This window comes from Zea mays, chromosome 1 (genome assembly GCF_902167145.1).
Source record: "Zea mays cultivar B73 chromosome 1, Zm-B73-REFERENCE-NAM-5.0, whole genome shotgun sequence".
In the NCBI taxonomy this organism is placed as follows: Eukaryota; Viridiplantae; Streptophyta; class Magnoliopsida; order Poales; family Poaceae; genus Zea; species Zea mays.
Window position 1 is genome coordinate 178,315,247 of NC_050096.1, and position 72,089 is coordinate 178,387,335.

At 46.8% G+C, this 72,089-nt stretch overlaps 2 protein-coding genes across 2 annotated transcripts; both read left to right on the plus strand.

The window, feature by feature from the left end:
- Nucleotides 1-10,437: 10,437 nt before the first annotated feature.
- On the plus strand, nucleotides 10,438-13,691 carry LOC100304392 (Cation/H(+) antiporter 19). The gene is made up of 2 exons (NM_001165828.1): nucleotides 10,438-10,762; nucleotides 11,317-13,691. Exons 1-2 carry the CDS (start codon nucleotides 10,601-10,603, stop codon nucleotides 13,540-13,542), a joined length of 2,388 nt encoding a protein of 795 aa, NP_001159300.1. The 5' UTR covers nucleotides 10,438-10,600; the 3' UTR covers nucleotides 13,543-13,691.
- Nucleotides 13,692-18,367: 4,676 nt separating this feature from the next.
- Nucleotides 18,368-23,657, plus strand: LOC109939170 (cation/H(+) antiporter 19). Its single transcript, XM_008663849.4, has 2 exons — nucleotides 18,368-18,800; nucleotides 21,198-23,657. The coding sequence occupies exons 1-2, from the start codon at nucleotides 18,612-18,614 to the stop codon at nucleotides 23,409-23,411; spliced, it is 2,403 nt and encodes an 800-aa protein (XP_008662071.1). The 5' UTR covers nucleotides 18,368-18,611; the 3' UTR covers nucleotides 23,412-23,657.
- The last annotated feature ends 48,432 nt before the right edge of the window (nucleotides 23,658-72,089 follow it).

A 72,089-nucleotide genomic window follows, 5' to 3' on the forward strand; every position in this document is an offset into this window, starting at 1 on the left:
TCGGGCTGGGGCACCGGACTGTCCGGTGTGCACCGGACAGTGTCCGGTGCGCCAGACCAGCGCGGAGCAAACCAGCCGCTCTCGGGTTTGTCTCCGGCGACTTCGGCTAAAATTCACCGGACTGTCCGGTGAGCCAACGGTCGGCCGGGCCAACGGTCGGCCGCGCGATCGGCGCGCGACACGTGGCCGAGCCAACGGTCGGAAGGAAGCACCGGACTGTCCGGTGTGCACCGGACTGTCCGGTGCGCCAGATCTGCAACGGTCGGCAACGGTCGGCTTCGCCATTTAAGGAAATAAATCGGGCACCGGACAGTGTCCGGTGTGCACCGGACTGTCCGGTGCGCCCGACGACAGAAGGCAAGGATAGCCTTCCAGATGTGTTCTCAGCGGCTCCTAGCTGCCTTGGGGCTATAAAAGGGACCCCTAGGCGCATGGAGGAGAAACACCAAGCATTCCTTGAGCACTCTTGATCACTCACACATCAATCTTGCGCACTTGTTCAACATTCTAGTGATTTGAGCTCCGTTCTAGTGTGCTAGTCTCTTGAGCTCAAGTCTGGGTCTTGTGTGTGCGTATTCGCTGTGATCTTTGTGTCGTGTGTGAGTTGCTAATCCCTCCCTTGCTCCGTGATTCTCTGTGAACATCTTTTGTAAGGGCGAGAGGCTCCAAGTTGTGGAGATTCCTCGCAAACGGGATTGAGAAAAGAAAAGCAAAAACACCGTGGTATTCAAGTTGATCATTGGATCACTTGAGAGGAGTTGAGTGCAACTCTCGTCCGTTGGGACGCCACAACGTGGAGTAGGCAAGTTTTGTACTTGGCCGAACCACGGGATAACCACCGTGTCATCTCTGTGATTGATTTCTTGTGGTTATTGTGTTTTGACTCCTCTCTAGCCACTTGGCCATAATTGTGCTAACACTTAACAAGTTTTTGTGGCTTAAGTTTTGAAGTTTCACAGGATCACCTATTCACCCCCCCCCTCTAGGTGCTCTCAATTGGTATCAGAGCCGTTCTCTTCAAGAAAGGGACTAGCCGCCCGAAGAGATGGATCCTAAGGGGAAGGGAATCGTGATCAACGATAAGGAGAAGGAGTCCTTCGTCAACGAGCCCAAAGATGACAAGCCTACCGACTCCGGCTCGGGTCATAGACGAAAGGAAGGGAAGAAGAAGAAGACGAGGCGCATCAAGGAGATCGTCTACTACGACGACAGTGATGAGTCTACTTCTTCCCAAAAGGACGACGACCACAACAACTACGAACAAAGGAAACCGGTTAATTCTAACTTTTCCTTTGACTACTCTCGTATTCCGCAAAGTTCAAATTCACATTTGCTTTCCATTCCACTCGGCAAGCCCCCACACTTTGATGGAGAGGACTACGGATTTTGGAGCCACAAAATGCGTAGTCACCTATTCTCTCTCCATCCTAGTATATGGGAGATTGTAGATAGTGGAATGCACTTTAATAGTTCGGATAGTCCTATATTCATTAATGAGCAAATCCATAAGAATGCACAAGCTACTACTGTTCTTCTAGCTTCATTGTGCAGGGATGAATATAACAAAGTGAGTGGCTTGGATAACGCCAAGCAAATCTGGGATACCCTCAAGATCTCTCATGAGGGAAATGACGCTACCTTGCTCACCAAAATGGAGTTGGTGGAGGGCGAGCTTGGACGGTTCGCGATGATAAGGGGCGAGGAGCCAACTCAAACTTACAACCGGCTCAAGACCCTTATCAACAAAATAAGGAGCTACGGAAGCACTCGATGGACGGACCACGACGTCGTCCGACTAATGCTAAGGTCCTTTACCGTTCTTGATCCTCATTTGGTGAATAATATTCGTGAGAATCCCAGGTACACCAAAATGTCGCCCGAAGAAGTCTTAGGAAAATTCGTCAGCGGGCGAATGATGATCAAGGAAGCAAGGTACATGGACGACGCCTTGAATGGACCGATCAACGAACCACAACCTTTTGCTCTCAAAGCTACAAGAAGCAAGGAGGTGCTACCTAGCAAGGTGGCACAAATTGAGGCGGTCGGACTTAATGATGAAGAGATGGCTCTCATCATCAAACGCTTCAAGACGGTGCTAAAGGGTCACAAGGGGCAGCCAAGCAAGACCAAGACGAAGGGGAAGCGCTCATGCTTCAAGTGCGGTAAGATTGGTCATTTTATCGCTAACTGCCCCGATAATGATAGTGACCAGGAAAAGGGAAACAAGAGGGAAAAGAAGAAGCATTACAAGAAGGCAAAGGGCGAGGCGCATCTAGGCAAGGAGTGGGACTCGGATTGCTCCTCTTCCGACTCCGACAATGAAGGACTCGCCGCCACCGCCTTCAACAAATCAACCCTCTTCCCCAACGAGCGTCACACATGCCTTATGGCAAGGGAGAAGAAGGTATGTACTCGCAACTCTACCTATGCTTCTTCAAGTGAGGACGAATCTAGTGGTGAGGATGAAGTAGATTATTCATGTTTGTTCAAGGGCTTAGATAGATCTAAGATAGACAAAATTAATGAATTAATTGATGCCTTGAATGAAAAGAATATACTTTTAGAAAAGCAAGAGGATTTGTTGTATGAAGAGCATGATAAATTTGTCGAGGCACAAAAATCCTATGCTTTAGAAGTTAAAAGAAATGAAATGCTTTCTTTTGAACTATCTACTTGTCATGAAACCATTTCTACTTTGAAAGGTGTCAACAATGATTTAAATGCTAAATTAGAAGTAGCAAATAAATCCAATTCTTGTGTAGAACATGTTGAAATTTGTACTAGGTGTAAAGATTTTGACGTTGATGCTTGTAGTGAACACCTAGTTTCAATTTCCAAGCTTAATGATGAACTGGCTAGTCTTAATGCTCAACTTAAGACTAGCAAGAATGATTTCGATAAGCTAAAATTTGCAAGGGATGCCTACACAATTGGTAGACACCCCTCAATTAAGGATGGACTTGGCTTCAAGAGGGAAGCCAAGAACTTAACAAGCCATAAGGCTCCCATTCCCGCCAAGGAGAAAGGGAAGGCCCCTATGGCTACTAGTGCTAAAAGGAACCATGCCTTTTTGTATCATGATAAAAGACAAACTAGAAATAGAAGTTATGATGCTTTTGATTCATATGGTTATGATTCTCATGCCATGTTTGCTCCTAGTTCTTCTTATGTGTATGATAGAAATGTTACTAGGAGAAATGTTGTTCCTAAAAGAAATGTTGCAAATGTTCATAGAAAAGTAGTGAATGAACCCTCTACAATTTATTGTGCTTTGAATGCTTCATTTGCAATTTGTAGAAAGGATAGAAAAGTAATTGCTAGGAAGTTAGGGGCAAAATGCAAAGGTGATAAAACTTGCATTTGGGTCCCTAAGGAAATTGTGACTAACCTTGTAGGACCCAACAAGAGTTGGGTACCTAAGTCCCAAGCCTAAATTTGCCTTGCAGGTTTATGCATCCGGGGGTTCAAGCTGGATTATCGACAGCGGATGCACAAACCATATGACGGGGGAGAAGAAGATGTTCACCTCCTACGTCAAGAATAAAGATTCCCAAGATTCAATTATATTCGGTGATGGGAATCAAGGCAAGGTAAAAGGTTTAGGTAAAATTGCAATTTCTAATGAGCACTCCATATCTAATGTGTTTTTAGTTGAGGCTCTTGGATATAATCTGCTATCTGTGAGTCAATTATGCAATATGGGATATAACTGTCTATTTACAAATGTAGATGTGTCTGTCTTTAGAAGAAGTGATGGTTCACTAGCTTTTAAGGGTGTATTAGACGGCAAACTTTATTTAGTAGATTTTGCAAAAGAAGAGGCCGGTCTAGATGCATGCTTAATAGCTAAGACTAGCATGGGCTGGCTGTGGCATCGCCGCTTAGCACATGTGGGGATGAAGAACCTTCACAAGCTTCTAAAGGGAGAACACGTGATAGGTCTAACTAATGTTCAATTTGAAAAAGATAGACCTTGTGCAGCTTGTCAAGCAGGGAAACAGGTGGGAGGCTCTCATCACACCAAAAATGTGATGACAACATCAAGACCCTTGGAGATGCTGCATATGGACCTTTTTGGACCTGTCGCCTATCTGAGCATAGGAGGGAGTAAGTATGGTTTAGTTATTGTTGATGACTTTTCCCGCTTCACTTGGGTGTTCTTTTTGCAGGAAAAGTCCGAAACCCAAGGGACTCTCAAACGCTTCCTCAGGAGAGCTCAAAATGAGTTTGAGCTCAAAGTGAAGAAGATAAGGAGCGACAACGGATCCGAGTTCAAGAACCTTCAAGTGGAGGAGTTCCTTGAAGAGGAAGGGATCAAGCACGAGTTCTCCGCTCCCTACACACCACATCAAAATGGTGTGGTAGAGAGGAAGAACAGGACGCTCATCGATATGGCGAGGACGATGCTAGGAGAGTTCAAGACCCCCGAGTGCTTTTGGACGGAAGCCGTTAACACTGCTTGCCACGCCATCAACAGGGTCTACCTTCATCGCCTCCTCAAGAAGACGTCGTATGAGCTACTAACCGGTAACAAACCCAATGTATCATACTTTCGTGTATTTGGGAGCAAGTGCTACATTCTAGTGAAGAAAGGTAGAAATTCTAAGTTTGCTCCCAAAGCTGTAGAAGGGTTTTTGTTAGGTTATGACTCAAATACAAAGGCGTATAGAGTCTTCAACAAATCATCGGGTTTGGTTGAAGTCTCTAGCGACGTTGTATTTGATGAGACTAATGGCTCTCCAAGAGAGCAAGTTGTTGATTGTGATGATGTAGATGAAGAAGATGTTCCGACGGCCGCTATACGGACCATGGCGATTGGAGAAGTACGGCCACAGGAACAAGATGAACGAGATCCACCTTCTTCCTCAACTATGGTGCATCCCCCAACCGAAGATGACGAACAGGTACCTCAAGTGGAGGCGCTTGATCAAGGGGGAGCACAAGATGATCAAGTGATGGAGGAAGAAGCGCAACCGGCACCTCCAACTCAAGTTCGAGCGATGATTCAAAGGGATCATCCCGTCGATCAAATTCTGGGGGACATTAGCAAGGGAGTAACTACTCGATCTCGATTAGTTAATTTTTGTGAGCATTACTCCTTTGTCTCTTCTATTGAGCCTTTCAGGGTAGAGGAGGCCTTGCTAGATCCGGATTGGGTTTTGGCCATGCAGGAGGAGCTCAACAACTTCAAGCGCAATGAAGTTTGGACACTGGTGCCTCGTCCGAAGCAAAATGTTGTGGGAACCAAGTGGGTGTTCCGCAACAAACAGGACGAGCACGGGGTGGTGACGAGGAACAAGGCTCGACTTGTGGCAAAAGGTTATGCCCAAGTCGCAGGTTTGGACTTTGAGGAGACTTTCGCTCCTGTGGCTAGGCTAGAGTCCATTCGTATCTTGCTAGCATATGCCGCTCACCATTCTTTCAGGTTGTACCAAATGGATGTGAAGAGCGCTTTCCTCAACGGGCCAATCAAGGAGGAAGTGTACGTGGAGCAACCCCCTGGCTTCGAGGATGAACGGTACCCCGACCATGTGTGTAAGCTCTCTAAGGCGCTCTATGGACTTAAGCAAGCCCCAAGAGCATGGTATGAATGCCTTAGAGACTTTTTAATTGCTAATGCTTTCAAGGTTGGGAAGGCCGATCCAACTCTTTTTACTAAGACATGTGATGGTGATTTGTTTGTGTGCCAAATTTATGTCGATGACATAATATTTGGTTCTACTAACCAAAAGTCTTGTGAAGAGTTTAGCAGGGTGATGACGCAGAAATTCGAGATGTCGATGATGGGCGAGTTGAACTACTTCCTTGGGTTCCAAGTGAAGCAACTCAAGGACGGCACCTTCATCTCCCAAACGAAGTACACGCAAGATCTGCTAAAGCGATTTGGGATGAAGGACGCCAAGCCCGCAAAGACTCCGATGGGGACCGACGGACACACCGACCTCAACAAAGGAGGTAAGTCCGTTGATCAAAAAGCATACCGGTCAATGATAGGTTCTTTGCTTTACTTATGTGCTAGTAGACCGGATATCATGCTTAGCGTATGCATGTGTGCTAGATTTCAATCCGATCCTAAGGAGTGTCACTTAGTGGCGGTGAAGCGAATTCTTAGATATTTGGTTGCTACGCCTTGCTTCGGGCTCTGGTATCCAAAGGGGTCTACCTTTGACTTAGTTGGATACTCAGACTCCGACTATGCTGGATGTAAGGTCGATAGGAAGAGTACATCGGGGACGTGCCAATTCTTAGGAAGGTCCCTGGTGTCATGGAACTCTAAGAAACAAACATCCGTTGCCCTATCCACCGCTGAGGCCGAGTACGTTGCCGCAGGTCAGTGTTGCGCGCAACTACTTTGGATGAGGCAAACCCTCCGGGACTTTGGCTACAATCTGAGCAAAGTCCCACTCCTATGTGACAATGAGAGTGCTATCCGCATGGCGGAAAATCCTGTTGAGCACAGCCGCACAAAGCACATAGACATCCGGCATCACTTTTTGAGAGACCACCAGCAAAAGGGAGATATCGAAGTGTTTCATGTTAGCACCGAGAACCAGCTAGCCGATATCTTCACTAAGCCTCTAGATGAGAAGACCTTTTGCAGGTTGCGTAGTGAGCTAAATGTCTTAGATTCGCGGAACCTGGATTGAATTGTAGCATACATGTAGTTATGCTTTTGATCATGTTCCTTTTTGCATTATGTTGCTTATTATGGTGCTCAAGTTGTACAAACACTCCCTGGACCTCACAAGTCCGTTGCAAAGTGATGCACATGTTTAGGGGGAAATGTGTTACAACTTGACCCTTTGAGACTAACTATGTCGTTGAGTTTGCTTGATTTAGTCTCGAAGGAGAATTGAAAGGGAAAAAGGTGGACTTGGACCATGAAAGACTTCCACTGCACTCCGATGAGAGGGTAACTTATTCCATGTCCATCTCGTGAACTCTTATTGCTATTTGACCTTAATTGAAGATTTTGGTGAGGCAATGGGGTTAAAAGGCCAAGATTGATCCCGTTTTGGTGCTTGATGCCAAAGGGGGAGAAAATAAAGGCCAAAGTAATAAATGGATCAGCTACCACTTGAGAAATTTTGAAAAAGTATAATAGAGCTTTTGGTTTGTCAAAACTCTTGTATTGTCTCTTTTGTCAAAAGTTGGCTTCTTGTGGGGAGAAATGTTGATTATGGGAAAAAGGGGGAGTTTTTGAAATCCGTGGTCAAATTTCTTTGGAATGACTCTCTTTATGCTTCAACATGTGTGTTTGACTTAGAGATAGAGATTTGAGTTTGATTTGCAAAAACAAACCAAGCGGTGGCAAAGAATGATCCATATATGCCAAAATTGAATAAAACTCAAAGTTAAGTTTTTATTTGAAGTAGTTTTGCACTTGTTCCACTTGCTTTATGTTGTGTTGGCATAAATCACCAAAAAGGGGGAGATTGAAAGGGAAATGTGCCTTTGGGCCATTTCTAAGTATTTTGGTGATTGAGTGCCAACACAAAGTGCTTAAATGTGAATCTATGCCCATGGATGGACAAGTTGCAAATCACAAGTAAAGGTATGTTTCTAAGCCTTAGTACATTGGTTTTGTGTACTAATATATTGTCCAAGTGTTAGAAACAGGAAGAAGAAGTGGAGAGTGGCTGTGTACAGCCAAAGGCTGCTTCGGGCTGGGGCACCGGACTGTCCGGTGTGCACCGGACAGTGTCCGGTGCGCCAGACCAGCGCGGAGCAAACCAGCCGCTCTCGGGTTTGTCTCCGGCGACTTCGGCTAAAATTCACCGGACTGTCCGGTGTGCACCGGACTGTCCGGTGAGCCAACGGTCGGCCGGGCCAACGGTCGGCCGCGCGATCGGCGCGCGACACGTGGCCGAGCCAACGGTCGGAAGGAAGCACCGGACTGTCCGGTGTGCACCGGACTGTCCGGTGCGCCAGATCTGCAACGGTCGGCAACGGTCGGCTTCGCCATTTAAGGAAATAAATCGGGCACCGGACAGTGTCCGGTGTGCACCGGACTGTCCGGTGCGCCCGACGACAGAAGGCAAGGATAGCCTTCCAGATGTGTTCTCAACGGCTCCTAGCTGCCTTGGGGCTATAAAAGGGACCCCTAGGCGCATGGAGGAGAAACACCAAGCATTCCTTGAGCACTCTTGATCACTCACACATCAATCTTGTGCACTTGTTCAACATTCTAGTGATTTGAGCTCCGTTCTAGTGTGCTAGTCTCTTGAGCTCAAGTCTGGGTCTTGTGTGTGCGTATTCGCTGTGATCTTTGTGTCGTGTGTGAGTTGCTAATCCCTCCCTTGCTCCGTGATTCTCTGTGAACATCTTTTGTAAGGGCGAGAGGCTCCAAGTTGTGGAGATTCCTCGCAAACGGGATTGAGAAAAGAAAAGCAAAAACACCGTGGTATTCAAGTTGATCATTGGATCACTTGAGAGGAGTTGAGTGCAACTCTCGTCCGTTGGGACGCCACAACGTGGAGTAGGCAAGTTTTGTACTTGGCCGAACCACGGGATAACCACCGTGTCATCTCTGTGATTGATTTCTTGTGGTTATTGTGTTTTGACTCCTCTCTAGCCACTTGGCCATAATTGTGCTAACACTTAACAAGTTTTTGTGGCTTAAGTTTTGAAGTTTCACAGGATCACCTATTCACCCCCCCCCCTCTAGGTGCTCTCACACCGCCATGGCGCAGGAGGTCCATGGCCCAGAATATGATCCGAGCACCGAGCAGGTCGACCCCGATGTGCTCATGAGGGTCGGAGGAGGCAAGAGACATGGGCGGTACTGGATTGCCGACGGGGCAATCGACTCGTCCTCCACTCCCATTTTGTCTCAGGTGCGAGCAAGGAGCACGGGCTTGAGTCCAGCCATACGACCTTGGCACGACAGCTCACAGCATCGCATACAGCAACTCGAGGTTAGTGCTTCTATAACTCGTCCTTTCTTCAGTTATATACCTTCTCTTTGAGTTACTATAACGTTGGCTTGTAATATTACAGACCCAACTAGAAGAAGAGAGGAGGGAACGTCAAGAGATGGAGGCGAGGATGATGGCGGAGCGAGAGGCTCGCCTGACAGATCATCAGAGGATGGCGGAGATGTTCCAGTATATGCAGAGCCTTGGCGCCGCACAGGGTTTCGCTCCGCCACCTCCATTGTTCCCTGCAGTTGACCCTGCTCTGTTCCATACTCCTGTGAGTATCAAAATTGTAGTTAGATGTTGGTAATGCATCTGGTATAACACATGCAATCTCTTCTCTGTGCAGGGCCAATCTGGGGCGGCATCCAACAACCCTCATAGTTCGCCCAGCCCAACGCAGCACCAGTCCAACCGCCCACCTTAATGAGAGTTATGTTTTTAGTGTTTAGACTACAAAACTTATGTTGAATACTTATGTCAGAGCTTGAGACTTATGTGTTGATACTTCTGAACTTGTGTTGATACTGTTTGTGTTGAGAACTTGTATATTAATGTTAGTGTTGGATATTTATGTTTATGATGATATCTGTGATGTATATATATGATATCTGTGATGTATCTTTTGTTTGTTTGGATAGAATAGGAAAAACAAATAAAAAAGATGTGTACTGGTCACTTTGCCGGGTGTGACACTCGGCAAAGAGGTGCTTTGCCGAGTGTCAGGGTCATAACACTCGGCAAAGTACCAATACCTGGGCACCGGTATAGCTTCTTTGCCGAGTGTCGTGGACCTGACACTCGGCAAAGAGACACGCTTTGCCGAGTGCCACAGAGAGCACTTGGCAAAGAAGCTGACAAAGGGATCCACTGACGGATCCTTTGCCGAGTGTTAGTTGGCAGACACTCGGCAAAGAAGATACATATTTGTCGAGTGTCTCCTAATACACTCGGCAAAAACGTCGTCTCCGTCACTCTAATGCCGTGACGGCGGCTTTTCTTTGCCGAGTACTGTCTGGCACTCGGCAAAGTCTGTGTCGAGTGTCCGAAAAAAAGTACTCGGCAAAGAAGGCTTTACCGATGTACTGTTCATCAAGCCCTCTTTCCGAGTGCGACACTCGGCAAAGCCTGTGCCGAGTGTTTTCGAGGCGAGATCGATTCCGGTAGTGAAGAGTAAGATCGTCTGATCTAAAACATTTTCTGTATCTTTGTATGCTTCAACACCTATTCTATATCGTATGCGCTTGGCCCACGGCGGTTTACTATACTAAACGAAACGAAAGTTAATACTGTTCGGATGGTTTAGTTCGGATTTCGGAAATTAGATCGACTTAGACACACTGCGCTACACTACATATATTATACTAGTGATTGTACGGATGAGAACCGTGTTTATCTTTGCGTCTTGCGTGCCTAGTCGATCGCCATCATCGGCCACACCACCCACCCGGCCAGCTAGGTGCGTACGTTATATAAACACCTGTACGGTCCCGTGATCTCGATCGCCATCAACGTCGGACAAAGCAAAAACAAGTAGCAGCAAGAGAAGCTAGCTATCTAGCTAGCAGCCAGGAGGACAAAGTCAGCGTGGTCCATTCCAAGCGCGTGTGGTACGGTCTCCGTACGGCCGAGATCGAGCAGGGGCGAGGCGCGTACGTGCGTGTGTGTGCCCGCCGGCCGGCATGGCGAAGGTGGCGTCGAACGGGGCGTTCCAGGGCGACAACCCGCTGGACTTCGCGCTGCCGCTCATCATCCTGCAGATCTGCCTCGTCCTCGTCGTCACCCGCGGCCTCGCCTACCTCCTCCGCCCGCTCCGCCAGCCCCGCGTCATCGCCGAGATCATCGTAAGCGCCGCCGCCGCTGCCGAAGTTTGATTGCTCGTGCTTCTAATTCATTCTATGGGTTTTATATCTGTAGCGGTGCGTGCATGCGCAGCCACCAGCTTGCCGCCGTCAACTCCTTGTGGACGGCCGTGCGTGCTGGTGGCAGATCGGCATGCATGCCGTCGAAGCAAGCAAGCGCGCGCACACACACTACCTTCTTATAGGCTTGGCCGGCATACATATGCAAGAAATTAAATTTTGTGCAAACAAAAATTACAAAAGAAAACCTCACAATCAGTTTTAGTTCCCCCCAAAATAATACATGGCGAGTTGGATTCTTGGGTTTCAGTTTGATCTACACGTCATATTGCTGCAGTATAGCGTCACTTTATTTTGACTCGAACGAGTACACAACGCGTAGTCTTTACTCTTTCGTACGAAATGACCTGCAGCAGATCTGAATGCATGCACATGCACGGCACAAACAAACAAACAAAAAAAATGCATGGTGATCCACTGACGACATAGTGACATGGCACTGATGGCTTGCTCGCGTGGCGTGTGCATGCATGCAGGGAGGCATCCTGCTGGGCCCGTCGGCGCTGGGCCGGAGCACCAAGTTCCTGCACACCGTCTTCCCGCCGGCGAGCATGACGGTGCTGGACACGCTGGCGAACCTCGGCCTGCTCTTCTTCCTCTTCCTCGTGGGGCTGGAGCTCGACATCGCCGCCATCCGCCGCACGGGGAGGAAGGCCCTGGCCATCTCCCTCTCGGGCATCGCCCTCCCGTTCGCGCTCGGCGTCGGCACGTCCTTCGCGTTCCGCGCCACCGTCGTCAAGGACGCCCGCCACGCGCCGTTCCTCGTGTTCATGGGCGTCGCGCTCTCCATCACCGCGTTCCCGGTGCTCGCGCGCATCCTCACCGAGCTCAAGCTGCTGACCACCGACCTGGGCCGCCTGGCGCTGTCCGCCGCCGCGGTCGACGACGTCATGGCGTGGATCCTCCTCGCCCTGGCCATCGCGCTCTCGGGCTCCGGCTCGCCGATCGTCTCGCTGTGGGTCCTGCTAACCGCCGCCGCCTTTGTCGCAGCCGCCTTCTTGCTCCTCAAACCGGCGCTCGCGTGGATGGCTCGCCGGTGCCGCGACGGCGAGCCCATCAAGGAGCTCCACGTCTGCGCGACCCTCGCCATCGTCCTCGCCGCCGGGTTCGTCACCGACGTCATCGGCATCCACGCGCTGTTCGGCGGGTTCGTCGTCGGCGTGGTCGTCCCCAAGGACGGGCCGTTCGCCGGCATGCTCATCGAGAAGGTGGAGGACCTCGTCTCGGGGCTCTTCCTCCCGCTCTACTTCGTCTCCAGCGGCCTCAAGACCAACGTCGCCACCATCAGTGGCGCCAAGTCCTGGGGCTTGCTCGTGCTCGTCATCGCCAACGCGTGCATTGGCAAGATCGGCGGCGCGGTCGCCACCGCCCTGCTCGTCAAGATCCCCGTCCGCGAGGCGGTCACCCTCGGCTTCCTGATGAACACCAAGGGGCTCGTTGAGCTCGTCGTGCTCAACATCGGCCGGGACCGCAAGGTCCTCAACGACGAGGCGTTCGCCATCATGGTGCTCATGGCGCTCTTCACCACCTTCATCACCACGCCCATCGTCATGGCGGTCTACAAGCCCGCGCGCCCGTCGGTGCCGTACAAGCGCCGCACCGTGGACTGCGCGCCCGGGGACGCGGCGGCGGACGGCGAGCTCCGCGTGCTCGCCTGCTTCCACACCAGCCGCAGCATCCCGACGCTGCTCAACCTCGTGGAGGCGTCGCGCGGCACGGGGCGCCGCCGCCTCGTCATGTACGCCATGCACCTGGTGGAGCTCTCGGAGCGGTCGTCGGCGGTCACCATGGTCCAGCGCGCCCGCCGCAACGGCTTGCCCTTCTTCAACAGCGCCGACAGGGAGGGGCAGATGGTGGTGGCGTTCGAGGCGTTCCAGCAGCTGAGCTCCGTGAGGGTGCGCGCCATGACGGCCATCTCGGACCTGGACACCATCCACCGGGACGTCATCGACAGCGCCGCCGGCAAGCGGGCAGCCATCGTCGTCATGCCGTACCACAAGGCGCTCCAGCAGGACGGATCCTTCCAGTCGCTCGGCTCGGCGTACCACGCCGTCAACAAGCGCGTGCTCCGCGAGGCGCCCTGCTCCGTCGCCGTCCTCGTCGACCGTGGTCTCGGTGGCCCCGCGCAGGTGTCCGCCAAGAACGTGTCTTTCTCCGTCGCGATGCTCTTCTTCGGCGGGCCCGACGACCGGGAGGCGCTTGCCTACGTGACGCGCATGGCCGAGCATCCGGGTGTCGCCGTCACGCTGGCAAGGTTCCGCCCGCACTCCGACGAGGAGAGCGCCGACGACGAGGCGGCGGTCGACGCTTTCAAGTCCAAGGTCGACGGCATGGTGAAGGATGGATCGGTGCACTTCGAAGAGCGGCAGGGGTACACCAAGGAGGAAGTGGTGGAGACCATCGACTCGCTGTCCAAGGTCAACGTGTTCGTGGTGGGGCGGATGCCGCCGACGGCGCCGCTGGTGGAGAATCCCGACGAGCTGGGCCCCGTGGGCAGCTACCTGGCGTCGCCGGAGTCCAGGACGTCGGCATCCGTCCTGGTCATCAAGAGATACGACCCGGCGACGAACCCGAAAAGCAAGAGGTTCGACCCCAGCGCGAGGCCGCCGGCAGCGACGGAGGAGGACGTGCTGGACGAGGAGATGGGCAGCAGATCCACTGTGGTGCCCGTGCCGTGGTCGCCGATGAACGACGTGGCCTAAGCAGAGCACGACGTACCCAAGTGTTACCTTATTTAGCTCTGTTTCTTTCCACAAGTGGAGGTATGATGCGACCTCAGTGTTACTACTATAACTGTTATTATCATCTGGATTTGCACATAGAAATATATATATGGACATACTTAGCAGAGAAATAACTCTGAAATTTTCTACTTCCTTGAAGAAAAATGGAGATCTGATTTTTTTTCCCTTTAAGGGCTAGTTTGTAACTTAAATCCCCTATGAGATTGCCGAGAATTAAGTGAAAAATTACCTTAATTTCTCATTCAATCTTCGAAAATTCAGGATTTAAGTTCTCAAACTAGCCCTAAATACTCTAAATGCTCTAAATGTTTCTCTATCGTTGTATTAGTTTAGAAACAACAATGACGCTCCTCCACTCGGACCGCGCTAGGAGGTTTTAGGATTTTACCATGGAATCAGACCAGCAGCGTAGCTAAAATTAGTAGCCAAATTCTATAGTTTAGCCATTTTGTAAAGTAGAAAAGATCCTCTCCAAAAGTGCCTTAAATTAGTGTCCTATCTTAAAATATATAACTCGACTCATAAAAAGCAGGTCCAATAATGACATATTTTACATTTTTTATAAAAATATAAGGCACACCCTGAAGTGACTCATATATGCTACACTTCAGATTAGTGTCACATCCTTATTTTCTACAGCATTCTCAACATCTTCTTTCCCAACAATATAGTTTGTCAGCCAAAATATGTGATTCAGGGCTTTACTGTTAGAGCTCAATTTATTTTTAGTGCCCTAAATACTCTAAATGATGTAGTACTTTAATTTTTGGGCACTATTTTGAGTCATCTTACTATTTCTCATCTTTAAGATAACTTGGGTGCATGGTTGACTTTATATGGCTATAAAAAACTAAGAGACAACGAACTTCATATTTTACAATGTTATAATGCACATTCTACTTTTGACTTTATAAATTCAAAAATAGCCTCTTAAAAAGTAGGTGAGTTGTTGAAGTTGCTCTATCCTAGATTATGTGGCATTATAGATGTTGTTGCCAAAAAGGAGAAGGAAAACGAGGGGTGCTGAAAGGCAAGATCGCATTTCTGGGTAGCCGCACATCCTATCTCAACCATTCATTGTCCCCTCGATCCCACAACGACACAAATCTTGAAGCAAAATCCTCTCCTCTCCCACAACATCACAAATCTCAGAGCAAAATGCATGGGATGACCGATATAGCTCTTGTGGCTACAAGGACAGCCGGGAAATCCATAAGGGGTGAAGCGATCACAAATACTCTCTCTATTGTGAACTATAAGACATTTTTAAGTTTTCTAGATGTGCTCTAAAATCTATTTGTGCTCCAACCTCCAAAAATGCTTAGGCAACATAAGGTGATTAGTGTAGGTGCTTTGCATTGTACTTAGGCTAGTTAGACCATCGCTTATATGTTTGCTCTAGGCTTAGGCCTAATGTATAGTGATGTTTGCATGCCTCTTACCACTCGGTGCTTGTGCACACTATTGTTGCACCCAGATGAGCTTGTAGTCTTGCGATACCACACCAACTATATTTGTAGTGTGATCACCACCGTATACTAGAGTGAATGTGGCATTGGGCACTTTGGTCGGGAGCTTGATATTGAAGATGGCGAGGAGTGTTCTATGAGAGACCATCTTGGATACTCACTTACACATGTGGAAGGCCTAGGGGATATCCACGAAGTTACCCGATCGGGAGCTTGGCTCTTACGACAACATTCTTGTGTGGGGATCCCATGAGGACTAGGAGGAAGCATGAACTTCTCGATACCTCGATAAAAATACCAGGGTCATCAATGAGAGTTTGCATCTCTACCTCAATTAATATTTCTTGTTTTATTTATTTATTAATAGGTTGTGTGCTTGCTTTGCTAGTTTAGCTTGATTGGCTAGTGATAGGATTGAACCTAGGTTATGGAACTCTTTTGCAATAGAGATAGCAAGATACCTAGCAAAATTGTAGATGCACATATAAATAGATTACTTTTGTACATAGGTTTTGAATAGGTAATAATTAGAGGCCTTAATTTAGGAAGTATATTTTAAATTGCCTAATTCACCCACTCTTAGGTGTCGCGACCCATTCATTAAGCATCAATGAAATTTTAAAGAGAATAAACATGGACCTTCAAGACTATAATTGATTCCTTTGCAATGGTTGGATTGAAGAAGCCATAGATTGTCTCTTCATTAGCTAGACATTCTCTTAGTCTTGCTAGGAGTCCATACATTTGATGAATAACATCAAGCTAGACCTAAGAACTCAAATCAATCAACTTTTGTCATGGAGGTCATCCTTATTCTTTCCTAGTTGTCTAGATACCCGAAAAAAAATAAAATTTCAAACAAGAGTCTTTTTTAGTCTAGAGTTGTAGATCCAACTCATTTTCTGAAGTGCTCATGCTATCTTAATGTTGCAAAAGAAGTAATTATCCAAGGATTCAAGAATTGTTAAATAATATATCTTGATTTGTAGAGCATGGATTCTTTATTTTCTTCTCTTTGTTTCTTTTTCCTAGTTGGCTCTATAGCCCCCTACACCCCTCTTGTTTGTGCGTCTGTACTTATTTTCAATCATGTTTCATCCCTATTAAGTTCTTTCTAGTAGGGGCAAACCCATCTCGTTTTATTAAAAAAGGGAGAGAGAGGATGAGGAGCGGATAGAGAGGTGGAGGCAATGTTATGGGCGAGTGTGATCAAGAGGATTCGAAGAAGATATTTTCTTCTACCGTGCATAGTAAACAAGATTATGTGGTGAACTAAGACCATTAAAACTGGATCGAACATTAGAAAATTTTTAGGCAACATGGACACTTTCTCCTCGTGTGGAGTCTATATAAGCAGTAGGTATTGTATTTGAAAGCATCTAGGTCCTTAGTGGTTCATTGATCAATGGTGAACCTGATTATTGTTACTAACATGTGTCTTGTCGTGGCAATTTAAGTTAGGTAGTAATAAAGGTAATTGTTTAGGCAATCACTGATTTTCATGCCCCTAAGTATGGATTTCGTCTTGGTTTTTTAAAGGATGGATGACAATGTTAAGAATGGACTAGTGTAAAGTGTCGATTCAGTTAAGAGACACTTAGAGTAGTTTAATACTTTTTTCTTTTAACTCTACTATAGTGGGAGGTACGAACTAGTAGCTTGACCTAGGTGAGTCTAATAAGTTTATTGCATCGCGCACTAGTTGTCTTTGCTCTTGGTAGCTCAGATGATACAAAAAATATTTGGAACAAATCCCATTTCACAAAGGTGTCAAAATCGGAAGTGTTTGTGAAGTTTTAGAGGCATTGGACCCTAAGAAACATGGTTATCCGACCAATCTAAACGACCCGACACCTCCATGTGAAATGTCAACAAAGGCATGATCGTCGGACCCTATGAACAAGCTTGTCGGACAAATAATGACGAGCCTGACAATTTGTGAAAATAGACCAGCGAGCTCTATGTTGCGCTGAACTTGTCCGGCGAGGCCAACGGACAAAATAGTGCAACTATAGCAGCTAGGGTTCTTTCTATAGGATCCTCGGACTCTATGAACAGGGTGCTCCGTGGACGATTGGTTTGTGGTCCTACGCTCTCCATATAGAGTGATCAGATAGGTTTTGTGAATTTCGTGAATTATATAGAATTATTAGGTAGTTGCCAAAAAAACTTTAGGGTCTCTACAAATCTAGGATCTGTTTAGATACATGTCACTTGTTACTAGTTGGTGGTAACGATTACACAAGTTAGCTATAACCACCTCGTGGCTAATAACTAGTTAGAGATTTGGCTAAAAAATAACATATGTATCAGTCCTTCTGTTTGGATTTACTAGAACTGATTTTTAACTAGTTAATAATATCCTCATGTACCTAAACATGCTCTTATCTAATGATACGAACGAGTGCCACGTGAACTAGCATGGGCATAATAGTTGTATGGCTTGTGGCAGTTCCCTATTGTGCATGCATCACAAGGCATTTGATTGCCCAACGGCTAAAACGACACTGGAGCGTGGGAAAGAATACCCAAAGTATATATATATATATATATATATATATATATATATATATATATATATATATATATATATATATATATAATATCGTCCAGTGAGAGCTAGGTGTAAAGATTGGGTCCCTCTGCTAAGGATATGTTACTATATGAACTTGTTAAATTCTTCAGTACTATTTTTTCTTTCGTGGTCGGTAGTCGTATATATAAGGGCATTTTTGGAAGCACCCAGTTTTTAATAAATTGGCTTATGGAAATTGGTGTAGTTCTAAACATATCAGTTTATGCGTTAGTTTATAGAAACTGGATTCCCGGTTTCTTAAAAAACCAAGAAGTCACCTTCTCCTAGCTAAAATATAAAAAACAGTTTCTTAAAAATTGTCTTACTTCCAAATAGAACCTAAATTACTGAGGTAGTATTATAAGTATGCATATACATGCCGTCCTAAATTTACCGTGTTATTTTTTGTTTAAACTGAGCACGGAATATCGGCTAGATTCCTAACAATCTGTGTACTCATAGCTAGCTAGCTAGGACCGAGCCGTTTGGGCGGCGCGTGGGGTGCAAGTGCAATTGTGCAATTACGCAATGTCAACGCCTCCCCCCGTTGCATTATTGCCCTAAACAAAAGCAGGGATCGGCATTATGCCAATCCTCCGTCGTCCGGGTCTCTCGGGCTCTCGGCCTGTGCCTGCCTGCCGCAACGGCCGCGGACACGTAGACGGTGACGTGGCGTGGCGTGGGGGCCGGCTGCCTTCATCCCCGTCTCGCCCTATATCATCTCATCTCATCTATAAAACCCCCCCGCCGACCCAGCACGCACAACCAACTGCTTGTATCGCGGATATCGATCTCTGTTTCGTTTATTTGCTGCTACCAAGTCAATTCGATCCAGTCGTCTCAATCGTCCAGCGTACCCACGCGCGCGGCGGCGGCGGATCGCTGGTGGTAGTAGCTAGGTAGTAACTCTCTTAGCTAAGGCGGCAGCAGCACCGGCCCACGCGGCGGCGGACCGATCGGTCGTCGTCGTCGGAGATATACAGATGGCGGCGGCCGCCATGTGCCCGGGGCCGATGAAGGCGACGTCGCAGGGGGCGTTCCAGGGCGAGAACCCGCTGGACTACGCGCTGCCGCTGGCCATCCTGCAGATCTGCCTGGTCGTCGTCGTCACCCGCGGCCTCGCCTACCTGCTCCGCCCGCTGCGCCAGCCCCGCGTCATCGCCGAGATCATCGTGAGTACCCTACCCTTTCCCCCCGGCTCGCTCCCTCGTTATACATGCGCGCATGCATGCATGCATGCATGCATGAATCTCCGGCTGGCGGCGGCGGCGGCGGCGCGGCTCTTTCCCCGTTCCAATCCATGTTCCCACCCGCGCGCTCCGCCCGGCTCCGCCGCCCCGGCTATTCCATCCACCACTCTCGCTCTCCTGTTCCATTTTTTCTCGCGGCCGGTCGTTGTTGTCCTCGTCCTCGTCCTCGTCCTCGCGGAGGGCGGACGGGAGGACCCTCCTCCCGCGCGCGCCCGCCCGGCTGGATCGGTTGGGCAGTGGTGGTGGACTAGTCCCCCGCCCTCTTTGGAGTAACGAAGTTCACAACGAACAGCGATGTCCCGCCGGAGTCCCGCGTCCAGGCTGACTTCGTGGGTTCCTACTATACTACCTACGCGGCACGCCGCGGCACGCCGGCCGGACGGTCGTGTCCACGCCGTTGTTATGTTTTAGTTGGTATAACGGTTGCAAGAACTGCGGCACGCGCGCGTACGTCGTGACGGCACTACCGGTAGAATTTTCTTGGTCTCGCCATCCCTAGAGCTTGGTGAGGTAGCACTAGCAGCTGTACTTGGTACATGGACACACATGCAGACTGCATGATGCCATGCGTACGCCGAATTGATGGATCATCGGCAACGGCAACGGCAACGGCAAGGGCGCGGGGGAAGCATATGCATATCCGGCCCGGATCCTCAGGAATCACCGAATCAGGATAGGCTGGCCGGCCGGATCTCACATACCCCCTTCTGCTGCTGCTGCGCGGATTCTCCTCCTCAGAGATCGGATCGACACCTCCGGCCATCAAACTCCCAAATCCCAGTTATGTTGCGTTATAAACCCCTTAATTAGCTAGCTCGCCACACGCGCCTGACATCGACTACTCAGTGGCCTTGCTCCTTTTGACTATCTGACACGTACGTAGTTCCCCACACGTCCACACGACGACTCATATGTTGTGTTATATAAAATTAACATGGTCTATGATTAATTTGATAACACGCGTAAAACGTAAAACACAGAGTTACTGGCAGGTAGTATCCATAACACTAGAATATAAATAGATCTGAACTAACACTAATGTATAAAAGAAATAATCGACAACAGATCTAACCATAAGATCGTCGTCACAATAAAGAAAAAATGCAGATTTACTTATATCAATTTGCACGAGTGATAACAAGGGACCCGATCGAACGTGCGTGGAGCACTTCCCAGAAACCTTATTCGCCGGCACCCGTGCAGGTCGGCAAAACACCGACGTTGGTTCGAAGACACCGCCCTCCCTTGATCTGCTGCACGGCAGGGTAGAGAAGCGACGACACGGAGAGAAGAGAATGAGAAGGTGAGTCGGTTGCTGTGTCGTGTGCCCTTCGGCTAAAAGACCCCTCCCCTTTATAGAGGGTCGCAACAACTTGACATGTTTGATCGGCTAAATTCCATGAACCACACTTGGGAATTTGTCTCATGTGAAGAGTCAGGAACACTCCCACATATAAGTTCGTTCTCTCCTATCTAGATGAACAATATGAGACTAAAATCCTATATTGTCTCTGCACATCACCTTGACTTCCTTTTGAATTGAGCCACACATTAGTGAGCCTAATTTCAACATGTTGTACATACACACACTGAACTGGTCAAATAAGTGAACGAGGGCTGGTTTCTAGGCATGGTTCATCGTCTATCTATCTCAGCAACAAGTGACCTTCGCTTCTATACTGTCTTGTTTCTTTCTATTCTAGTCACCAAAGTCAACGCCAGTCTATACACGTATACACGGAGGAGGGTAGTATCCACACCACAGCAGCAATAGCTGTGTACACAAAAACAGGACACGCGGCCGGGCTGTTTTTTTTAATGTGCATTATTGTGCGCGAGGAAATGTGGTAGACTTGCTTCACGCATGGAGTAATACATGCGTGCATGTCCACCTCTGCCAACCTCTACCATTGACCCGCTGAGATTGCGTGATCAGGAAAAAGAATCACTGGGGCAGGCAGTTGTTTCCTGCTTCTTTTCTTTCTACCATCGTCAGCTTGATACCTTATTGATTAGGAAACTAGTTAGTCACGTACAGTTCTAGACTTAGGACAAGTCCTTTTTTTCTTAAATAAATTTGAGCAAACTAATGATACCATGATTTTTATATATCTTCTAATATGGTTACCATAGAAATACATTTTATACTTAGTCTACTAACGATATTTATTTTAATACCATGATTAGTTTTAAATTCGTTGTCAAATGATAATTTCGTCTTTTTGTTATGGACTTAATATGTACGTGCAAGATATACTACTCTAGTTTTTTTTTACATGTTCTGACGACTTTGCCTGGAATGGATCATGTATGATGCAGGGAGGAATCCTGCTAGGCCCGTCGGCGCTGGGGCGGAGCCACAGGTTCCTGCACGCCGTGTTCCCGGCCCAGAGCATGACGGTGCTGGACACGCTGGCCAACATCGGCCTGCTCTTCTTCCTCTTCCTCGTGGGCCTCGAGCTGGACATCTCCGCCATCCGCCGCACCGGCAAGAAGGCCCTGGCCATCGCGCTGGCCGGCATCAGCGCGCCGTTCGCGCTCGGCATCGGCACGTCGTTCGCGTTCCGCGCCACCATCGTCAAGGGCACGCCGCAGGGGCCCTTCCTCGTCTTCATGGGCGTGGCGCTCTCCATCACCGCGTTCCCGGTGCTGGCCCGCATCCTCGCCGAGCTCAAGCTGCTGACCACGGACCTCGGCCGCATGGCCATGTCCGCCGCAGCGGTCAACGACGTCGCCGCCTGGATCCTCCTGGCGCTCGCCATCGCCCTCTCGGGCTCCGGCTCGCCCATCGTCTCGCTGTGGGTGCTGCTCACCGCCGCTGGATTTGTCGTTGCTGTCTCGCTCTTCCTTCGCCCGGTGCTGGCCTGGATGGCGCGCCGCTCCCCCGAGGGCGAGCCGGTCAAGGAGGTCTACATCTGCGCCACCCTCGCCATCGTGCTCGCCGCCGGCTTCGTCACCGACACCATCGGCATCCATGCCCTGTTCGGCGCCTTCATGGTGGGGATCGTGGTCCCCAAGGACGGGCCTTTCGCCGGCGTCCTCATCGAGAAGGTGGAGGACCTCATCTCGGGGCTCCTCCTCCCGCTCTACTTCGTCTCCAGCGGGCTCAAGACCGACGTGGCCACCATCAAGGGCGCCAAGTCCTGGGGCCTGCTCGTGCTCGTCATCGCTAACGCGTGCCTCGGCAAGATCGGCGGCACGGTGATCACGTCCCTGCTCGTCAAGATCCCCGTCCGCGAGGCCGTCACGCTCGGCTTCCTCATGAACACCAAGGGGCTCGTGGAGCTCATCGTCCTCAACATCGGCCGCGACCGCAAGGTGCTGAACGACGAGGCGTTCGCCATCCTGGTGCTCATGGCGCTCTTCACCACCTTCATCACGACGCCCATCGTGATGGCCATCTACAAGCCGGCGCGGCGGGCGGTGCCCTACAAGCGCCGCACGGTGGAGTGCGCGGCGGGCGACGCGGACGGCGAGCTGCGCGTGTTGGCCTGCTTCCACACCAACCGCCACATCCCCACGCTGCTGAACCTGGTGGAGGCGTCCAGGGGCACCGCGCGCCGCCGCCTCACCATGTACGCAATGCACCTGGTGGAGCTCTCGGAGCGGTCGTCGGCCATCAGCCTGGTACAGCGCGCGCGCCGCGACGGCATGCCCTTTTTCAGCGGCGGCAAGGAGCAGCGGGCGGAGCAGGTGGTGGTGGCGTTCGAGGCGTTCCAGCAGCTGAGCTCCGTGCGGGTGCGCGCCATGACGGCCATCTCGGACCTGGACACCATCCACCGCGACGTCATCGACAGCGCCGCCGACAAGCGCGCCGCCATCGTGGTGATGCCGTACCACCGGGCGCTCGGCCACGACGGCTCCTTCGCGTCGCTGGGGTCGGCGTACCACGCCGTCAACAAGCGCGTGCTCCGCGAGGCGCCCTGCTCGGTCGCCATCCTCGTGGACCGCGGCCTCGGCGGGCACGCCCAGGTGTCGGCCAAGAACGTGTCCTTCTCCGTCGCCGTGCTCTTCTTCGGCGGGCCGGACGACCGCGAGGCGCTGGCCTACGCGACGCGCATGGCCGAGCACCCGGGCGTCGCCGTGACGCTGGCCAGGTTGCAGCCGAGCCGACCGCCGCTGCTGGACGAGGCCGAGAGCGCGGCCGACGAGGCCGCGGTGGAGGCGTTCAAGGCCAGGGTCGGGGCCGTGAAGGACGGGTCGGTGCGGTTCGAGGAGCCGGAGGCGTGCACCAGGGAGCAGGTGCTGGAGACCATCGAGTCGCTGTCCGGGTTCAACGTGTTCGTGGTGGGGCGGATGCCGCCGGTGGCGCCGCTGGTGGAGAGGCCCGACGAGCTGGGCCCCGTCGGGAGCTACCTGGTGTCGCCCGAGTTCAGGACGTCGGCGTCCGTGCTGGTGATCAAGAGGTACGACCCGGCCACGAACCCCAAGAGCAAGAGGTTCGACCCCAAGGCGGGGCCGCCGGTGGCGACGGAGGAGGACGTGCTGGACGAGGAGATGGGGATGGGGCGCGCCACCGTGGTGCCCGTGTGATGCAAAATTTCGCCGATGAGCGACATGGCGTGCATGAGTAGGTGCACGTACAGTACATACGACGAGCTGCATGCGCTCGCTGGCACGCGCTGAGGTGTGACGCGTATCGCCACCGACGGACGACGTGCGACCTTATTGAATGAAGTGTATATAATATATATTATTGGGACATACGTACATGCATGCCGCGCCCTTTGTTGGCTAGCTATATAACTAATATTTAGTCTATCTATCTTTACTGCTCTATTAAGAAGGGAGTGTCAGCGTCCACAGTTAAGGTGCCCCCGCCTCCCCCGTGCGTGCCCCCGCCTCCCCCCAGTCCGCCCACGCCGCGAGCACCCGCCTCCCCCCGCGCGTGCCCCCGCCTCCCCCCAGTCCGCCCACGCCGCGAGGCCCCGCGCCGCCGTGATTCCCTCCCCACGCTCGCGCCGCGTCCGCAGTGACCGTACCCCTCTCCCCCCTCCGCAACCGCGACCGCCGCCGCCCCCACGCAACAGCCACCGTCCAGCTCCCTCCTTGCCCTCCATTTGTGACCGCACAATCTCCAAGAAATAGATCACGATAGGCCACCGCTCTGTGAATCATCTAGGCCCCTTTGATAATGTTTTGGTAATTAATGACAACTACTTGTGGACTAACGATTCTTGGAGAAATAAGAATGCAGGGTTGGACCACATAGAAATGAAATGTTGAAGAGTCATACGCATTGGTTGTGGATCAGATGAAGGCAAAGGTATAATATAGGTTTTACTTTTGCCGGTCTTGAGGAGTTTAGAGAAGATACCTGACCGGATTAGTAGGCTAGATAGCCGTACTATTAAGAGGGGTCAATGACTTAGATCTGTGTAAAACTTAGTGCCTCATAGAGCATCAAGTAGTTGCATTTGCATGAGGACTAACAGCGCTTCTCATTTCGTAAGTTAAAATGTTCATTCAAAAGCTTGTTTGAAACTTGAGAAGTCTTGGTCGCGCGGACTGTCCGGCCCTTGGGGGCGGACCGTCCGCGATCCTCCAGAGGGTCCGAGGTTTGACCATTTGTATTGACTCTATGCTCTTTTGCACTGCGGACCGTCCGGGCCTTAGGGCCGGACCGTCCGCAGTCCTGACCAGAGGAAGGTGGCTTCGGGTCAGTCCCTGAATTATAGCCGGACGGTCCGCCTGTGAGGCGCGGACGGTCCGCATGTGTCTAACTCGTTTTTGGACAGGGACTGTGTGTTTTTATAGATTTGTACTACGGACGGTTCGGGGGACCAGTCCGGACAGTACTGGCTCAGGTCGCGGACGGTCCGGGATTTATAGCCGGACGGTCCGCATGTGTTAACTCCGTTTGATCCGAGGCTCGGGTGTTTGAAATTGCCAGGTCGCGGACGGTCCGGCCTTGAAGGGCGGACTGTCCGGACCCACCTTTTTGAGTCTGCTCTGACATGTTTCAACGGTCATTATAGCCGTTATGGTGTACGGCGGACCGTCCGGCCCTAGGGCGCGGACGGTCCGCGTGTGCGCAGAACTGCCCCCTTTTGCACATAACGGTTGGTTTTAGATGGGGGACTATAAATAGAAGGGTTGCTCGTGTGTGAGACCTCTCTTGGCCATTCCTTGCACACATTGAGCTCATTTGTGATCCTCCAACTCACTCTCTCACACTCTTTGCTTGAGATTGCATTCTAGTGAGAGATTGAGGGTTCCTAGTGCATTTGCATCATTTGGTGATTCTTGAGGCACTAGGTGGTACACCGAGCAAGCGTCGTTGGCTTGTTACTCTTGGAGGTTGCCGCCTCCTAGACGGCTCGGGTGATTGTCTCCGTCGAGCTCTCCAAGAAGATTGTGGAGAAGCCGCGGTGTTGATTGTGAGGGGTTCGCGCCTACCTCGCCGGAGCGGCAAAGGTGACATTAGTGGAATCGAGGTATTGAGTGATTTCTTGTCCACTTGGCTCAAAGATCAAGTCGTGTCTTGATAGAGGAGCAAGTGAGAGCTTGAAGTCCACCTCAACGTGGATTAGGGGTGATCGGCAAATCACCGATACCACGGGATAAATTTCGGTGTCTATTCCTTCTAGCATTACTTATTGCCTTGCAATTGATTAGAGTTTTGCTTATTGTTCTTCAAGTATTCAATCTCCGTAGTTGTCTTTCATACATTGTTTACTTATTGACACTAGTAAATTTATTTCTCTTGTTGTATTGATTAAATTTACTTAGTATTGTTGTTTTTAGTCAAAACCGTCTATTCACCCCCCCTCTAGCCGGTGTCCTAGATCCTACAAGTGGTATCAGAGCCGAGGACTCCATTGTTTGTGGATCTAATCATCCCGGAGTGGGACAAAATGGCTAGTAACAACAATGTGCACATTGGGAAGCCACCGCACTTTGATGGAAACAATTATGATTATTGGAAAATAAGAATGTCAATGCATCTTAGAGCAATGGGTGGAAAAATTTGGCCAATTGTTAGAGATGGATTCGTTGTATTGAAGGAAGATGAACCATCCGTTAGTGATAATGAGAATATCCTCACAAATGATCAAGCCATGAATGTCTTTTATGATGCTCTTGATATAAATGAGTTCAATCGTATCAAGAATCTCACAACCGCTCATGAGATTTGGGTAAAACTAATGGAAATTCATGAAGGAACTACAATTGTGAAGAGTGCCAAACTATATGTGTGCAAAGGGAAGTTTGAGCAATTTATTATGAAAGAAGATGAGAGTGTATCCGATATGTTCAATCGATTGAATGAGATTGTAAATGAACTCAAAGGACTTGGTTTTAATGTACCGGATGTGGATTTCACACACAAGTTCCTTAGATCACTTCCGGAGAAATATGAGACTATTGTGACAATGCTAGTAAGGAGTGATCTATCTACAACCTCTCCAACCGAAGTATTGGGAGAAATTCTCACTCAAGATATATTTAAGAAGTCACAAGCCGATGCTTTAAGTTTGGCAAAGAAGGTGAAAAATGAATCTATTGCTCTCAAAGCCAAGGCCTCAAAGGCAATTGAAAAGGAAGATAGCAATGATGAAGAAAATGGAAGTGAGAGTGATGGTGACATGGCTTTATTTGTAAGGAAATTCAATAAATTCATGAAGATGAAAAGAGGTCAACCTAGAAGAGGTCAAACATCTAGAAGAAATGCTTTCAATGATAGAAAATGTTTTGAGTGTGGGGAACCCGGTCACATTGCCATGAATTGTCCAAGCAAGAAGAAGAAGGGCAAAGATGAAAGTGACAAGAAGAAAAAGAAATACTATAACAAGAAGAAAGATGGCAAAGCCTACTTAGTTGAATGGGACTCGGATGATAGCTCGGATGATGATGATGATGACACCTCATCCAAGCTTAATGCCGGAATTGCCATCAAGGAAGCTCCCTCACTCTTCTCATCTCCCCATTGTCTCATGGCAAAGGGAGATGCTAAGGTAAAAATCATCACCGATTTAAATGATATAATTGATGATGATGATATCGATGATGTTGATGATGATGGCTATTCATATGATGATCTTGTTAGAATGTTAGGTGAGGCCGATGACTACATGCACAAAGAAAAAGAAAAATTTAAGGCCTTGAAGGAATTGTATAAAAACCTCCAAGTGTCTTTTGAGGAGCTCAAGACCTCTCACAATGACCTCAAAGAAAATTGTGAGAAGCTTGCGGATGCTCAAAAATCATCTATTGTGCATGAAGTTGAGGTGGTCACTAAGGATGTTGGAGTCACTTGTGACTTACTTGATAGTCTTACAAGTGAACCACTACCTACTAACTCTATTTGTGATAAATGCAAAATCTCTCTCAATGATAATATTGCTCTTGATGAATCAAAAATTATTGTTGAGAATGAAGTGTTAGTGGATAGAATAAGTACTCTAACTCATGACCTAGAAAAGGCATATGGTGGTAAGAAGAATTTGGATTTCATATTGGGAAGTCAACGATGCTCTCTTAACCGTGAAGGTCTTGGATATGTTCCCAAGAAAGGAAAGAATGCTTTTGTAAAGCAAAAGACATTGTTTGTGAAAGAATGTGACAAAGCGTGTCACGAGTGTCACAAAAAGGGACATGTTAAGAAAAATTGTCCCAAGTTCAAACATGTATCCTCCACTTGTTTTGAGCATTGTTATGTTCTTTCTCATAATGCAAAAGGTGTTCATGCTAAATTTGTTGGTACTTCAATTGTTGGAAACAAAAAGAAAGCTATTTGGGTGCCAAAGACCTTGGTCACTAACATCCAAGGACCCAAGCAAGTTTGGGTACCTAAAAGAGATTGATTTCCTTTTGTAGGTAAACTACAAGGCGGGAGGGAATCATTGGGTGTTGGATAGTGGATGTACTCAACACATGACCGGGGATATGAAGATGTTTACACAAATGAGTGATGAAGATTGCTCAAATTATGATAGTATCACATTTGGAGATAATCGTAAAGGAAAGGTTAAAGGTTTGGGTAAAATTGCTATTTCAAATGATCATTCTATATCAAATGTGCTATTGGTTGAGTCTTTAAATTTTAATTTACTTTCCGTAGCTCAATTATGTGATTTAGGATTTTGTTGCAATTTCACGGTTGAAGATGTTATTATCTCTAGTGTTGATGGTAGCAATCTTAAATTTAAAGGTTTTAGACATGAAAATCTTTATCTTGTTGATTTCTCATCTAATGAGGCAAAGCTCACAACTTGCTTATTTTCAAAAGCTTCACTAGGTTGGTTATGGCATAGAAGACTTGGTCATGTTGGGATGAAGCAACTCAATCGGTTAACCAAGCATGACTTAGTTCGAGGCTTAAAAGATGTGAAGTTTGAAAAGAACAAATTGTGTAGCTCTTGTCAAGCCGGTAAGCAAGTGGCAAATACTCATCCAAATAAAAGTCAAATGTCCACTCATCGACCTTTGGAATTACTTCACATGGATTTATTTGGGCCCACATCTTTTGTAAGTATTGGTGGTAATTCTTATTGTCTTGTGATTGTGGATGACTATTCAAGATTTACTTGGGTTTATTTTCTACGAGACAAATCCAATGTGTTTGAAACATTCAAGTCATTTGCTATATTGGCTCAAAATCAATTTGACTTCGACATCAAAAAGGTTAGAAGTGACAATGGGTCGGAATTCAAAAACGCAAGAATTGATCAATATTGTGATGACAAGGGTATCAAACATGAATTCTCTTCCAAATATACCCCGGAACAAAACGGTATTGTTGAAAGAAAGAATAGAACTCTTATTGATATGGCAAGGTCTATGTTAGCGGAATATAATATATCGGATTCTTATTGGGCCGAGGCAATAAATACCGCTTGTCATTCATCAAATAGACTATATTGTCACAAGCTCTTGAAGAAAACTCCATATGAATTGCTCATTGGTAGAAAGCCAAATATCTCATATTTTAGGGTATTCGGTTGCAAATGTTATATTTTAAGAAAGGGAAGCCGGCTTTCTAAATTTGAGAAGAAATGTGATGAGGGTTTTCTTCTTGGATATTCATCAAATAGTAAGGCTTATAGAGTCTTCAACAAAACTCATGGTATTATTGAGGAAGCATATGATGTTGAATTCGATGAAACAAATGGGTCTCAAGATGAGAGTGAAAATCTCGATGATGTTGGGGGAACTCAATTGATAAATGCAATGAAAACAATGGCCATTGGTGAAATAAAACCAAAAGAAGATGATGATGAAAATAGTGTGGTTGTCATTCCCTCATCTTCAACTATAAATGAGGAAGATCACCAAAGCCAACAACTCAATGAAACCATTGATACTCGTGATCAAGGTACTTCAAGACCTCCAATTCCTCCTAATGCTTCAACAAGCAATTATCAAACGGTATCAAGAATTCATCATTCCATTGTGAAGGATCACCCGGTTGATCAAATTGTGGGTGATATTAGTAAGGGTGTTCAAACTCGCTCTCGCATAGCTTCGTTTTGTGAACATTTCTCTTTTGTATCTTGTGTGGAACCTAACCTTGTAGATGAAGCTCTACTTGATGTTGATTGGGTGAATGCAATGCATGAAGAATTAAATAACTTCGCTCGAAATGAAGTTTGGGAGCTTGTTGAGAGACCAAAGAACCACAATGTTATTGGTACAAAATGGGTATTTCGCAACAAGCACAATGAAGATGGTGTGGTAGTAAGAAACAAGGCAAGATTAGTTGCACAAGGATATACTCAAATTGAAGGATTGGATTTTGGGGAGACATTTGCTCCCGTAGCAAGATTAGAAGCAATCCGGATTCTACTTGCTTATGCTTGTGCACACAATATCAAGCTCTACCAAATGGATGTAAAGAGTGCCTTTCTAAATGGTAAGATTAGTGAACTAGTGTATGTTGAACAACCTCCCGGTTTTGAGGACCCCAAAAGACCTAACCATGTGTTCAAGCTTTCTAAAGCTCTCTATGGGCTTAAGCAAGCTCCACGCGCTTGGTATGAAAGGCTTAGGGATTTCTTGCTTTCCAAAGACTTCAAAATTGGGAAGGTTGACACTACTCTATTTACTAAAAGAATTGGCAAAGATTTATTTGTTTGTCAAATCTACGTTGATGATATCATTTTTGGATCTACTAATGATTTATTTTGTGAGGAGTTCGGAAAAATGATGTCAAAGGAATTTGAAATGTCTATGATAGGTGAATTGAGCTTCTTTCTTGGCCTTCAAATCAAACAATTGAAAGATGGAATTTTTATAAGTCAATCAAAATATTTGAAGGACATGCTCAAGAAGTTTGGTTTAGAAAATGCTAAGCCTATCAAGACTCCAATGGCAACAAATGGTCATCTAGACTTAGATGAAGGAGGTACTATAGTTGATCAAAAACTTTATCGTTCAATAATTGGTAGTTTGCTTTATATTACCGCATCTAGGCCCGATGTTATGTTTAGTGTATGCATGTGTGCTCGATTTCAAGCTTCTCCTAGAGAGATTCACTTGAAGGCCGCTAAAAGAATTCTAAGATATTTGAAGTATACTCCCAATATTGGTCTATGGTATCCCAAGGGTGCTCAATTTGAATTAATTGGATATTCGGATTCGGACTATGCGGGGTGCAAAGTTGATAGAAAAAGCACCTCCGGTTGTTGTCAATTTCTTGGTAGATCTCTTGTTTCATGGTCTTCTAAGAAACAAAATTCGGTTGCTCTATCTACCGCCGAGGCGGAATATATATCGGCCGGAAATTGTTGTGCTCAACTATTATGGATGAAACAAACCTTATTGGACTATGGAATTATTTTCAAGAACGTGCCCCTCATGTGTGATAATGAGAGTGCGGTAAAATTGGCTACCAATCCGGTCCAACACTCAAGAACCAAGCATATTGATATACAGCATCACTTCTTAAGAGATCATGTTGGCAAGGGAGATATCTCTATTTATTCCATTGGCACCGATGATCAATTAGCAGACATTTTTACAAAACCATTGGATGAAACAAGATTTTGTTCTCTAAGAAGTGAAATGAATGTGATCGATATCTCAAATGTGACTTGAAGTTGATCACACATGTGTCGTCTTGCATCTCGGGTCTAAGTAGGCTCTTTATGCTATTTATTTGGTATTATTTGTGCATTTTTCATTTCTAATTGCTCTAGATAGTTTAATTCAAAAATCTTGCATTACTCCATTACATCATAAGTATATGCATGCATACCAACTCTTGGATTGGTCAAAATGTCCATATATGAGCACCAATTCGGATTCGGAATTCAAAATCAGAAAGTGGGCAGAGATTGGCAAAATGAGTATCAGGCCGCGGACCGTCCGCCCATGGACCGCGGACCGTCCGCAGCATCAGGTAATGGACAGTCCGAGCAGCCTCGCAGACTGTCTGAGGTCATCAGGGCGCGGACCGTCCGCCGCCCCCGCGCGGACCGTCCGCGACAGGGCAGAAAAAGGAACCGAGCCCGCAGACTTGCCAGTTGTGCCTATTCGGTTGTTCTCTCTTGCTCTCCACTCGCTATATCCTCTCTTGTGTCGAGTGTGCGCGGACCGTGAAGTGAAGTTGCGTGCGGACAGTCCGACAGCTTGCAGCAACATTCCCTCAACATGTCTTCATCACGGTATTTTCAAATCTTGTGGATTTAATCAAATTTCATCAACTTTGAGATTATTTGGGTTTCTTCTCTGATCTGAAATTGAGCAGTGGATTTCAAAATCTGATTGGTGGGATTGATAGTTCTCCCCAATATCAATGCTATGCAAAATTTTGAACTTGTTTTGCTGGGTATTATCTGCGAAAACATCAAATTGAACTCTTGTGGCGGCTAGGGTTCTTGGAGTCGCCCCTGGTCGGTCGCGGACCGTCCGCCCGGTGGACGCGGACCGTCCGGGCCTCTGGCGCGGACAGTCCGGCCCCCTAGCGCGGACCGTCCGGACCCTGGCAGAGCATTACCATTTCATTCCTTTTTCTAAGTGGTGTTTGGTAGCAATTATTTATCTATGGATGTCTGTCACCTTGTTGCAGTGGTTTTGGTGGTCTCCGCAAGAAACTTGCAGGTCGCTTTAAATCCAAGCGCCCTCGTGGCAATGATGATGACTATACACCTACCACTGATTCAGAGGCCCAATCCTCAGCTGGGGGCACTGAATCCATGGATGCTGAAGATTTTCTTCATGTTCACCCTGATTATCCCATTGATATCCAAGGATGGACTTACCCCAAGCGGCGATTTTCTATGGCTGAGTACTGCTCTAGACGGACTGTGAACCAGTATGCTCTGCCATCAGATACAAATATTCAGTTTTTCCACACTCAGCTGCAGTTTGATGTCTTTTGGGGCACCCTGGTGGATACCAACTTTCATAAGCATCAGGTGATTGATTGGTCCTTTGTCACACCCGGTTTTAGAAGGCAAACCGAATGCGAACCATGTACGTGCCAGGATCAGTTATTCACGTACACAGCAGTTACATAATATGGACATCATCACACAGTGCTCAAAATAGTATTAAAAAGGGATAATAGTCGATTACATCATACGTCTGAGACGTCCATATAGTCCTTACAATAAATCAAAGTGCGGAAAAGAAACGTAGATAACCGCGGCCTTCACAGGCAGCCGACTGGGGGTTGCCGCTAACCCACACCTAGAACTCGTCGTAATCTTGGAACTCCTGGAAGTCTCCTTCCACAGCTTCATCTTCGCCTGAGCAGTGGTTGCAATGCTGACAACCTGGGGGGGGTTTGGTGTGTAGAGCAAGGGTGAGTACACATCAACATACTCAGCAAGTATCCTGTTTGGCTGTAGTGGACTAGCTTTATGTGGGGATAAGTCAAGCAGTTGCTTTTAGTTGGTCAGATTATTATTTACTAGTGGAAAGCCAAGTTTTAGCATTAACCCAAGTTATTAACCCGATGTACCCTTTCCAAACGGAAAGAATACCACTTACCAGCACCATAATCATAACCAGAACCATCAATCTCATAACCACCTGTACCACAATGTCTCTGATCAAGTACCACTAATCACTGGAGCTCCCTTGGCCGCTCATAACCGCGAGCACGGCTGATATATCAGTTTCATAACACTCTGCAGAGGTTGTGCACTTTACCCACAAGCCGTGATTCCCTCTTGCCTCGGGCCGATCAAACCCTTAAACACTACCAAGGTGAATAGGCAGGGTTTCACTACGTAGCCTTTACAAAGATTCCCCGGGGCTGTAGCCACCCGTTAGGTTTCCTAAATGCACCGCACTCCTCCCCAAGGGGCGAACCCAAACTTGGCAGAGCGAGCCGCATACACCGAGCCCCATTGACGGCACGACGGCTAAGTGAACTACACCCCGGATCCTCTAATTATTCAGCTAAGGGCACCCCATTCCACCCTCATGGTTGCACTGTTTTCCCGGGCGGTCATCCATAGAACAGGTCCTTACGGAGAGGCACTCGAGAAACCGCTCGAGTCCCCTTGAAAACCACAAGTATAATCATAAAGAAGAACGGGAAAACAGCGTATCATAGATAATCACATCATGTTCATTGATTAGAGTTGAGCAATAGCATCAGACTAAGTAGTAATAATCCGACCCAAATAGGTAAACAAGGACATGGATAACAAAAGCTAGTCAATCCTTAGGTATAAACGTGTAATGCGGGAGGTGAATTAAAGAATGAATAGGACATAGATAGGTCAAAGGACACTTGCCTCCACCAACCGACTGCTGCTCAGGGGCTTCTCCTGCGAATTCCTCGGGCTCTTCGACCGGATCGTTCTCTATGCGAGCGCAAACATACATACATGCATCCACATATTTAATACAAAAGAACAGTACACCATACAAGATAACAAATAAAGCGAATATGCATCAAGTATGACATTCGATAACGCATTTGTTATGGTTAGAAAGAAACGGGGAAAGGTCTCGCAGGGGGTTAAATCTTATGCACTAATGACACAATTGGTTTTTAACAAAATAATTCTGTTATATATATTTATATATACTGATGGAAACCTAATCACTTTTAGTTGATCAACATTGCACAGGGTAAACAATTAACTACGTGAATCAATAACATAACGGAATTTTAAATTAAACTTCCTATTTTCCCATAGCATGAACAGTGATTAGCCTACTTAAAATACAGTAATTATGATCACAGAAAGTAAATAAAATAAAATAAAAAAAATAAAAAAAAAACAGAAGGGGGGGGCGGTTGAACCGGCCCTAGGGCGGTTGAACCGGCCCTAGGCGGGGCGCGGGCGCGGGCGCGGCCGGGGCTGGCCGGGCGGCTGAGCCGCTGAGCCGGCCGGTTGAACCGGCGGCCAGGCGGGCGCGGGGGGGGGGGGGGGGGTCGGGCTGGGCGGCCGAGCGGGCGGCCACAGGCTGGCCGGGGGGCCAGGCGCGCGGGCTGGGGGGCGGCCGGGAGCCGGCTGGGCGCGGCCGAGGGCCGGCCAGCGGCCACGGCGGGGCGGGGGACGGCCGGCGCGGACAGGGGGCGGCCGGGCCTTGGCCGGGCAGGGAGGGGGGGAGGGGAGGGGAGAGAGGGAGGAGGGAGAGAGAGAGGAGGGGGGGCTCACCGGTGTCGGGGATCGACGGCGAGGGGCGGCCGGCGGCAGGGGGCGGCGCGGCGACCTAGGGCAGGGGGCGGGTAGGGGGTAGGGGCGGCGGCTTAGGTGGGGAGGGAGAAAATGAGGGGGGAGAGGGAGAGGGTTAGGGAATAAGGGAAAGAGGGGGGGGGGCGGCTGGGCCTATTGGGCCCAAGGGGGGGGCGCGCAGGGGCCTGGGCCGGCCGGGGTCGGCCCACGGCGCGGGAGAGAGAGAAAAAGAGGAGAGAAAAAGAGAGGGAGAAAAAAGAAAGAAAAGATCTTCTCCACATTTTCGAAATCCGATCTTTCTACATGAATGCAATTGCGCTTTCAAAGCAATCAAAAGAAATGCAAGGGCGGCATGGTGCATCAAACAACATAAAGTATTTAGGGTTTTTCCTTACACGGGAATTCCAAACCGAATCCCGCTTAGAACTTTGGAAAAGGTCAAGGTTTAGCGAAGGGAAAAAGAAAAGGAAAAGGTAACGCCCGAATTTTGGCGAGTAAAGAAAAGAAAAAAAATTCGACTGCAAAATTCGGGGCGTTACAAACCTATCCCCCTTAAAAGAATCTCGCCCTCGAGATTCAGGGCTGGCTAGCAAAGAGCTCTGGGTACTTGGCCATCAAATCATCTTCACGCTCCCAGGTTGCTTCTTCCTCAGAGTGGTGACTCCATCTGACTTTGCACATTCTGACGGTCTTCCTTCGGGTGACTCTATCTGCAACCTCAAGGATCTGAGCTGGCTTCTCAACATAGGTCAAGTCCTCCTGGACTTCCAGACCTTCCACTGGCAACTGCTCTTCCGGCACACGCAAGCACTTCTTCAACTGAGACACATGAAAGACATCATGCACAGCAGACAAATTCTCTGGCAAACTGAGCTGATAAGCCACTTCTCCTCGTCTTGCAAGAATCTGATACGGACCAATGTAGCGGGGTGCTAGCTTGCCTTTCACTCCGAACCTTCTGACTCCTCTGATCGGTGACACTTTCAGATAAACAAAGTCTCCGACTTCGAAACTCAGCTCTCTTCTTCTTGTGTCTGCATAGCTTCGCTGCCTTGATTGCGCTATCTTCAGATTCTCTCGGACCATCTTGATGTTCTCTTCGGCTTCAAGCAAAATATCTGGCCCAAACACCTGCTTCTCTCCAGGCTGATCCCATTGCAACGGAGTTCTGCAACTCCTTCCATACAGCGCTTGAAACGGTGACATCTTCAAACTGGCCTGATAACTGTTGTTATAGGAAAACTCTGCATAAGGCAATCGCTTGTCCCATCCGGACTGATCTTGCAACGCACAGGCTCTCAACATATCTTCAAGAATTTGATTGGTTCTTTCAGTCTGACCATCTGTCTGCGGGTGATAAGCTGAACTGAAATTCAGATGCGTGCCCAAGGCTTCATGCAACTGCTGCCAGAAATGAGAGGTGAACTGCGTTCCTCTGTCTGACACTATCTTCTTTGGCACACCATGAAGACAGACGATCCGAGACATATACAATTCTGCCAATACTGCACTGTTGTAGTTGGTCTTGACAGGTATGAAGTGGGCTGACTTGGTCAAGCGGTCCACTACTACCCAAATGGAATCGTAGCCGGCTCGAGTGCGAGGCAATCCGACTATGAAATCCATACCAATTTCATCCCATTTCCACTGAGGGATCTGCAACGGTTGCAACAATCCAGCTGGTCTCTGGTGTTCTGCCTTAATTCTTCGACAACTATCGCACATAGCCACATGCTCTGCGATTTCTCTTTTCATTCCGTACCACCAGAATTTCTTCTTCAGATCCTGATACATCTTCTCACTGCCAGGGTGAATCGAATAAGCTGTCTCATGAGCTTCCTTAAGAATCAACTCCCGAATAGACTGGACATTGGGAACACACAAGCGGTCTTTGAACCATACCACACCTTCTGCATCTTCTCGAAAGTCTTTGCCTCTGCCATCTAGAATCAATCGCCGAATCTCACTGATCTTCTCATCATTTTTCTGCGCTTCTTTGATTTCACGCTCCAAGGTAGGTTCCAATTCAACTGTGACTCCTCGCGAATTGTTCAGAAATCCGAGACTCAACCTGTCAAACTCCTTGGCCAACTCATAAGGCATCGGGCGAGCAACCATCAGATTGACTTGACTCTTTCTGCTCAGAGCATCTGCCACTACGTTTGCTTTGCCTGGATGGTAATGAATCTCCAACTCATAGTCTTTGATCAATTCTAACCATCTTCGTTGCCTCATGTTCAATTCTGACTGAGTGAATATGTACTTCAGACTCTTGTGGTCTGTGTAAACATCACATTTCTGTCCATACAGATAGTGCCTCCATGTCTTCAGTGCGTGAACCACTGCTGCCAACTCTAGATCATGGATTGGGTAGTTCTTCTCATGAACCTTCAACTGTCGGGACGAGTAAGCCACAACTCTTCCCTCTTGCATCAACACACATCCCAAACCTGTGTAACAAGCATCGCAATACACCGAGAAGGGCTTGTGCACATCAGGCAAGACTAGGACAGGCGCTGTTGTCAACTTCTCTTTCAGCGCTTCAAAGGCCTCTTGGCATTTCTGGGTCCACTTGAACTCAACCTTGTTGCCTAGCAACGCTGTCATTGGCTTCGCAATCTTCGAAAACCCTTCAATGAATCGCCGATAATATCCGGCCATTCCAATGAAGCTCTTGATTCCTCGAGCATCCGTTGGCGCTTTCCAGTTTAGAATGTCTGCCACTTTCTTCGGATCCACAGCCAATCCTTCTTTGTTGATTATGTGACCCAAGAACAGGACTTCACTGATCCAGAACTCACACTTGCTCAACTTTGCATACAACTGGTGCTCTCGCAATCTCTGCAATACCATCCTCAAATGATCTGCATGCTCTTCTTCACTTTGAGAATAAACCAGAATGTCATCAATGAATACCACCACGAACTTATCAAGATAATCCATGAATACACTGTTCATCAAGTTCATGAAGAATGCTGGCGCATTGGTCAAACCAAAAGACATCACTGTGAACTCATATAAACCATACTTGGTAATGAATGCCGTCTTCGGAATGTCCGAAGGTCGGATCCTGAGCTGATGATAACCTGACCTCAGATCGATCTTGGAGAACACACTGGCTCCTCTCAACTGGTCGAACAGATCTTCTATTCTGGGCAAAGGATACTTGTTCTTGATCGTGACCTCATTCAAAGCTCGATAATCAATACACATCCTCTTGGTACCATCTTTCTTTTCTACGAACAAGACAGGGGCGGCCCAAGGCGAGGTGCTTGGCCGGATGTAACCTTTCTCTGACAGCTCATCAATTTGCTTCTTAAGTTCATCCAACTCTGGTCCAGATATTCTGTAAGCTCTCTTGAAGATAGGGGCGGTTCCAGGAAGAAGCTCTATAGCAAATTCAACTTTCCGCTCTGGTGGCATACCCGGTAAATCCTTTGGAAACACATCTGGGAATTCAGACACAACCTTGATACTCTCAATTGGGTCTGCTTCACTGCTATCGACAGCCATCTGATAACAACTTCCTTTCTTTGGCTCAGGCGGGACTAACCCGGTCACCACTTCCTCTCCTAGTGGGGACACCAACTTGATTGTCCTTTTATCACAACTGATAACTGCCTGATACTTATCTAACCAATTCATCCCTAGGATGACATCTATTCCCTGAGTACCCATTACTATAAGGTTGGCGGGAAATGCTATCCCCCTTATTTTCACACTTATATTCAAACAAATGCTATCAGCTCGAATTCTACCACCAGCTGAGTCAATTTGAATAGGGGTTGACATGGTAGTAATTGGAAGATTATGTGCTTCTACCCATGATGCAGTAATGAAAGAATGTGTTGCTCCAGTATCAAATAACACTTCTGCAATATGGGAATCGACTGGGAACATACCTACTGTCATGTCGGGGGTCTCCTGAACTGCTTCAGCCTCCAAGTGGTTCAGTCTTCCATGATTATAGCGCTGCTGAGAGCGGTTGCCTGCTCCAGGCTGAGACACATTCTGCTTTGCTGGGGCATTGGGGCCTGACTGCTGCTGGGCTGCCTTCTTCGGACATTGCATCACCCAATGGCCTTGCTCTCCACAGTGGAAACATGCCCTGTTTCCAACCTGAGCTGGTGCTGCCTGACTGTTCTGCTGATTTGCTGGGGCAGGAAGACGAGGTGCTTGCTGATTCTGCTTCTGAAACTGACCTCCTGACTGATTGCTCTGACGGTTCTGGTACTGATTCTGAGGGTACTGCCTTTGGAACTGCTGATACTGCTGACGCTGCTGATGCTGCTGAGATGGACGCTGGTTCTGCCTGAACTGCTGAGGTTGATTGCCTGAGAAACGGGGACGGCTGCTGCTTCCAGGCTGGGGTCCACTGATCTTGCGCTTACGATCTTCCATCTCCTTACGCTTCCTTTCTGTCATGACTGCTCTGTCAATCAGGTGCTGGAATGTCGGGAAGGTGTGGTTCATCAGCTGATACTGCAGAGGGTCAACCAAGCCTCTCAGGAAACGGTACTGTCGCTTGGCGTCGGTGTTGACATCTTCAGGAGCATAGCGAGACAATTGCAGAAACCTGTCTCGATACTCACTGACAGACGATGACCCTTGCTTAAGGGCCAGGAACTCCTCCTTCTTCACTGTCATCAGACCTGCAGGGACATGGTACTGACGAAAGCTACCTCTGAATTCTTCCCAGGTGATGGTGTCGGGGTTGGCATGGGTGGCGAGGTAAGACTCCCACCATGACTGGGCTGCTCCTCTCAACAGACGGGGACCATACAAGACTTTCTCCCGGTCATCGCACTGAGCGGTATGCAACTCCCGCTCCACAGTGCGCAGCCAATCTTCAGCATCCATGGGGTCAGAAGAGTGAGCGAACGTTGGTGGATGACCTCTCATGAATTCAGCACGCTTGTCTCTAGGCATCTGAGGCATCTGAGGCTGGGGTGGTGCTTGCTGCTGCTGCTGCTGCTGAATGGCGGCCAGAGTCTGACCGATGGCTTGAACTGCCTGAGTCTGCATCAGAAACATCTGCTCAATCGACATCGGGGGCGGGGGCGGCAGGTGCTGCTGCTGGGGCACCTCATCCTGCGGAGCGGCTCGCTCCTGCTGAGCACGCCTTCCTCCTCTACGCCTGTTCTCTGACATCTGCAGAACGCAACCACACATCAGAACTGATCTGGCAAAGCTTGCAGCATAAGAAAAGAGTATAGAATTCTCCAACAGCACTGAACAGATGAGCATCTTCACTGATCTCCAACACAGACCACACAGCTTCTCAGATAAAGAGGAAAGGAGAATAATGGGTTTCCCAACTATATAACTAACTTTATTGACATAGTATGTAAACCAAAATGAAGGGGATACCCACACTCTGGTGACAATCATTACAAAGATCCAAACCAAACATAGTTCATCATGACAAACATAAATGCACAGGATATAGCAAACTACCCTGTCTAACTAAAACTAACTAAGACCGAGACTAACGCTAAGACTGAAGCTTCCATGTATATATTTATTTCATATTAATTACAAGATCCAACTCTAACGATCTATGGTTCTAGGTTTATCTTGGTCTTGCAGGCGGGATTGCCATAAGACTGGTGTCCACGCTGAGGTGAGCGGTACGGGTGCTGAGTCCCAACGGGAGCGGGGGAACCACCGTCCAGATAACGACGTTCCGCGCGCTCAGCCCGCAGCAGGGCGATCTCAGCATGAGCCCTACTCAGCTCGTCTAGTGCATGGTCCAGCTCCGTGTTTAGCACGGCGGCTAGGTTGACTGTGCTGCTCAACCTAGGATTGCCCTCACCGACAGGTGAGACAATCACGCCTCCTGTGCTGCCAGATGAACGGCGGGGGTAATACTTCAAGTCAAGACCGTCAGCTGCCCCACCGAAAACCGAGCAGTAGTGCGAAAGCGCACGCCGTGCAGCATCTTGCATGGCTGCCTCAGCTGAGTCCCGCTCAGAGATAGAATAGTGCTCTGAACAGGCCTCTGCACCCTGGAGACTGTCCTCCGGGCAGCGCACCAAGCAAGTCGCCTCCCAGCGGTCCGGGTAGACCCCGCGACTATGCTGGTAGACCACATAGCGATACTCGACGGACCAAGTATGCCGGTCAAATGCCCGACGTAGCAGGGTGTCGAGCGCATCATGGAAGTGACACCCGCGAGCAGCGTCGCGAGTGATGGGTCGAGCAACCCATCCTTCCGGCTCAGGGTTAGCAGAGAAGTCGGTGTCGTGGCTCGAGCTGTCGTCGCCTCCTCCGTCGTCTGGGTCTCCTCCAGCAGCTACTCCAGAGGCTGGGGCGCCCAGTGGTGGTGCAGGGGGCGGCTCCAGAGGAAGCACAGGGGAGCAGCTCCTCACAGACTCTATCTCCTGGTGGAGCGAGAGGGAAGAGCTCTGCTGCTCCTGTCGTCGACGTTCCTGCTCCTCACGCAGGCGGTGGTGTAGTCTCTCCAAGTGGCTGGACTGTCCGGCCACGGGACGGCGAAGCGGACGCTCAGCAAGGCGGGAGGGTAAGAAGGGGATGACTGACTTTCGTGCAGTGTGTCTAAGTCGAGCCATCTACAAAAGACATCGCAAGCAAAAGGGTGAGAACAGAATTAATATGACCAGCAAGTAATGAATCATAAGTAAATGAAGGATCAGAATAAAACATAATTTTCAGCAAGGTATAATATGTAGTAGAACATAGGTTTGGTCAGTAGGACCAACTTTTGAAGGGATATCAAAGTCAAGGAAGAGACAGAGGTCTATAATCCTTAGAACGACCATTCTACTCTAGGTTAGCGGTCCTACAGTCAGCACGGCTTTGATACCACTTATGTCACACCCGGTTTTAGAAGGCAAACCGAATGCGAACCATGTACGTGCCAGGATCAGTTATTCACGTACACAGCAGTTACATAATATGGACATCATCACACAGTGCTCAAAATAGTATTAAAAAGGGATAATAGTCGATTACATCATACGTCTGAGACGTCCATATAGTCCTTACAATAAATCAAAGTGCGGAAAAGAAACGTAGATAACCGCGGCCTTCACAGGCAGCCGACTGGGGGTTGCCGCTAACCCACACCTAGAACTCGTCGTAATCTTGGAACTCCTGGAAGTCTCCTTCCACAGCTTCATCTTCGCCTGAGCAGTGGTTGCAATGCTGACAACCTGGGGGGGGTTTGGTGTGTAGAGCAAGGGTGAGTACACATCAACATACTCAGCAAGTATCCTGTTTGGCTGTAGTGGACTAGCTTTATGTGGGGATAAGTCAAGCAGTTGCTTTTAGTTGGTCAGATTATTATTTACTAGTGGAAAGCCAAGTTTTAGCATTAACCCAAGTTATTAACCCGATGTACCCTTTCCAAACGGAAAGAATACCACTTACCAGCACCATAATCATAACCAGAACCATCAATCTCATAACCACCTGTACCACAATGTCTCTGATCAAGTACCACTAATCACTGGAGCTCCCTTGGCCGCTCATAACCGCGAGCACGGCTGATATATCAGTTTCATAACACTCTGCAGAGGTTGTGCACTTTACCCACAAGCCGTGATTCCCTCTTGCCTCGGGCCGATCAAACCCTTAAACACTACCAAGGTGAATAGGCAGGGTTTCACTACGTAGCCTTTACAAAGATTCCCCGGGGCTGTAGCCACCCGTTAGGTTTCCTAAATGCACCGCACTCCTCCCCAAGGGGCGAACCCAAACTTGGCAGAGCGAGCCGCATACACCGAGCCCCATTGACGGCACGACGGCTAAGTGAACTACACCCCGGATCCTCTAATTATTCAGCTAAGGGCACCCCATTCCACCCTCATGGTTGCACTGTTTTCCCGGGCGGTCATCCATAGAACAGGTCCTTACGGAGAGGCACTCGAGAAACCGCTCGAGTCCCCTTGAAAACCACAAGTATAATCATAAAGAAGAACGGGAAAACAGCGTATCATAGATAATCACATCATGTTCATTGATTAGAGTTGAGCAATAGCATCAGACTAAGTAGTAATAATCCGACCCAAATAGGTAAACAAGGACATGGATAACAAAAGCTAGTCAATCCTTAGGTATAAACGTGTAATGCGGGAGGTGAATTAAAGAATGAATAGGACATAGATAGGTCAAAGGACACTTGCCTCCACCAACCGACTGCTGCTCAGGGGCTTCTCCTGCGAATTCCTCGGGCTCTTCGACCGGATCGTTCTCTATGCGAGCGCAAACATACATACATGCATCCACATATTTAATACAAAAGAACAGTACACCATACAAGATAACAAATAAAGCGAATATGCATCAAGTATGACATTCGATAACGCATTTGTTATGGTTAGAAAGAAACGGGGAAAGGTCTCGCAGGGGGTTAAATCTTATGCACTAATGACACAATTGGTTTTTAACAAAATAATTCTGTTATATATATTTATATATACTGATGGAAACCTAATCACTTTTAGTTGATCAACATTGCACAGGGTAAACAATTAACTACGTGAATCAATAACATAACGGAATTTTAAATTAAACTTCCTATTTTCCCATAGCATGAACAGTGATTAGCCTACTTAAAATACAGTAATTATGATCACAGAAAGTAAATAAAATAAAATAAAAAAAATAAAAAAAAACAGAAGGGGGGGGGGCGGTTGAACCGGCCCTAGGGCGGTTGAACCGGCCCTAGGCGGGGCGCGGGCGCGGGCGCGGCCGGGGCTGGCCGGGCGGCTGAGCCGCTGAGCCGGCCGGTTGAACCGGCGGCCAGGCGGGCGCGGGGGGGGGGGGGGGGGTCGGGCTGGGCGGCCGAGCGGGCGGCCACAGGCTGGCCGGGGGGCCAGGCGCGCGGGCTGGGGGGCGGCCGGGAGCCGGCTGGGCGCGGCCGAGGGCCGGCCAGCGGCCACGGCGGGGCGGGGGACGGCCGGCGCGGACAGGGGGCGGCCGGGCCTTGGCCGGGCAGGGAGGGGGGGAGGGGAGGGGAGAGAGGGAGGAGGGAGAGAGAGAGGAGGGGGGGGCTCACCGGTGTCGGGGATCGACGGTGAGGGGCGGCCGGCGGCAGGGGGCGGCGCGGCGACCTAGGGCAGGGGGCGGGTAGGGGGTAGGGGCGGCGGCTTAGGTGGGGAGGGAGAAAATGAGGGGGGAGAGGGAGAGGGTTAGGGAATAAGGGAAAGAGGGGGGGGGGCGGCTGGGCCTATTGGGCCCAAGGGGGGGGCGCGCAGGGGCCTGGGCCGGCCGGGGTCGGCCCACGGCGCGGGAGAGAGAGAAAAAGAGGAGAGAAAAAGAGAGGGAGAAAAAAGAAAGAAAAGATCTTCTCCACATTTTCGAAATCCGATCTTTCTACATGAATGCAATTGCGCTTTCAAAGCAATCAAAAGAAATGCAAGGGCGGCATGGTGCATCAAACAACATAAAGTATTTAGGGTTTTTCCTTACACGGGAATTCCAAACCGAATCCAGCTTAGAACTTTGGAAAAGGTCAAGGTTTAGCGAAGGGAAAAAGAAAAGGAAAAGGTAACGCCCGAATTTTGGCGAGTAAAGAAAAGAAAAAAAATTCGACTGCAAAATTCGGGGCGTTACATCCTTCTTGCTCAGTCAATCAGTCATGGAGGGTCTCATTCCCAAATTTGAAACATGTGGGTTATATCAGTTTATGGGGCAGCGCACTGATTTCAATGAAATGGCAGTTAAGCAATTCTTGGCTACCTCAGAGATTGATATTGCAGAAGAATCTATCACATGGATGACTGGCTTCAAGCGGTATTCTGCTTCTTTTGCTGACTTTGCCGCTGCCAACAGTCTGAACTATGGCACCATTTCTGCTGGGGTGGATCTTTATACTGAAGATAATTTTGAGGATTTTGTGCAGTTTTATGAGCCAGCCAGGCTCGGTATACCCAGGAGGTTTGGAGAAACAGCAGGACTCAGACATCATCCTGCTGTCATCAACAAGATTGCCAGAGTCACCATTCTTCCCAAGAGTGGTGATAAGAGCAAAATTCGAGATAAGTTCTGGAACATAATCCAGCACATCATGAATGGTGAAGTCATGAACATTGTTCTTTTCATGATGAGGCAGCTTAATGATTTAAAGATGGACAAGAATCAGAACTTGGCTTATGCTCCCTACATTATGGCTCTCATAAAATCCAAGACAAGATTTGAGGGCCCATGTGAGATTGTTCACACTCCATTCAGGCCTTTTAAGAATGAGATAGGGTTCCTCACCAGGCCACTCACTCCATTCCCAGATGATGAGGAAGACCCTGGCTATGCGGGTGGAGCAGCTCCTAATGTTGAGGAACAGCAGATGCCTCCTCCTCCACCTCCTCCTCAGCCTCAGCACTATTGGGAGCCTGCTCCAGGATATTTTGATCCTTATTTTCACAATATGCAGCAAGGGCTGGAGACTCATATTGATGCTCGCTTTGATGGCCTGATGTCACATGTGGATCACCGCCTTGATGACATGCAGTCTCGCTTTGACAGCAACTGGGATGCGCTGAACTCTGAATTTTCTGACTTTCGTGATCAAATTCACACTAATGTCACTGATCCCATCATGTCAAGGCTGAATAATATGCAACAAAGTTTTCAAGATAACATGGGTGCTCTCTCCAGTCAGTTTGACAATCTTTCTACAACTGACAACCTGCATGATATAAGTCAGAGGCAGCAGCAGCTCCAGCAGGACTTTGGCCAGTTCTCCTCCCTGTTTGACACCTTCAGCACTCATTATTACAACATGCATCCTCCGCCGAGTGATCAGTAAGGCCTCTCCTTTGTGGCAATTGATGCCAAAGGGGGAGAGAAGAAGTGATGAGAAGTTGTCAGGCGTCTCCTTCAGGGGGAGTTGGTGGTTCTATGTGGACATTGTGGACATTAAGATCATGCACATGCATTTTATTTTTCCATGCCGCTTTAGTTTATGTCTTATGCATTTGGAACTTGGTTTGATCTATTAACTCTATGTCATATGTCTGTGACTATTATCTGTAATATTCTGTGGGATGAACTATGTTTTAGTTCAAATTACTCTGTGTGTGGTTTATCGAGATGTGATCATAATTACTGCGCTCATTCTACGAATCATCTCTTGTATGTCTCGATAACCATGATTGTAGGAAAGTCTCCATCAAGCTCAAATATATTATGTGTGTTATATCTTCAACTTCAAATAATCCTGCACACACTTAGGGGGAGTCTTTCTTGCATACTGAGTTTTTATTGGGATTTATCTATCTTTTGGACAGAACTTCAAATCAAGATAAGTCCTATGAAACTCATCTCCAAAATCTATCATATACCTTTGGTATGAGAGAGATTTGGAGAAACTAAACTTCTCTTTAATATACTATGTGGTGTTGTCATCAATTACCAAAAAGGGGGAGATTGTGAATCATCTAGGCCCCTTTGATAATGTTTTGGTAATTAATGACAACTACTTGTGGACTAACGATTCTTGGAGAAATAAGAATGCAGGGTTGGACCACATAGAAATGAAATGTTGAAGAGTCATACGCATTGGTTGTGGATCAGATGAAGGCAAAGGTATAATATAGGTTTTACTTTTGCCGGTCTTGAGGAGTTTAGAGAAGATACCTGACCGGATTAGTAGGCTAGATAGCCGTACTATTAAGAGGGGTCAATGACTTAGATCTGTGTAAAACTTAGTGCCTCATAGAGCATCAAGTAGTTGCATTTGCATGAGGACTAACAGCGCTTCTCATTTCGTAAGTTAAAATGTTCATTCAAAAGCTTGTTTGAAACTTGAGAAGTCTTGGTCGCGCGGACTGTCCGGCCCTTGGGGGCGGACCGTCCGCGATCCTCCAGAGGGTCCGAGGTTTGACCATTTGTATTGACTCTATGCTCTTTTGCACTGCGGACCGTCCGGGCCTTAGGGCCGGACCGTCCGCAGTCCTGACCAGAGGAAGGTGGCTTCGGGTCAGTCCCTGAATTATAGCCGGACGGTCCGCCTGTGAGGCGCGGACGGTCCGCATGTGTCTAACTCGTTTTTGGACAGGGACTATGTGTTTTTATAGATTTGTACTACAGACGGTCCGGGGGACCAGTCCGGACAGTACTGGCTCAGGTCGCGGACGGTCCGGGATTTATAGCCGGACGGTCCGCATGTGTTAACTCCGTTTGATCCGAGGCTCGGGTGTTTGAAATTGCCAGGTCGCGGACGGTCCGGCCTTGAAGGGCGGACTGTCCGGACCCACCTTTTTGAGTCTGCTCTGACATGTTTCAACGGTCATTATAGCCGTTATGGTGTACGGCGGACCGTCCGGCCCTAGGGCGTGGACGGTCCGCGTGTGCGCAGAACTGCCCCCTTTTGCACATAACGGTTGGTTTTAGATGGGGGACTATAAATAGAAGGGTTGCTCGTGTGTGAGACCTCTCTTGGCCATTCCTTGCACACATTGAGCTCATTTGTGATCCTCCAACTCACTCTCTCACACTCTTTGCTTGAGATTGCATTCTAGTGAGAGATTGAGGGTTCCTAGTGCATTTGCATCATTTGGTGATTCTTGAGGCACTAGGTGGTACACCGAGCAAGCGTCGTTGGCTTGTTACTCTTGGAGGTTGCCGCCTCCTAGACGGCTCGGGTGATTGTCTCCGTCGAGCTCTCCAAGAAGATTGTGGAGAAGCCGCGGTGTTGATTGTGAGGGGTTCGCGCCTACCTCGCCGGAGCGGCAAAGGTGACATTAGTGGAATCGAGGTATTGAGTGATTTCTTGTCCACTTGGCTCAAAGATCAAGTCGTGTCTTGATAGAGGAGCAAGTGAGAGCTTGAAGTCCACCTCAACGTGGATTAGGGGTGATCGGCAAATCACCGATACCACGGGATAAATTTCGGTGTCTATTCCTTCTAGCATTACTTATTGCCTTGCAATTGATTAGAGTTTTGCTTATTGTTCTTCAAGTATTCAATCTCCGTAGTTGTCTTTCATACATTGTTTACTTATTGACACTAGTAAATTTATTTCTCTTGTTGTATTGATTAAATTTACTTAGTATTGTTGTTTTTAGTCAAAACCGTCTATTCACCCCCCTCTAGCCGGTGTCCTAGATCCTACACGCTCGTGATGGGGTGCTCGTGGCTGTGAATGAATGCCAACTTGCAGAACAGGTGCCGCCACCAGGGCCCTTCGATTCAGTCCTCGGCGCCGGTTCCAAGTCTTGTCAGGTGATACTGTCCTCCTCCTTCACCGATTAAGTTCAAATATTTCATTTCCCCCTCGGTTTTGTGGCTGGATGAACCCTAAATTCATTGGATCCAAGTATATCAAGGCGTTTTTGTGATGTATTGAGTAGATTTGCTTTCAAGGTTTAGGTCTGATGGCCTCTGCTATTTCTATGTCGAACTGTAACTTTTTGCCATTCTATTATACTAAATATGTTGCCAAAGTCTTTCAGGTTCATTAGCATCTGCGACACGATGTATGAACTTGTAGTATGTTTATTATTAATGGTCTTGTGCCAAAGTGCTGGGTTGGTGTCTACTATGAATGGTTTTGTGCTCAGACTTCTCATGAACTAACTCCTACTATTTTCACTCAAAATAACCACCATTCTGAAGGAAACAGAAACATCAACTAATTGCTGCTATTTTTAGGCTGCTATTTTTAAGCTACCATTTGCATTCAATTTGGGTCAACATTATGAACTGACAGCAAAACAAAGCTGCTATTGTCAGGCTGCTATTTTGAAGCAATTTTAGCCACCAATGTAAAATGTCTACTGCTTGATTTTGCATTGTTTAGTTGTGTTGTGTCTGATACAATCATGCCTCACAATAATTCAATGTAACATGAAAACATGCGTTTCAGCTGTAGTGGATTATCAGTCTTTGAAACATCACTGTTTTTTTGTCCCATTAATCTTCTAGAAACCAATTTTACAGAGCATTTGTTGGGGTGGGTGTGTTTCTAGAATTCAGTGCCGATTTAAGAGTTGCATGACATAACAATTTGTATAAAGTCAAGACAGACCTTTGAAGTGTAATGATTCTTATGCATCTTCAATGTACACTCTGTTTGAACATGGTTCTTTGGTATTTTTCTCATGAACTAATGGAGTTCTTGTATGAAGCCTTTAATTCTCAATTGCTCATATTTCCAATTTAACTAAGTATCTAGACCAATTAGTCTATATATGTTACTATTTATTTTCTTTAGGAACGTATTGCTGGTGCGCTTGCAAACCTGGCTGCTGACGACAAATGTAGCTTGGAAGTTGCAAAGGCTGGTGGTAGCAGGACTCCTAGCCACCCTGAAAATTTTGAAACACATGGTCTTGAAGTCACCACCGGTTGCTAGCTGAAACATTGAATGAAGCGGCCTCTCTTGATGGTCACTGGGCCTTAGAAAATTGATTGCTTTTTATAATGACAACCACATATCAATTGATGGTAATACATATATTGCATTCACTGAAGATGTGCTTGCACGATATCTATACTACTCTATTAAGCATTTAGTGTCAGCGTCCACAACTAAATGACCCCGCCTTGCCCCCGCCCGCACACCCGTGCTACGCCATCGTAGCCGCTAATGGCGCCCAGCAGCCGACTGCCCCCGGCGATGGCGCCCAGCAGCCGACCCCACTCACAGCTTGCAGCCGCGCCCACGACCAGCACGCCAAGCGCGAATCTCGCCCAACTTCGAGCAACCACATTCCCAGCAGGCTCGCTAACGTGCAGTTGTTGTGGCTTGCAGGGGAAGGGTACGGGCAGCTTCAGCAAGCGCCGGAACAAGACGCACACGTTGTGCATCCTCTGCGACCGCCACAGTTTCCACCTCCAGAAGAGCACCTGCTCCTCCTGCGGTTACCCTGCCGCCCGCATCCGCAACTGTAAGATCTGCCTCCCCGCTTTCTTCCTCTCCCTCTCTCTTCGTCCGTCTTCCCCGCTGCTAGATCTAGAAACTGCAACAATATGATGGGATTATTCTCCTGTGATTCCCTCGTTTTAAGTCTCTCATGACCCCACCACATTTTTCTGATTTTCTTTGCATTCTGTTTGTTTATCTTTTTATACAAGGTGTAAATCTTGCATAGGGTGCAGATGATTTTGATTGCTTCGTTCCGGGAGGAATATCTTTGCATGATATTGTTTTGGATACTTTGAGCATATTAGCGGGCCTATTCGATCTATGTGTTTGTCCGCCTCAACATCTACACAAAGGGTTACTTATGGGTAATATTAAAATTGTATTTTTCAATGGGATGTCTGCTGTTTTTCTGCTCTCATAGTTGCCGAAACTATGCTGTATGAATCAACAACTGTCCTAATTGAATTATTTGGTACTACTCGTTACCAGCGTTACTTTCAGCAAGAAACATATCAAAGAGTTATCAATGTGTTGACAAAAAAATCTTATCTTAGTTCATCAGAAACTTGATCTATAATTCCTGAAAAGTTAACACCTTTTTTATTATGCTATTTTGATCAAAACAAAACTGTAGTTTATGTTCTAGATACGAACTTCAGCCTTTAATAGACATTGTAGCTTATTTTATGTGCTATAAACTTTATTTTTGTACCAAGATCTAAATCAGCCTCAAACCTTATCAACCAGTGGCCCCAAGTTTGAATTTGCTGTTGATGTCCTGTCATCTTGCCATGTCCTTATTTAACAGTTTTCGAGTTTAATGTTTCATTGGTTGTGGTTTGAAATTTTGCGTAGTTGTGGAACCTCTAGAGAAACTAACTTGCAAATCAAACCCCACCTTGTTTGGACCAGTTTTGGCTTTCAAAATCAACTTAAAAACAGCAAAGTTCAATGTTTAGCTGCACTTGGTCTGAACTTTCTGAAACTTGCTTCAGTTTGTTTTACCCAACATTAGAGACCTGGTTCACCCAAACCAAGCCGACCTGGACCTTAAACCTTTAAGCAATGTTGTTGTAACCGTAAAGCTCTACAAACTTTAGTAAGGCACATTGGTATTTTAATGGCTGTTTAGCAAGTTTTGGAAAGAGAAAACACGGGTTTAGCCAGTTCCGGGCGTTTTTTTACGGAGTAACCGTGAGCCTGTGTCTAGCAGGTTACCCATAACCTTCCCAAAACACTGTTTGCACTGTAGATTATACTTTCACATAGTAAAATTTGAAATAGGAATTAGAATGTGAGAAGGAATGGGTAAGCTTCTGGAGACAGTCTAAGACTGATGATGCCTTCTCGTAAGAGGATGAGACCGGGACTAATTTTTCATTATCCTATTCGATAAAAAACAAGTTTTCATAGTCAATAAATCCAGAATAGTCAGCATTTGAAACTATAATTATCTAACAATTGTTGTCTATAGTTTTTTCTATATCATGTCCAGCGACAGTTTGGTAGTCCATTCCAGTCATTTCTATTTGCTTGTTATCATACCAAGAAAGCTTCTTAATTATTGCAGTTGGTTGTTCGTTTCATATTCTATTTATGTGTGTTCTATATATTTGTTACCCTTGTTTGTTTTGTTTGATAAAGCTATATCCATTTAACTGGATGAGCGCATATAAAAGGACTACCGATTGTCTACCCTCTTTCAGTGTTGTTTATGTGCTCATGTTTTGTAGGGCATTCTTCTTATTATGGATCAGATAGGATACAATGCTGGTCGCACACCATTCACAGACATCTCAAACACCATCATTACAGGTATAAAGCTTATTACATGCGTGTCGAAACGTATTAAGTACGAACACTAATCCACAAAGTTGCATTGTAGGTAATCAAAATGAATCGAACTCGCTTGGACCAATTGTCGATGCTAAGGAATGTAAGAGGCAAAGGGATAGGGAAAGATATGTTGCGATGACTGTTGAAGAAAAGAATGAGAAAAATAGGAAGCGTCGTGAAGCACGTCAACGAAATAAAGGACTATCGATAGAGCCACTCTCATCCAGAGGTGATGAAAAGTTAATTTTTTAATTGTTATACCTACATGTGTGTACTATACAAAGTTGATGTGTTGCCTTTTGTAAATGGGTGATATATGAAGAAGACGCTAATACAGACCAGGCATGTGAGGTGGTTAGCTTTCCAGATGACTGTAGCACCATTGATTTCACAAATTTGTCAACACAAGACATTGCAGGTATAAGAATCACAATTTTTGTCACATTTGCACTATCTTTTATGTTAACTCTTTACTTATGCTAAAATGCTAAATGTATATGGAGACGAACAAGTAAATCTGGATCCAGATGATGACAGCGATTGGTTGCATAGGAATGAGACATTTCAGGCAAACAACATTGTCACAAGTAAAGACCTTCTAACACCAGGTACATGATTGTTCGCTTGGCTAAATATGCAAAAAATAGCAGGTTTCAAATTGTTAAACGTAGACATGCCTTATTCCAGGTTATGTGCATGAAACTGTTGATAACATACCTAAGCATACTATGAAAAGGGCCGCCTACTTTAGCGAGCGGTACAAAAACATGACTTCCGTCGAGAGGGAGTCTAGACGTGTACGCCTTAGGTTGTATAATAAGACACCAAGACGGAAAGATGCTAACAAAGAGTGCAACAGAAAACGTAGAGCACTGCGGGCTAACACTTTGAATCAGGAGTCCATCGCCATGGAGGACCCAGTATATACCCCTGAGGTTGTACGTCCTACAACATATGGAATTGAACCATATAGATCCTCAGTTACCACTTGCGACTGGGTTATCCCTGAATTCGTCATGACACCTTTCCTACCAACTTCAACATGTACTAAGAACATCCTTAGTCCGACTAAACGTGTGAGTGCAGGCATGGTTAAACAAGGAGTAGACCATACACATACGAAGCCAAAGTTCATTTCCAATGGTACTTGTTAAAAATCTTTGTTCACATTACATATTTTCCGCACCCTAGATGCCCTTGTCTTTTACGCGGCTCATATTTTCACGATTCAGGTGATGATGATGAGGGTGTCATATTCGAAGAGGATGAGGATGATGATGAGAACGATGGATACCTATTCGTTGGGCAATGCGCGTACCTCAATTTGTATTATGATACCACGACTTATATAACTACACGTGTCTTAATCGTTGTTTTCCAAAAAAATATTAGATGATGAGACCGACGAGGACATCGAGATCGATGGTACTCAAGATGAATCTACTGCCACTGATTTGCCTGGCCTGTACGACAAAGTGTATAGTAACGTGCCTGAAGAAACACATATGTTGAAGTCTGTCCGCAAATGCGGTTATTGCACTGCGAAGAAGTTTGAGTATGAGCCACCTGGGTTTTGTTGTCGTGGTGGGAAGGTTGAGCTAGCCCCACTGGAGACCCCTCCCCAGCTCCGGAAGTTGTGGGATAGTACAGACTCTGATGCTAGACACTTTCGTGATAGCATTAGGTTTTTAATGGCCATTTCTCTTTCACTTCACTGTATTGTTGCCTCGATAGTATGACAACTAATGTGAGGGATTCTGGTATATACACGTTTCGGGCACAAGGCATGATGTACCACAATATCAAGTCATTTGGTAGGGAAGGTGGGGCGGAGCATAAACACCTTGAGCTTTACTTTTACGATGATGATCCCAATCTCGAGCATCGATATCGTAAGTGCTGAGAAGAATGTCAACAGAAAGACAAAGATGTTATTAAACAATTAGTTGGCATACTCTGTGGAAACCCGTACTCTGAGCACCTTAGGAGCATGGGCCATGTTAAGAACCTTGATGACTATCGTATCACACTGAACCTTGACCAGACGTTGAACCAAAAGACATATAACACGCCTCTCACTTCAGAGGTCGCTGCTGTCTGGATCGAGGGGAGCGAACGGCGAGGCCAGTTTAGCAAGAGTGTTATGCTACATGGGAAGGATAGGTCAAGCCACGGCATCAGCTCATACCATGGATGCTATGATGCACTATCGTATCCACTGTTCTTCCCTAGAGGTGAACTTGGATGGCATGCAAACATACCAAAGGTCGGTGTATCCATGGGCGAAGTGGATGCATACCGTGCGACGCATAGGGCAAGTAATGCAAACGATGAAGATGCAGGTTAGTTGTTTCTTTGATATTTCTTACATAACCCATTGTTAACTATCCTTTCAGCATCACAAAATGATCAATCCTTACGTATGCAGAATCTCCTAATCATCTATGTGTGTCCGTACGTGACTATTACTGCTACAAATTCCAGATTCATCCAGGGATATTCAATCCAATACTTCATGGTAAGCGACTTTTCCAGCAGTTCGCAGTCGACACGTACATCAAGATTGAGAGCTCTCATTTAGATTTCATACGTAAGAACTAGGACCGGTTATGGGCTGACCTGTACCAGGGCTTGGTTGATAGTATGTTAGATGGAGACATAAGAGCAGAAAAGGTTGGGAAGCGAACTGTGTTGTCGTCGTCGTTTATTGGCGGTCCTCGTGACATGCGACGTCGGTATATGGATGCTATGGCACTGGTCCGGAAGTTTGGGAAACCAGACATCTTTCTTACCATGACATGTAACCCTAACTGGGATGAGATAAGGACAGAGCTTCTCCCTAGGCAGACACCGCAAGATCATCCGGATCTTGTAGTGCGTGTCTTTCACGTGAAGCTACAAGAGTTAAAGCATAGGCTGGCTAAACATGATATTCTCGGTAAGGTCCGGGCCTACATCTATGTCGTGGAGTTTCAGAAGCGAGGTTTGCCCCATGCCCATTTTCTACTAATCATGCAGAGGAAGTACAAGCTCACGTGCCCTGAGCAGTATGATCTTTTGATCTCAGCCGAGATCCCAGACAAAAAGTACCCTGAACTACGAAAGATGGTTATCAAGCATATGATGCATGGCCCGTGCGGATCGCTAAATCCTAACTGCCCATGCACTAAGGGTCGTGCATCGTGCAAGAATCATTACCCCCGGCCTTTCTGTGGCGCAACTTTGCAAGGGAAGGATTCATATCCTATTTACAGACGTCGTGATGATGGGCGTAAGGAAAAGGTTCGAGGATACGAATTGGACAATAGATGGGTTGTCCCTTACAACCCTTACCTCCTTCGGCTCTTCAACTGTCACATCAATGTTGAGGCGTGCGGGAGCATCAAGGCTGTTAAATACTTGTTCAAGTACATATACAAAGGCCATGATCGTGCGTCTGTTGTTATGAGAGATGCGAGCAAGGCAGATGATGATGTAGATGAGATCAAGCAGTATAGAGATGCAAGGTGGGTGACCCCTCCAGAGGCCTTATGGAGGATATACGACTTTGAGCTTAGTCAGAACTCTCCACCTGTGATGCAGTTGCAGCTCCATCTTCCAAACATGCACATGGTGGCATTTCACGAGCGCCAAATGGTCGAGCGAGTCGTCCACCGTCCAGGTGCTGATAGGTCAATGCTCACAGCATATTTTGAGACAAATAGGCTACACGAGGAGGCTCGGGGCATCCTATATCGTGACTTCCCTGAGTGGTACACTTGGCAAAGCGGTAAGGGCAAAGTATGGCAACGGAGGAAATGAGATACGGGTGGACAAGTCGGTAGAATAGTCTCTGCTCATCCGGTCGAGGGGGAGCGCTACTATCTCCGTGTTCTCCTAAACCACATGACTGGTGCCACCTCCTATGTGGATCTAAGGACAGTAGATGGTGTCACGCTACCGACTTTTCGTGAGGCAGCAGAGAGAAGGGGACTGCTTGAGTCGGACAACACACTAGATGACTGTCTCACCGAACGTGCTCTTTTCTAGATGCCATCGGCGCTGCGACGACCTTTTGCCACAATATTGGTGTACTGTGAGCCAAGCGATGTGGCTGTACTCTGGCGGAAACACCTAGATGCTATGTCAGAGGACTATCAACGCAGGAGTCAGAGCAAAACTCATGTTGAACAGATGGTATTGATTGACATTAGGAACATGCTGCAGTCAATGGGAAAGGACATACAGACATTCCCTCTTCCACCTATCATCGACGCGTATGACGATGCTATAGGTACCGCTAGGGAGGTTTACGAGGAGGAAAGTATCGAACTGGCATCGACAGATATGGCTCTCAAGGACTCTCTTAACGAGGAACAATGGGTCGCCTATGATAAGATTATGTCTGTCGTTAACACTAATCAGGGTGGATTGTTCTTTGTGGATGGACCTGGTGGCACCGGGAAGACTTATCTATACAGAGTGCTGCTCGCGACGCTACGTTGCCAGGGCAAGATTGCAGTGGCAACGGCTACATCTGGTGTTGTGGCTTCCATAATGCCTGGAGGAAGAACCGCACATTCACGCTTCAAGATACCTCTCACTATTGACGATGGCGCTGTATGTAGCTTCACAAAGCAGAGCGGAACCGCAGAGTTGCTACGAAAATCATCTCTCATTATCTGGGACGAGGCTTCTATGACTAAGAGACAAGCCGTGGAGGCACTAGACAATAGCATGCGCGATATAATGGGTCGCCCCGGACTGCCATTCGGTGGTAAAACCATTGTCTTCGGTGGGGATTTTAGACAGGTCTTGCTTGTTATTCGTAAAGGGTCAAGGGCTCAAGTGGTCGCTTCTTCGCTACGAATGTCTTACCTATGGGAGTCTATGTCCCACTTAAAGCTTGTTAGCAATATGAGGGCAAAAAACGACCCTTGGTTTGCGGAGTATTTGCTACGCGTAGGTGGTGGAACTGAGGTCACAAATAGTGATGGCGACATCCGTCTTCCTAACGAGGTATGTGTGCCTTATAGTGGGAGTGACAATGATCTTGATAATCTAATAGACTTCTGAAAGGGAATTAGGCTTACACCTAGTTCCTAGTTAATTTTGGTGGTTGAATTGCCCAACACAAATTATTGAACTAACTAGTTTGCCCAAGTATATAGATTATACAGGTGTAAAAGGTTCACACTCAGCCAATAAAAAGATCAAGTTATGGATTCAACAAAGGAGCAAAGGGGCAACCGAAGGCCCTCTGGTCTGGGAGCACCGGACTGTCCGGTGTACACCGGACAGTGTCCGGTGCACCACCGGACAGTGTCCGGTGCACCAGAGGACTCCAACTCGAACTTGCCACCTTCGGGAATTTCCAGAGGCACTCGCGCTATAATTCACCAGACTGTCTGGTGTACACCGGACAGTGTCCGGTGCGCCAAGGAGAAGCGGTCTCAGGAACTCGCCAGCCTCGGGAACGCGCAGCAGCCGCTCCGCTATAATTCACCGGACATGTCCGGTGTGCACCGGACTGTCCGGTGTACCCACAGAGCAACGACTATTTCGGCGCCAACGGCTACCTGCGGCGCAATTAATGCGCGCTCTTTGCGCGCAGAAGTCAGGCGCGCCCATACTGGCGCACCGGACAAGGAACAGTGCATGTCCGGTGTGCACCGGACATCCAGGCGGGCCCACAAGTCAGAAGCTTCAACGGTCAGAATCCAACGGCAGTGATGACGTGGCAGGGGCACCGGACATGTCCGGTGTGCACCGGACTGTCCGGTGCGCCATCGAACAGACAGCCTTCCAACGGCCACTTTTGGTGGTTGGGACTATAAATACCCCAACCACCCCACCATTCATTGCATCCAAGTTCTCCACTTCCCAACTACTACAAGAGCTTTAGCATTCAATTCTAGACACACCAAAGAGATCAAATCATCTCCAAATTCCACACAACGTCATAGTGACTAGAGAGAGTGATTTGCTTGTGTTCTTTTGAGCTCTTGCGCTTGGATCGCTTTCTTTCTTTCTCACTTGTTCTTGTGATCAAAACTCCTTTGTAACCAAGGCAAGAGGCACCAATTGTGTGGTGGCCCTTGCGGGGAAGTTTTGTTCCCGTTTGATTGAGAAGAAGAAAAGCTCACTCGGTCCGAGGGACCGTTTGAGAGAGGGAAGGGTTGAAAGAGACCCGGCCTTTGTGGCCTCCTCAACGGGGAGTAGGTTTGCGAGAACCGAACCTCGGTAAAACAAATCCGCGTGTCACACTCTTCATTTGCTTGCGATTTGTTTTGCGCCCTCTCTCGCGGACTCGATTTTATTTCTAACACTAACCCGACTTGTAGTTGTGTTTATATTTGTAAATTTCAGTTTCACCCTATTCACCCCCCCTCTAGGCGACTTTCAATTGGTATCGGAGCACGGTGCTTCATTAGAGCCTAACCGCTCGAAGTGATGTCGGGAGATCACGCCAAGAAGGAGATGGAGACCGGCGAAAAGCCCACTACAAGCCACGGGAGCACTTCATCGGAAGAGTCGCGCACCAAGAGAAGGGAGAAGAAGAAGAGCTCCTCCAACAAAGGGAAGGAGAAGAAATCTTCTTCTCACCACAAAGAGAAGAAGGAAAAATCTTCCTCCCACAAGCCGCATCGGAGGGAGGACAAGCCAAAGCGGATGAGGAAAGTGGTCTACTACGAGACCGACACTTCATCAACATCGACCTCCGGCTCCGATGCGCCCTCCGTAACTTCTAAACGCCAAGAGCGTAAGAAGTTTAGTAAGATCCCCCTACACTATCCTCGCATTTCTAAACATGCACCTCTACTTTCCGTCCCATTAGGCAAACCACCAACTTTTGATGGTGAAGATTATGCTAGGTGGAGTGATTTAATGCGATTTCATCTAACCTCACTCCACAAAAGTATATGGGATGTTGTTGAGATTGGTGCACAGGTACCATCCGTAGGGGATAAAGACTATGATGAGGATGAGGTGGCCCAAATCGAGCACTTCAACTCTCAAGCAACAACAATACTCCTCGCATCTTTAAGTAGAGAGGAGTATAACAAAGTTCAAGGGTTGAAGAGCGCCAAGGAGGTTTGGGATGTGCTCAAAACCGCGCACGAGGGAGATGAGCTCACAAAGATCACCAAGCGGGAGACGATCGAGGGGGAGCTCGGTCGGTTCCGGCTTCGCAAAGGGGAGGAGCCACAACACATGTACAACCGGCTCAAGACGTTGGTGAACCAAGTGCGCAACCTCGGGAGCAAAAAGTGGGATGACCACGAGGTGGTTAAGGTTATTCTAAGATCTCTTATTTTCCTTAACCCCACTCAAGTTCAATTAATTCGTGGTAATCCTAGATATACTAAAATGACCCCCGAGGAAGTCATCGGGAATTTTGTAAGTTTTGAGTGCATGATCAAAGGCTCGAGGAAGATCAACGAGCTTGATGATCCCTCCACATCCGAAGCTCAACCCGTCGCATTCAAGGCGACGGAGGAAAAGAAGGAGGAGTCTACACCAAGTAGACAACCAATAGACGCCTCCAAGCTCGACAATGAGGAAATGGCGCTCGTCATCAAGAGCTTCCGCCAAATCCTCAAGCAAAGGAGGGGGAAAGACTACAAGTCCCGCTCCAAGAAGGTTTGCTACAAGTGTGGTAAGCCCGGTCACTTTATAGCTAAATGTCCTTTATCAAGTGATAGTGACAGGGGCGACGACAAGAAAGGGAGAAGAAAGGAGAAGAAGAGGTACTACAAGAAGAAGGGCGGCGATGCCCATGTTTGTCGGGAGTGGGACTCCGACGAAAGCTCTAGCGACTCCTCCGACGACGAGGACGCCGCCAACATCGCCGTCACCAAGGGACTTCTCTTCCCCAACGTCGGCCACAAGTGTCTCATGGCAAAGGACGGCAAAAAGAAGGTTAAATCTAAATCCTCCACTAAATATGAATCCTCTAGTGATGATAATGCAAGTGATGAGGAAGATAATTTGCATACCCTTTTTGCCAACCTCAACATGCAACAAAAAGAAAAACTTAATGAATTGATTAGTGCCATCCATGAAAAGGATGATCTCTTGGACACCCAAGAGGACTTCCTTATTAAAGAAAATAAGAAGCATGTTAAGGTTAAAAATGCCTATGCTCTAGAAATTGAGAAATGTCAAAAATTATCTAGTGAGCTAAGCACTTGCCATGAAACAATAGACAACCTTAGAAATGAAAATGCTAATTTAGTAGCTAAGGTTGATTCTCATATTTGCAATGTTTCAATTCCCAACCCTAGAGATAATAATGATGATTTGCTTGCTAGGATTGAAGAATTGAACATTTCTCTTGCTAGCCTTAGAATTGAGAATGAAAAATTGCTTGCTAAGGCTAAAGATTTTGATGTTTGCAATGCTACCATTTCCGACCTTAGAACTAAGAATGATATCTTGCATGCTAAGATTGTAGAATTAAAATCTTGCAAACCCTCTACATCTACCATTGAGCATGTTTTCATTTGTACTAGATGTAGAGATGTTAACATTGATGCTATACATGATCATATGGCTTTAATTAAACAACAAAATGATCATATAGCAAAATTAGATGCTAAAATTGCCGAGCATAACTTAGAAAATGAAAAATTTAAATTTGCTAGAAGTATGCTCTATAGTGGGAGACGCCCGGGCATCAAGGATGGCATTGGCTTCCAAAGGGGAGACAATGTCAAACTTAGTGCCCCTCCTAAAAGATTGTCCAATTTTGTTAAGGGCAAGGCTCCCATGCCTCAGGATAACGAGGGTTACATTTTATACCCTGCCGGTTATCCCGAGAGCAAAATTAGGAGAATTCATTCTAGGAAGTCTCACTCTGGCCCTAATCATGCTTTCATGTATAAGGGTGAGACATCTAGCTCTAGGCAACCAACCCGTGCTAAGTTGCCTAGAAAGAAAACTCCTAGTGCATCAAATGAACATAGCATTTCATTTAAGACTTTTGATGCATCTTATGTTTTGACTAACAAATCCGGCAAAGTAGTTGCCAAGTTTGTTGGGGGCAAACACAAGGGCTCCAAGACTTGTGTTTGGGTACCCAAAGTTCTTGTTTCTAATGCCAAAGGACCCAAAACCGTTTGGGTACCTAAAGTCAAGAACTAAAATTGTTTTGTAGGTTTATGCATCCGGGGGCTCAAGTTGGATACTCGACAGCGGGTGCACAAACCACATGACAGGGGAGAAAAGGATGTTCTCCTCATATGAGAAAAACAAAGATCCCCAACGAGCTATCACATTCGGGGATGGAAATCAAGGTTTGGTCAAAGGTCTTGGTAAAATTGCTATATCTCCTGACCATTCTATTTCCAATGTTTTTCTTGTAGATTCATTAGATTACAATTTGCTTTCTGTATCTCAATTATGCAAAATGGGCTACAACTGTCTTTTCACTGATATAGGTGTCACTGTCTTTAGAAGAAGTGATGATTCAATAGCATTTAAGGGAGTGTTAGAGGGTCAGCTATACTTGGTAGATTTTGATAGAGCTGAACTCGACACTTGCTTAATTGCTAAGACTAACATGGGTTGGCTCTGGCACCACCGACTAGCCCATGTTGGGATGAAGAATCTTCACAAACTTCTAAAGGGAGAACACATTTTAGGACTAACAAATGTTCATTTTGAGAAAGACAGGATTTGTAGCGCATGCCAGGCAGGAAAGCAAGTTGGAGCCCATCATCCACACAAAAACATCATGACGACCGACAGGCCACTGGAGCTCCTACACATGGATCTATTCAGCCCGATTGCTTACATAAGCATCGGCGGGAGTAAGTACTGTCTAGTTATTGTGGATGATTATTCTCGCTTCACTTGGGTGTTCTTTTTACAGGAAAAATCTCAAACCCAAGAGACCTTAAAGGGATTCCTAAGACGAGCTCAAAATGAGTTCGCCTTAAGAATCAAAAAGATTAGAAGCGACAACGGGACGGAATTCAAGAACTCTCAAATTGAAGGTTTCCTTGAGGAGGAGGGCATCAAGCATGAGTTTTCTTCTCCCTACACGCCACAACAAAATGGTGTAGTGGAGAGGAAGAATCGAACTCTATTGGACATGGCAAGGACCATGCTTGATGAGTACAAGACTTCGGATCGGTTTTGGGCCGAGGCGGTCAACACTGCCTGCTACGCCATCAACCGGTTATATCTACACCGAATCCTCAAGAAGACATCTTATGAACTCCTAACCGGTAAAAAGCCCAATATTTCATATTTTAGAGTCTTTGGTAGCAAATGCTTTATTCTTGTTAAAAGAGGTAGAAAATCTAAATTTGCTCCTAAGACTGTAGAAGGCTTTTTACTAGGATATGATTCAAACACAAGGGCATATAGAGTCTTCAACAAGTCCACTGGACAAGTTGAAGTTTCTTGTGACGTTGTGTTTGATGAGACTAACGGCTCTCAAGTAGAGCAAGTTGATCTTGATGAGACAGGTATTGAAGAGGCTCCATGCATCGCGCTGAGGAACATGTCCATTGGGGATGTGTGTCCTAAGGAATCCGAAGAGCCTCCAAATGCACAAGATCAACCGTCCTCCTCCATGCAAACATCTCCACCAACTCAAAATGAGGAAGAGGCTCAAGTTGATGAAGAAGAAGATCAATCAAATGAGCCACCTCAAGATGACGGCATAGATCAAGGGGGAGATGCAAATGATCAAGACAAGGAGGATGAAGAGCAAAGGCCGCCACACCCAAGAGTCCACCAAGCAATCCAACGAGATCACCCCGTCGACACCATCCTCGGCGACATTCATAAGGGGGTAACCACTAGATCTCGTGTCACACATTTTTGTGAACATTACTCGTTTGTTTCCTCTATTGAGCCACACAAGGTAGAGGAAGCACTACAAGATTCGGATTGGGTGATGGCGATGCAAGAGGAGCTCAACAACTTCACTAGGAATGAGGTATGGCATTTAGTTCCACGTCCTAATCAAAATGTTGTAGGAACCAAATGGGTCTTCCGCAACAAGCAAGATGAGCATGGTGTGGTGACAAGGAACAAAGCTCGACTTGTGGCCAAAGGATACTCCCAAGTCGAAGGTTTGGATTTCGGTGAAACCTATGCACCCGTAGCTAGGCTTGAGTCAATTCGTATATTATTAGCCTATGCTACTTACCATGGCTTTAAGCTTTATCAAATGGACGTGAAAAGTGCCTTCCTCAATGGACCAATCAAGGAAGAGGTCTATGTTCAGCAACCTCCCGGCTTTGAAGACAGTGAGTACCCTAACCATGTCTATAAGCTCTCTAAGGCGCTTTATGGGCTCAAGCAAGCCCCAAGAGCATGGTATGAATGCCTTAGAGATTTCCTTATTGCTAATGGCTTCAAAGTCGGAAAGGCCGATCCTACACTCTTTACTAAAACTCTTGAAAATGACTTGTTTGTATGCCAAATTTATGTTGATGATATTATATTTGGGTCTACTAACGAGTCTACATGTGAAGAATTTAGTAGGATCATGACACAAAAGTTCGAGATGTCTATGATGGGGGAGTTGAAGTATTTTCTAGGATTCCAAGTCAAGCAACTCCAAGAGGGCACCTTCCTAAGCCAAACGAAGTACACTCAAGATATTCTAAACAAGTTTGGGATGAAGGATGCCAAACCCATCAAGACACCCATGGGAACTAATGGGCATCTCGACCTCGACACGGGAGGTAAGTCCGTGGATCAAAAGGTATACCGGTCGATGATAGGTTCATTACTCTATTTATGTGCATCTCGACCGGACATTATGCTTTCCGTTTGCATGTGTGCAAGATTCCAATCCGACCCTAAGGAATCTCACCTTACGGCCGTAAAACGAATCTTGAGATATTTGGCTTATACTCCTAAGTTTGGGCTTTGGTACCCTCGGGGATCCACATTTGATTTGATTGGTTATTCGGATGCCGATTGGGCGGGGTGCAAAATCAATAGGAAGAGCACATCGGGGACTTGCCAGTTCTTGGGAAGATCCTTGGTGTCTTGGGCTTCAAAGAAGCAAAATTCGGTCGCTCTTTCCACCGCCGAAGCCGAGTACATTGCCGCAGGCCACTGTTGCGCGCAATTGCTTTGGATGAGGCAAACCCTACGGGACTACGGTTACAAATTGACCAAAGTCCCTTTGCTATGTGATAATGAGAGTGCGATCAAAATGGCTGACAATCCTGTCGAGCATAGCCGCACTAAGCACATAGCCATTCGGTATCACTTTTTACGGGATCACCAACAAAAGGGAGATATCGAGATTTCTTACATTAACACTAAAGATCAATTAGCCGATATCTTTACCAAGCCTCTTGATGAACAAACTTTTACCAAACTTAGGCATGAGCTCAATATTCTTGATTCACGCAATTTCTTTTGCTAGATTGCACACATAGCTCATTTATATACCTTTGATCATGTCTCTTTCATGTGCTATGACTAATGAGTTTTCAAGTCTATTTCAAACCAAGTCATAGGTATATTGAAAGGAAATTGGAGTCTTCGGCAAAGACAAAGGCTTCCACTCCGTAACTCATGCTTCGCCGTCGCTCCAAGCCACTCTCCATCTTTGGGGGAGAAAGCAAAAGGACTTCATCTTTGGTATAATCTTAACTCATTTGTTTATGACCAAAGGGGAAGAAATTACTTAAAGGGCTCTAATGATTCCGTTTTTGGCGATTCATGCCAAAGGGGGAGAAAGTAAGAGCCCAAAGCAAAAGGACCGCACCACCACCAATTTCAAAAACTTCGTGTGTTCTAAGAACTTTTCCAAAAAGAATTTTATCAATTGGTATCCCTTTATGTGAAAGCTCTCTTGTGAGTTTTGGTGTTTGGATGACAACTCAATTAAAGGACTAACAAGTGTGCTGAGTGTTGAACAGGTGCTCAGTGTAAAGCTGACAGGGTTCAACACAAGTGAACAAGTGTGATGGCCCAAGGACTAGATGATGATATATATTGGGCATAACAAGTTAGATGGACATTGCAAAAAGTGATACTCGGGTGCGTAGCTCGGAGACAACTGATCAAGCCAAGGATGGAGGCAAGAAGAGCTTCGAGGTACCAAGTGCACGGGAGAAGGTCAAGGAGACTGAGGAACCCAAGGCCAAGGGTGAAGAAGAAAGCTTGCAAAGTCAAGGGTGATCGAGTTGAGAACAGCTACAGCACATCAAGGGTCACTTTATAAGGACGTGACTTACAACCAATGAGGTAACAGCTACAGTTATGTGGTGTGAGTCATAAGGCTCAAGATCAAGCTCTAAGAAGGAGATCAAGGTCACTAGAAGGAGAACAAGTGTCAAAACCAGAACTGGAAGCAGCCCAAAAGAGCTAAGTTCATCTTGATCTTTAGTTTGGGTTGTTCCTATGTTTGGAAATGTTCTATGTGACCTTTGCAGGATGTTGGAGCTAAGAAATGTCAATCTAGATCAAGTCAAGTCGACTTGATGACTTATGAGTCCAACATCAAAGCTCAAGCATGTGAAATACTATGGATGTAATAATCAAGTTAAGGTATGTTTCTAAGCCTTAGTACATTGGTTTTGTGTACTAATATTCGTGTCTAAGTGTTAGAAACAGAAAGAAGAAGAGAAGAGAAGACTTGGCTGTGTACAGCCAAGAGGCTGGTTCGGTCTGGGGCACCGGACAGTGTCCGGTGGTGCACCGGACAGTGTCCGGTGCGCCAGGCTGCCCCAGCCGAAGAGGCCGCTCTCGGGTTTTTCTCCGGCGACTTCGGCTAAAATTCACCGGACTGTCCGGTGTGCACCGGACTGTCCGGTGAGCCAACGGTCGGCCGGGTCAACGGTCGGCCGCGTAATCGGCGCGCGACACGTGGCCGAGCCAACGGTCGGAAGGAAGCACCGGACTGTCCGGTGTGCACCGGACTGTCCGGTGCGCCAGATCTGCAACGGTCGGCAACGGTCGGCTTCGCTGTTTATGGAAATAAATCGGGCACCGGACAGTGTCCGGTGTGCACCGGACTGTCCGGTGCGCCACCCGACAGAAGGCAAGATTTGCCTTCCTGGTTTGCTTCCAACGGCTCCTAGGCCCCTTATGCCTATAAAAGGGACCCCTAGGCGCCTCAAGCAAAATACAAGTGCAGCCAACAAGTATAGACTTCACTCGAATCAATTCTCGCTCTCCCTCTTGTGTATAACTCTATAGTTTGTGTAGAAGGCACAACTATAAGCCTTTAGAGAGTGGAGAAGAGCTGCTAAGAGCTAGAGCAAGGTCTTGAGCGTATCGTTACTCTACCGAGGTGCTGCCGAGAAGTTTGTAAGCAGCCACGGTGTTGTTGTAACCCATCTCAATAGTGAAAGGCTCTATCTGTCATACTGACAGATCTGAGCAAACGGAGGAAGGAGTTGAAATAGACTCAAAGCCCAGGTGTGGCTAACTCCAACGAGGACTAGGCAAGCATTTCAGGCTTGGCCGAACCTCGGGATAAATCCTTGCGTCTGTGTGCTCTGTTCTGTATTGTATCCTGACTCTCTGTCTTACTTATCTTTATATCTGCACTTCAATACCTATCTGTGGTATAAGCTTTATTTGAAGTGCAGGACATTTTGAGACAGGATCTTCTATTCCGCTGCAACCTACTCGAAGAGTCTTCTCACTCCACTGCGTACTAAGTCTTCGAGTAGAGTAAGAATTTAAGTTCTAAAGTAAAAAGTTTTATTCGCCTATTCACCCCCCCCCCCTCTAGGCGACATCCAGATCCTGTTCCCGGGTCAAAGTGAACTTTCAATTGGTATCAGAGCTAGGCCTCTCCAGTGTGGGCTTAGCCGTCCGGAGATAACGATGTCGTCACAAGAGGTAACTGTTAAACTTCTTTTAGGCGATGGCTCTAATTACAAATCTTGGTCTGTCTCTATTTATAATGCTTTCATGAGTGTTGATCCTGATTTGAGACAGATCTTTAGGAGAAGTATTTTTCCATCTGATATTAGTAAAAATCCCTCTAATGATGAACTAAGATGTTTTTCTCTCAATCACCGTGCTTGCAGCATCTTAGTTGATTCTCTTTCTAGAGGTGCTTATTTTGCCATCTTGAGTAGTGGTAATGATTTAATTGTTGATGCTCATGATTTATGGAATAGAATTAAAGGAAAATATTTTGTGGCAAATTGTACTACTTCTACTCCCTATATTGCTTGTGATGCTAACCATTCAAAGGGAGAAGATCAAGAACGATGGACACCCAACGATGAATCTACCTCGTCAACAGGTTTGGTCTCCACTAATAATAAGTGTTTTATTGCTAACAATGACGGTGGAGACAAAAGCCATGATGAGGAAGAGTATGAGGATGATAGCGAGGATGAATCTTCATCATCACAAGGTACATTTTCCTATATTGCTTCCACTGACATTAATGACAGGGAAAATGAGACCGATGATGTGGAAGAAGAGGAGATTCGCCGTTTCTACACCCATCTCAACAAAGAAGACAAAGCGCTCTTGATTAAGCTGTTGAGAAGGAACAAGGAACAAAGCGAGATGCTTCTCAGGCTAGAGGAGACACTCATCAAAACAAACAACAGCCTGGAGAAGATGACCAAAGAACATGAGGAGCTAAAGTGCTCTCATGATGTCTTGGTCCAACGGTATGATTCAATTTTAATTGAGCAAAATAGTAATGATGATGCTATATCTTGTGTTGCTCAACTTAAAATGGAAAATGCCATGCTTGAGAGAGAAGTAGAAATTCTAAATTTAGAAAAGCTTGCTCTAGGTGAAGAGTACGATGTGTTGTCATATTCTCATAATAAAATGATTGATGACCATATCATGCTTAATGTTGCTCATGAGGTTATAATTGCGAACTTAAATTCATGTGAACCTCACTCTCGCACGAGTGCGCATTTGAATTGTATATCACCATGTGCTAACCCCTGCTGTTCAAAAGAAAGCCAATTTTTGAATAAGCATCAAGATGCAGGGTCACAAAAGAAATTGTGTGGGAACAAGAAGCAAAGACAACTAAGGAGAAGACGCATTGCTCAACTCTCTCAAGATATCCACGGGCGCGTGGTGAAGAAGCTTGAGAAAGGAAAAACTGCAGCAAGTGTTGAGCTTCATAAAAAGATTGTTCCTAAAGATGAAGAAATCAACATGAGCTTGGAAAAAGGTAAAGATTTATTTAATCATGTTGTTTGCACTGACCTTTTCTCTATGTCATCAAAGAGCAAAAAGAGAAGAGGAAAAAGGAGGTGTTTCAAGTGCAAGAAGCTAGGCCACCTTATCGCATCTTGTCCATACAAAGACAAGGATGAAGGGACAAGGAGTTGTTTTGGATGCAACAATAAGGACCACATGATCACGTCTTGTCCGCTATTGATGAACCAAGCACGTGCACTCTCCAAGATGACCCCCACTAAGGAAAATAACAAACAGCAAGTGTCATGTCAAGTTGAGCGACGCTTCTGCTACAAGTGTGGCGAGCAGGGTCATCTATCCAAGGTATGTAATAAAGGTAAGGCTCCTAAACGAGTAAAGTTGTCTCAATCTCATTTGCTTAGGAGACCCAAATCATATACTTGTGCTAGATCTACGACGAGCTCACCTAGAACTAGCACAAAGACTATTTGGATACCAAAGGCACTTTTAGTTGATCGTTATGGACCCATCCTGAGGTGGGTACCAAACTGTGCTAACTAGACCATGCAGGTGCCTTGAGATGGACTGGAGACCATGGGAGAGCTTAAGACGGTTATCTAAAACTCTATACTTAAGCTGTTAATTGTTTTAGTGTTTATTGACCCAAGGTTGAATTATTGTGAAATACTAATCCCATGTTCATCTCAAGTGAAATAAGGTGTATAGGTCCTGAATCATTATTGGTGAATCTAGTAAAGGACCTTGATGAGAATCTACAACCTGCTCTCAAAAGGACGGTACCCGTGTATTTTAAGTACATAATTGCAATTTAGTATTGCTCTTAAGTTGGCTTGTTGTGCTACCTGTCCTTAGAGTAGTGATGCTTTATGATTGCCTGTGTTAAATTAATCATAATGATGTTTACTTAGTCATGACTGGTGCTATATAGGATATATCTTTTGAATCATTCATGGGTAGCTCTTTCATTTGTTATATCCACAACGATTAACCCTCTTGGTGTATATGGATAAACATGTAACTGTGTGTAAGTCATGCTATGTGCAAATATGACATTTTGTTTAGTCCATGTTCACATGATTACCCTGGTTTGGTATTGTGTGAATTTCAAATCCATGTCATGCCCTTTTGAGCTATGAGATGCGTAAGGAGCCCTGAATTGGTAATAACAAGTGCTCTCATAAAGGCAAAGGTATGGAAAATGGAACTGTGCAATTTTATTGAATATCTTGAAGTTCCATTAATTGTTATCATAGCTGTGTTCTTGCATTTCAATTGGTAGTATCTTGGCTTAGGTGATTTATGTTGTTTCTTCTGATGCACCTAAGAAACCTTCTTAATTATGGCATGCTTAGACATTACGCTTTATATGCATGATTGTGTTGTTATTCAATTGGTACATGTGGTACAATGATTGTCATGTATGAAGCATGTCTAAGATTGCTTGTAAAATGGAATACTACTTAAGGCATACATTGTTGGATTAAGTCAATCTTTCACTTGACATTCAAATTGGTATCTTTGTGTGATGAAAGTGATAGAGTATGCCTTGACCAAGGTATGCTGTGATCCCCTCTAGTTCTGAGGAAGCTAGAATGTGCAAAGTGCAAGTCATTCAAATACTTGATGCACAACTTGAGGGGGAGCACACATAACTTGTGTCTTTTGAGACTAACTGTTCCTTGAGCAATCTTGTACAGTCTCAAGGTGGAAAAGAGAAGATGAGCATGAAATAGAGCAATCAGGACTTGGGTACCTCTGTAAGTCAAGTAATTGGTATCTTAAGTCATGAGTAATTGGATATTTTTAGATTGCTCATCTGGTGATAATAGATGCTTACTCTTAAATATCATGGAGCCATGAGAATAAATGAACTTTGAAATTGGTATCTTTCAATTGATAGCCGTAATAGTTCGCTTCAGTTGATATCTTTTGATAATCATGAGAATAGAAGTTTCTTCTTGTGCCCAATACTATAACTTGTTCTAAGTTTGGTGTCTTAGCAACAAGAAAAAGTTAGGATAAAGAATCAGGCACAAGTGTGGAGAAGCTCTCGAGAGATTAAATACTTTCAAGATGGGAAGTACACTACAACATGGTAAAGGTACAGAAGGAAGTATTAATCTTTTTGCATATATGTTGATAGGGCATCTATTCAATAAGTAAGGGGAAATTTTGATAGTCGTTTTTTCCTCCTTAACACCCTGCTGTCCCTTGACATCATCATATGTTCTTGCTTGAGTATGGTTTTTGGTGTTTGATGTCAAAGGGGGAGAATTTGTGTATTAAAAGCTTATCTCAACCTGAGAGGAGAGCTTATCCAAATGGGTGATGTGTTAGTTTGAGCTTTGCCAAGTATGATATTCATATGTTTCTTGTAGTGTTGCTCATATGGACTAGTGTTTCCGTTGCGATGAATTATTTGGCTTCTATAGTATTATAGATAGTCATGTGGTTAATGGTGCCTTAAGATTGCTTTAAATTAGTTTCTTAGTTTAAATTGGTATCTTAATGGTGAATAGTGGTAGGTTGATATTCCTGTGACATATCCACTCAAGTGATTGGTGTTTAACTCTGATTCTGTGCATTTGTGTGGTGTTATAGCATCATGATTTGATCTTTGACACAATGCATTCCAAAAAGTGCTAAGGTGTAGAAATGCTTCGAATTGCCTAAGTATGTGCAAATTGGCATATAAGGCCAAAATTATGAATCTGAAGTAAGCACATATTTAGGGGGAGCAATTCTATAAACTTAGAATTCAAAATTTGTGCTTCAAATCTTATTCTTATGTAAGCTTTAATTGTGTTGCCATCAATCACCAAAAAGGGGGAGATTGAAAGCTCTCTTGTGAGTTTTGGTGTTTGGATGACAACTCAATTAAAGGACTAACAAGTGTGCTGAGTGTTGAACAGGTGCTCAGTGTAAAGCTGACAGGGTTCAACACAAGTGAACAAGTGTGATGGCCCAAGGACTAGATGATGATATATATTGGGCATCACAAGTTAGATGGACATTGCAAAAAGTGATACTCGGGTGCGTAGCTCGGAGACAACTGATCAAGCCAAGGACGGAGGCAAGAAGAGCTTCGAGGTACCAAGTGCACGGGAGAAGGTCAAGGAGACTGAGGAACCCAAGGCCAAGGGTGAAGAAGAAAGCTTGCAAAGTCAAGGGTGATCGAGTTGAGAACAGCTACAGCACATCAAGGGTCACTTTATAAGGACGTGACTTACAACCAATGAGGTAACAGCTACAGTTATGTGGTGTGAGTCATAAGGCTCAAGATCAAGCTCTAAGAAGGAGATCAAGGTCACTAGAAGGAGAACAAGTGTCAAAACCAGAACTGGAAGCAGCCCAAAAGAGCTAAGTTCATCTTGATCTTTAGTTTGGGTTGTTCCTATGTTTGGAAATGTTCTATGTGACCTTTGCAGGATGTTGGAGCTAAGAAATGTCAATCTAGATCAAGTCAAGTCGACTTGATGACTTATGAGTCCAACATCAAAGCTCAAGCATGTGAAATACTATGGATGTAATAATCAAGTTAAGGTATGTTTCTAAGCCTTAGTACATTGGTTTTGTGTACTAATATTCGTGTCTAAGTGTTAGAAACAGAAAGAAGAAGAGAAGAGAAGACTTGGCTGTGTACAGCCAAGAGGCTGGTTCGGTCTGGGGCACCGGACTGTCCGGTGGTGCACCGGACAGTGTCCGGTGGTGCACCGGACAGTGTCCGGTGCGCCAGGCTGCCCCAGCCGAAGAGGCCGCTCTCGGGTTTTTCTCCGGCGACTTCGGCTAAAATTCACCGGACTGTCCGGTGTGCACCGGACTGTCCGGTGAGCCAACGGTCGGCCGGGCCAACGGTCGGCCGCGTAATCGGCGCGCGACACGTGGCCGAGCCAACGGTCGGAAGGAAGCACCGGACTGTCCGGTGTGCACCGGACTGTCCGGTGCGCCAGATCTGCAACGGTCGGCAACGGTCGGCTTCGCTGTTTATGGAAATAAATCGGGCACCGGACAGTGTCCGGTGTGCACCGGACTGTCCGGTGCGCCACCCGACAGAAGGCAAGATTTGCCTTCCTGGTTTGCTTCCAACGGCTCCTAGGCCCCTTATGCCTATAAAAGGGACCCCTAGGCGCCTCAAGCAAAATACAAGTGCAGCCAACAAGTATAGACTTCACTCGAATCAATTCTCGCTCTCCCTCTTGTGTGTAACTCTATAGTTTGTGTAGAAGGCACAACTATAAGCCTTTAGAGAGTGGAGAAGAGCTGCTAAGAGCTAGAGCAAGGTCTTGAGCGTATCGTTACTCTACCGAGGTGCTGCCGAGAAGTTTGTAAGCAGCCACGGTGTTGTTGTAACCCATCTCAATAGTGAAAGGCTCTATCTGTCATACTGACAGATCTGAGCAAACGGAGGAAGGAGTTGAAATAGACTCAAAGCCCAGGTGTGGCTAACTCCAACGAGGACTAGGCAAGCATTTCAGGCTTGGCCGAACCTCGGGATAAATCCTTGCGTCTGTGTGCTCTGTTCTGTATTGTATCCTGACTCTCTGTCTTACTTATCTTTATATCTGCACTTCAATACCTATCTGTGGTATAAGCTTTATTTGAAGTGCAGGACATTTTGAGACAGGATCTTCTATTCCGCTGCAACCTACTCGAAGAGTCTTCTCACTCCACTGCGTACTAAGTCTTCGAGTAGAGTAAGAATTTAAGTTCTAAAGTAAAAAGTTTTATTCGCCTATTCACCCCCCCCCCCTCTAGGCGACATCCAGATCCTGTTCCCGGGTCAAAGGGAACTTTCATTATGTTCAAAAGGGGGAGAAAGTAGTGTTTCAAAAATGACAT

What these genes read in the sequence shown, in the direction of transcription:
- LOC100304392 (NM_001165828.1), top strand. Translation starts at nt 10,601, where the DNA reads ATGGCGAAGGTGGCGTCGAACGGGGCGTTCCAGGGCGACAACCCGCTG. An exon ending in GCGTCATCGCCGAGATCATC is followed by an intron (nt 10,763 to 11,316) that starts GTAAGCGCCGCC and finishes GCATGCATGCAG; the next exon opens with GGAGGCATCCTGCTGGGCCC.
- LOC109939170 (XM_008663849.4), top strand. Translation starts at nt 18,612, where the DNA reads ATGGCGGCGGCCGCCATGTGCCCGGGGCCGATGAAGGCGACGTCGCAG. An exon ending in GCGTCATCGCCGAGATCATC is followed by an intron (nt 18,801 to 21,197) that starts GTGAGTACCCTA and finishes TGTATGATGCAG; the next exon opens with GGAGGAATCCTGCTAGGCCC.